This window comes from Orcinus orca, chromosome 21, assembly GCF_937001465.1.
Source record: "Orcinus orca chromosome 21, mOrcOrc1.1, whole genome shotgun sequence".
In the NCBI taxonomy this organism is placed as follows: domain Eukaryota; kingdom Metazoa; phylum Chordata; class Mammalia; order Artiodactyla; family Delphinidae; genus Orcinus; species Orcinus orca.
The window spans coordinates 11732485-11796751 of NC_064579.1; the positions used below are offsets into that span (position 1 = coordinate 11732485).

The 64267-nt window shown below is 42.4% G+C and overlaps 1 protein-coding gene across 1 annotated transcript; it reads left to right on the top strand.

The window, feature by feature from the left end:
* The first annotated feature begins 9355 nt into the window (after positions 1 to 9355).
* GSR (glutathione-disulfide reductase) lies at positions 9356 to 53964 on the top strand. Its single transcript, XM_004277139.3, has 13 exons — positions 9356 to 9733; positions 25231 to 25257; positions 27847 to 27935; positions 29540 to 29609; positions 32285 to 32432; positions 34658 to 34712; positions 39885 to 39984; positions 44266 to 44352; positions 45826 to 45984; positions 47545 to 47656; positions 49340 to 49471; positions 50559 to 50692; positions 53030 to 53964. The coding sequence occupies exons 1-13, from the start codon at positions 9437 to 9439 to the stop codon at positions 53177 to 53179; spliced, it is 1560 nt and encodes a 519-aa protein (XP_004277187.1). The 5' UTR covers positions 9356 to 9436; the 3' UTR covers positions 53180 to 53964.
* Positions 53965 to 64267: the final 10303 nt, after the last annotated feature.

Below are 64267 nucleotides of genomic sequence, written 5' to 3' on the forward strand. Positions count from 1 at the left end.
TAATTTAATGTTAATGTTAGATTGTTCCCAGTTAATTTGTGTAGCCCTAGTTTATTTTCATTTCCACATAATATTCCAGTATAAGAACATGAATATCTATTTTTCTGATGATGGACATTTATTTCCAAGAAAAGAGAAGTGATAAAGACCAAATTTAGGATACTGATTACCTCTTAGGGGAGGAAGAGAGGAAAGAGGATGGGACAGGGATAGATATCTGGAACTATACAGTGTGGTAAGACTTCATCTCTTAAGCTGAAAGGTGTGGATGTTCATTATTCTTTTTTTCCCTTTTTAAAAAATTTAGATATAGTTGATGCACAATATTATATGTTATAGGTATACAACATGGTGATTCACAATTTTTAAAGGTTATACTCCATTTGTAGTTAGTATAAAATTTTGGCTGTATTCCCTGTGTTGTACAATATATCCTTGTAGTTTATTTATTTAATACATAACAGTTTGTACTTCTTAATCCCCCACCCCTATCTTGCCCCTCCCCGCTTCTCTCTCCCCACTGGTAACCACTAATTTGTTCTCTGTATCTGTGAGCCTGTGTCCTTTTTGTTATAGTCACTAGTTTTATTTTTAGATTCCACATATAAGTGATATCATACAGTATTTGTCTTTCTCTATCTGACTTATTTCACTTAGCATAATACCCTTCAAGTTCATCCATGTTGCTGCAAATAGCAGAATTTCATTATTTTTTATGACCGAGTAGTAGTATTACATTGTGTGTGTGTATGTGTGTGTGTGTATATATCTCATCTTCTTTATTATCCATTCATCTGTTGATGGATTCTTAGGTGGTTGCTTCTATATCTTGCCAGTTGTAAATAATGCTGCTATGAACATTGGGGTGCATGTGCATGTATCTTTTTGAATTAGTGTTTTTGGTTTTTTCAGATATATACCCAGGAGTGGAATTGCTGGGTCATATGATAGTTCTGTTTTTAGTTTTTTGAGAAACCTCCATATTTTTTTTCCACAGTGGCTGCACCAATTTTCATTCTCACCAACAATATAAGAGGGTTCCCTTTTCTCCACATCCTTGCCAACATTTGTTATTTGTGGTCTTTTTGATGGTAGCCATTCTGACAGGTGTGAGGTGATATCTCATTGTGGTTTTAATTTGCATTGCTCTGATGATTAAAAGACGTTGAGCATCTTGTCATATGCCTGTTGGACATCTGTGTGTCTTCTTTGGAAAAATGTCTATTCAGGTCTTCTGTCCATTTTTTAATCGATTTTTTTTTTAATGTTGAGTTGTCAGAGTTCTTTGTATATTTTGGATATTAACACCTTATCAGTCATATCATTAGCAAATATCTTCTCCCATTCAGTAGGTTGTCTTTTCATTTTGTCAGTGTTTCCATTGCTGTACAAAATCTTTTAAGTCTAATTGGGTCCCATTTGTTTATTTTTGCTTTTGTTTCCCTTGCTTTAGGAGACAGATCCAAAAAAATATTGTTATAATTTATGTCAAGGCGTGTTCTGCATATGTTTTCTTCTAGAATTTTTATGGTTTCCCATCTGTCAGTTAAGTCTTTAAAACATTTTGAGTTTATTTTTGTATATGGTGTGAGAAAGTAGTCTAGCTTGATTCTTTTGCATGTAGATGTCCAGTTTTCCCTACACCATTTATTAAAGAGGCTGTCTTCTCCCCATTGTGTATTCTTGCCTCCTTTTTTGTAGACTAATTGACTATGTAAGTATGGGTTCATTTTTGGGCTCTCTGTTCTGTTCCATTGATCCATGGGTCTGTTTTTGTGGCAGTACCATACTGTTTTGATAATTGTAGCTTATTAGTATAGTTTGAAACCAAAGAGTGTGATACCTCCCACTTTGTTTTTCTTTCTCAAGATTGGTTTGGCTGTCCGGATCTTTTGTGTTTCCATACAAATTTTAGAATTATGTGTTCTAGTTCTGTTAAAAATGCCATTGGTATTTTGATAGGGACTGCATTGAACTTGTAAATTGCCTTGGCTAGTATGGTCATTTTAACAAGATTAATTCTTCCAATCCATGAGCACAATATATCTTTCATTTGGTCTTCAATTTCTTTCATCAATGTCTTATTGTTTTCCAAAGTACAGGTGTTTTACCTCCTTAGTTAGATTTATTCCTAGGTATTATATTCTTTTTTTTTTTTTTTTTTTTTTTGCGGTATGCGGGCCTCTCACTGCCGTGGCCTCCCCCGCCATGGAGCACAGGCTCTGGACGTGCAGGCCCAGTGGCCATGGCCCACGGGCCCAGCCGCTCCGCAGCACGCGGGATCCTCCCAGACCGGGGCACGAACCCGCGTCCCCCACACCGGCAGGCGGACCCCCAACCATTGCGCCACCAGGGAAGCCCTATATTCTTTTTGTTGCAACTGTAAATGGGGTTGTTTTCTTAATGTCTCCAACAGTTCATTGTTAGTGTATAGAAACACTTTGTATCCTGCAGCTTTACTGAGCTCATTTAATAGTTCTAATAGATTTTAGGTGGCATATTTAGAATTTTCAAAATATATTATCATCTGCAAACAGTGACAGTTTTACTTCTTTCTTTCCAATTTGGATTGCTTTTACTTCTTCTTGTCTGATTTCTAAATTACTGATTCACTTTCCTTACTGGTAATTAGTCTGCTCATATTTTGTAATTCTTACTGATTCAGTTTTGGGAGAGTGCACATTTCTAGGAATCTGTCCATTTCTTCTGGGTTGTCCATTTTATTGGCATATAATAGGTTGTAGTAACCTCTATGATCCTTTGTGTTTCTATGGTGTCAATTGTAACTTCTCCTTTTTCTTTTCTGATTTTATTGATTTGGGCCCTGTCTTCTTATTTTCTTGATGAGTCTGGGTAAAAGTTTATCAATTTTTTTTATCTTTTCAAGAACCAGCTCTTAGTTTCATTGATCTTTTCTAATGTTTTTTAGGTCTCTATTTAATTTATTTCTGCTCTGATCTTTATTATTTCTTTCCTTCTACTAACTTTGGGTTTTGTTTGTTCATATTTTTCTAGTTCCTTTATGTATTGCTATAAAATTCCCTCTTAGAGCTGATTTTGCTGCAGCCCATAGATTTTGGATCATTGTGTTTCTATTTTCACTTGCCTCTAGGTATTTTTTAAATTTCCTCTTTGATTTTTTCAGTGACCCATTGGTTGTTTAGTAGCATATTGTTTATCCTCCATGTATTTGTTCTTTTTTGCATTTTTTTTCTTATAGTTGATTTCTAGTCTTATAGTGTTGTGGTAGGAGAAGATGTTTGATATGATTTCAGTCTTCTTAAATTTATTGAGACTTGTTTAATCTGTTGCTTAAGCCAGTGTTTCCCTGTTGATTTTCTGTCTGGATGATCTGTCCAGATATATCTGATAAGGGGTTAACATCCAAAATATACAAAGAACTCCAACAACTCAACATCAAAAATCAAACAACCTGATTTGAAAATGGGCAGAGGATCTGAATAGACATTCTCCAAAGAAGAGATACAGATGGCCAACAGATACATGAAAAGATGCTCAATATCACTAATCATCAGGGTGATGTAAATCAAAACCACAATGAAATATCACCTCACACCTGTCAGAATGGCTATTATCAAAAAGACAACAAATAACAAGTGTTGGCGAGGATGTGGAGAAAAGGGAACCATTGTGAACTGTTGACAGAAATGTAAAGTGGTGAAGCCACTATGGAAAACAGCGTGGCGTTTTCTCAAAGAATTAAAAATAGGACAACCCGGGCTTCCCTGGTGGTGCAGTGGTTGAGAGTCCGCCTGCTGATGCAGGGGACATGGGTTCGTGCCCTGGTCCAGGAAGATCCCCCATGCCGTGGAGCAGCTGGGCCTGTGAGCCATGGCCGCTGAGCCTGCACGTCCGGAGCCTGTGCTCCACAAGGGGAGAGGCCACAACAGTGAGGCCCGCGTACCGCAAAAAAATAAATAAATAAATAAAATTTAAAAAAAGGACAACCCTATGATCCATCAATTCCACTTCTGCATATTTTTCCAAAGAAAACAAAAACACTAATTTGAAAAGATATATGCACCCCTAAGTTCATTGCAGCCTTATTCACAATAACCAAGATAAGGAAGCAACCTAAGTGCTCATGGACAGATGAATGGATTAAAAATATATATATAATGGAATATTACCCAGCCATAAAAAAGAATGAAATCTTGCCATTTGCAATAACATGGATGGACCTGGAGGGTACTGTGCTATGTGAAATAAGTCAGGCAGAGAAAGACAAATACTGTATGATTTCACTTTTATGTGGAATCTAAAAAACAAAACAAATGAACAAATGAAACAGAAACAGTCATATACATGGAGAAGAAACAGGTGGCTGGCAGAGTGGGAGGGGATGGGGAGACGAGCGAGATAGGTGAGGGAGATTTAGAGGCATAAACTTCCAGTTACAAAATAAATAAGTCGGGGGCTTCCCTGGTGGCGCAGTGGTTGAGAGTCCGCCTGCCGATGCAGGGGACACGGGTTCGTGTCCCGGTCCGGGAAGCTCCCACATGCTGCGGAGCGGCTGGGCCCATGAGCCATGGCCGCTGAGCCTGCGCGTCCGGAGCCTGTGCTCCGCAACGGGAGAGGCCACAACAGTGAGAGGCCCGCATACCGCAAAAAAAAAATAATAAATAAATAAGTCATGGGGATGAAATGTACAGTGTAAAAAAAAAAGTAATTACAGAAATCATAATACATATTTAGATCCAGAATAGGTATATTAGTGTTATTTCTAAAGCTTTTTTAAGATCTCCCCCACCCATATTCTTTGAAAATACATTCGTAAAAAATTAGAGATCAAAAGGGTGAAAGAGCTAATCAGTGCATGTGTGATTTCTCTCTAGACGTGTCTTCTAAGGTAGTAGCCCATTTTCCAACAAAGCAGACTTGCTGTTTCCCTTGGAAAGATTCCTTCCTCTTATTGTAAAATTTGCTTTTTGTTAATCTCACATTCAGTTATAATTATTGTTGTCTGTCTTTTCAGTGTTTATTCGTTGCCTCAATATTAAACAATGAAACTGCAATTTAGTAATCTTTATTTAATTCCTTTTCTCGTATTATATTTATCCTTCTTATAAATGACTGAAATTATTTGCATATATGCGTCATGAGAAATACATTTCATTGAGCAACCTAGATGTGCAAGCTTCTTTATGTATTACTGTTTCCTGTACAGACTTCGCAGATCGGCTGTAAACAATCTATAAAAGTACTTCTATAAAAGTACCATTTCCACCTTCCTTCTAACATAATAGCTCTTGACCTGTAACCTTAAAAGAACAGAGTTGTAATATCAGTGAGTTACTTATGAGACATGAATACATTTCCTATAAATTACACTTTAGGAAAAAATGCAGAGGGAGGGACTTTCCTGGTGGCTCAGTGGCTAAGAATCCGCCTGCCAATGCAGGGGACATGGGTTTGAGTCCTGGTCTGGGAAGATCCCACATGCCATAGAGCAACTAAGCCTGTGCGCCACAACTACTGAGCCTGCGCTCTAGAGCCCGCGAGCCGCAACTACTGAAGCCCGCGTGCCTAGACCCTGTGCTCCGCAACAAGAGAAGCCACCGCAATAAGAAGCCCACGCACCGCAATGAAGAGTAGCCCCCGCTCGCCGCAACTAGAGAAAAGCCGGGGTGCAGTAACAAAGACCCAATACAGCCAAAAAAATTTAAAATAAATAAATGAATAAAATATTAAAGGATCTAGAACAGTGTGTGGCATTTGCATCATGTAAATATTTAAAAAAATGCAGAGGGAGACAGGCTACAATTTTTTTTTTTTTTTTTTGCCGTACGCGGCCTCTCACCGCTGCGGCCTCTCCCGCTGCAGAGCACAGGCTCCGGACGCCCAGGCCCAGCGGCCATGGCCCACGGGCCCAGCCGCTCCACGGCATGTGGGATCCTCCTGGACTGGGGCACGAACCCGTGTCCCCTGCACCGGCAGGCGGACTACCAACCACGGTGCACCAGGGAAGCTCAGAGGCGACAATTTTTTAAATGAAATAAGTGATGTTCAACATTTTCTCCTTCAAAAAATACCATTAAAAAAAAAATCTTGGATCTTGTATTTTCACCATAGGACAATATCTTTGATGGTTTCTTTCCAGTAATGGTTAAGAGAATAGGCTTCAGAGTCAGGCCTCCAGGATTTGAATCCCAGCTCTGCCATTCACCAGCTGTGTAATCTAATACAAGTTATTAAGTCATTTACTCTCTTTGAGCCTTAGTCTATTTACAAAATGAGGGTAATAATAGTATTTATTTCTTGGGTTGAGGAGGGGGTAACAGAAAGCTCTTAGCATCGTGCCTAATAAAGTTCTTAAGGACAGTGCTTGGTTCAATCTATACTAATCGTTGGCTTATTGTTTTGACAAATATTTCAGTGTATTTGTGGAAATCACCTAAATTTGTATAGTGTTCAAAAGAAAAATTTAATGATGGAATTATTAAAATGTGAAATAATCCCTTGGGGCTCTGCTGTCCCTCACAAATCATGCTAGTTTATAATGACGTCATAAGACTGCACACTTGAATGATAACTTAGTCGATTTTCATTCTCAGCATTTAATATCCTGAAACTACCTCTTATTAACTACATTGACTAAATTTTTACTTTAGCTGATATTTCTTTGCTTGAAGAAGAGAAAGTTTAGATACAGTCTGAAGTCTTCAAGTGTTGGGGATATGGCTACCCGTTCCCCTTCCAACCTAAGTCAGAAGTTCAAAGAGGAAAAACATTTACATGAATGTAAAATATTATAGTCCCAAATAATACCTTATGAACCTTTGGTTTCAACATATTGCATGGGATTATGTATTTAATGAAAATGTTGATGAAAAGTTCTTTCCTCTGTTAAAACTAGCAGAGACGTAGACCTCCTTTCATCTTCTTTATGTTTGCTTTATGGCATCATTGTCCTTCCGTATCTCCTGATTCAAGACTTGTCATCTTTGACTCATACCCTGTCAATTTCACTTCCTTATATCTGTCCAATCTGTTTCTTCCTGCCTGTTCTCAATACTGCCACCTATTACCTTTGCCTCCTACACTGCCAGTTTCACCATTTCCAATCCATTTCATCTATTTCCAGGGAAAGACACCCCTGAGAAATCTCCAGAGACTCCTTATTGCCTCTGGAGTAATGTCTAAACACCTTACCCTGGCTACTAGCAAGGCTTTCCAGGACTCCACCCACCTCCCATTATCCCCTTTAAGTTGCCGACAGTTCAGCTGGTCGGCACTGATCCGCTTACTTCCTCCACTGTAAGCTATTCTTGTTTGACAAGCCTGTCTCCTTTTTGTCAGCCTTCCTACTTCGCGCGAAGAAACTGACTCTCAGAGGAATTAAGTGACTATGACGGCACCTGTGGGGGGATGTGAAACCAAGTTTCTCTGACTCAGACTCTTTACTCCTAGATACTTGTGCATATTTCTTAAGAAAAAGGATATTCTCTTATTTAGCCACAGTACAATTCTCAAACTCAGGAAACTTAACATTGATGTAGTATCATTATATGTTATACAGGCCATATTCAAATTTCACCAATCATCCTTTATAGGAAGATTTCCCCATGCAGAATCCCATTCAGGATCAAACCTTGCCTTTCATTCTCATAATTCTTCAATCTTCTTTAACCTGGAATAGTTCCTTAGCCTCGTTTTTTTTTTTAAGTTTTTAAAAATTTATTTATTTATTCTTGGCTGTGTTGGGTCTTCGTTGCTGCGTGCGGGGTTTCTCTAGTTGCCGCGAGCAGGGGCTACTCTTTGTTGTAGTGCGCAGGCTTCTCACTGCGGTGGCTTCTCTTGTTGCGGAGCACTGGCTCTAGGCATGCGGGCTTCAGTAGTTGTGGCTTGCGGGCTCTAGAGCTCAGGCTCAGTAGTTGTGGCACACGGGCTTAGCTGCTCCGCGGCACATGGGATCTTCCTAGGCCAGGGCTCGAACCCGTGTCCCCTGAATTGGCAGGCGGATTCTTAACCACTGCACCACCAGGGAAGTTGAAGCCTTGTTTTGTTTTCAAGGCATTGACAGCTTTTAAGGAGTACAGGCCAGTTATTTGAAAATTTCCCTCAATGTAGCTTTTCCTGAGTGTTACCTCACGAACAGACTCAGGTTATGGATTTTTAGCAGGAATATTACGTAAGTGAAGTTGTATACTTCTTACTGCATCGCAAAACCAGGCACACGATGACAGCTGTCTCATTCCCAGCAATATTCACCTTTGACCACTTGGATAAGGTGGTGTGTGGCCCACCGTAAAGCCACCATTTTCCCCTTTGTGATCAATAAGCAATCTGTGGGGACATAGTCTGACTGTAAACAACCTTTTCCTCATCAAACTTTCACCCAGTGGTTTTAACATTCACTGATGTTTAATGACAGTGATCACTACGATAGTTGTAAAGTGATGATTTTTCTAACTCTTGTTTAGTCTACATTTATTACATGGCAGCCTAGTGGAAGGAGGATCTTTCCCTTTTTTCCCTCTATTACTTTTTAATCAGGAAAACAAAACAAACAAAAAACCTAAAAAAATAACTGGATACCATTCTAACTGGCGTGCGGTTGGTCCCCCTCCCCTTCAGCGAGCTGGGCCTAGCTTCTGAGACCCGGACCTTTACTCCTTTGCCTCCAGTGCTCACAGCCTTGTGGGTGATGGGCGTCAGCCACACAAACTGACTGATTTACTATTTTGTTGTGCAATTGGTTGCTCCAGATATTCTAAAATGACACCCCAGTCTCTACAGCTTGGGAGGAAAATGCTTTTGTGTCTCCACCTCTACGCTATCTTTATGCTTCATCTGTGGAACACAAAAACATTTGTTCCAAAGCCAACCAAATTAAATGTGCTGAAAGCCGGGGTGGGGGGTGTTTAAAATGTAGATTGCTGGGGTCCTGCTCCAGAGGGTCCGATTTAGTAGATCTGGGTTAGGGCCCAGAGATCAGGTGGTCTGCAGATCAAACCTTGAGAAACATCACCCTCAAAATGATGGTGGGCAAGTCTCCCTTCCTGGAGAAGTCGGCGCCACTGGCAACTCCCAAAGGGCGCGCTCAGAAAAGGCTGGGGAAACAAAAGGGGGCGTTCATCCTTCCTCGCCCCATCAGCCTTCAGAAACCTACATTCGGCTGATGCCACTCGGGCGCGGGGACCCAGATGCTGGGGTGAAGACGGAAGCGGAGAGTTCCCAGAAGAGAGACCCTCCCTTGGAGCAGGGCGGGCTGGCTCGCGCACAGCGGGACGGAGTGGGGCGACTCCCCCTGCCTCGGTCCGGCCAAGCCGGGTAGCCCCATCGCCAGCCCCCAACGCCGCCGCGCGCCGGCTGAGTGCTTAGTCACCGTGAGGCTGCGCCGGCCCCCGCGCGCCCTCCTCCTTCCCCGGGCCCGCCCACGGGCCGCAACCCCGCGGCGCGCACTTCCGCGTGCATGGCCCTGCCGGCCCGGACTCTGAGCGCGAGCGAGGGGCTCGGCTGGAGGCAGGCGGCGCGCACCTTCTCCGGCTACGCGCCACCTTGGGCCCGGGCTGCCTGCGCCTTCTCCCGCGCCATGGCGTTTAGGCAGGGGCCGCAGTCTTCGTGCCCGCCGCCCGCCGCAGGCGTCGCGGCCTGCTACGACTACCTGGTGATCGGGGGCGGCTCGGGCGGGTTGGCCAGCGCGCGCCGGGCGGCCGAGCTGGGCGCCCGGGCCGCCGTGGTGGAGAGCCACAAGCTGGGCGGCACTTGCGTGAGTACCCGCTCGCTCCCGGCGCTTCTCTTCATGCCTGGGTTCCTGCAGCGCTGCGTCCCGCCGTCCCGCTTTGTCTCATCCTCTCTCTGCAGGAACAGCCTGTGCCCTTGCCTAGTGCGACCTCCCCCGACCCCCTGAGGATGGGCCCCCAGCCCTGCGCTGTCCGCTTTCCCACGCGGGTCGGAGTTAGGATCCCAGCGGGGTTTGATGAGACAAGTGTAAAGGGGCTTTTCCGCAGACCCCGAAGCTGAGCCTGTGTCTGTTCCAGCGCAGGTATCATAATAACGCTGGCCGGAGCTGGTGAAATCTAACATAACTTTCCTGCATCCTCACTCCTCAAGGTGGAAGGGTTCCATGCTCGATCTCATCACCAGATCCATGAAACATAAAACTGCATCTAGAATAGTTGCAGCTGGTCTGAGTCTCTGTGGGGAGAGGGGAAGGGAGGATGGAGCCCGTGTCACTGAATTAGGATCCCGGTCCTCTCCCTTCAGTTTCAAGGGCAGAATTTACAGCAGCGGTTCTCACTGTTGCCTGCACATTGGAATCACCTGAGGAGCTGAAAAAATTCTGCTGCCTGGGTGCAGCCTCGGCTTTGGGTGATTCTTAATTGCAGCCAAGGTTGAGAATCACCAGCTACAGTTGACATTGATGTAGGATTTATCGTTAAATGACTTTACAGACCTTTTGTTTTGTTTTGGAGGGATTTTAAAACTACCTCCCCCCAAAAGAGGGTTGTAAATCCTGCGATTGAGGAACTATTACTTTAAAAAATAAGTTTAGTTCCCAAGTTATTGGTGTGGGCTCTTCTGTCACAAGACTTGGGCGAGGTACTTGCTGTTAGTATTAAAATGTATCCGAGTGTAACCTGGGCTTGGGCATGGAGTTCTCGAAGTTCCTTTGGAGAGGGATGCTTAAATTACACTACACTGGGAACTCCTTAAGGGCAGAAATGGGTTCATATGTTTGCAAACTCTCATCGCCTTAACAAAGAGCTTGCTCAATAACCGTATGTGAATGAAACTCAAAATTAACAGCTGTGAAAGGGCTGTCTCCAGTGTCCCGTGCTCACTTTTTAAGTTCAAAACGGAAGTGGGAACGAGGAAAGGAAAAATCCCTCTTAATTATCAACTTGCACCTTGACACCTTAGTCTAGACAGACTCTTAGGAGAAGTCTGGCTCTGCAGAAAGCAGATGGAGGGTTGTCACTAAGAGGCCCCCCGGGCAACTGGTGACAACACTTGATAACTACTCATCTTTGTCCCTCTCTACTTTTCTGTTTTCCTCCTTCGCCATGTGTGTCATAATCAGCTTGTGGCAGCCTTCATGGTTGCCTGGTTCCACTGGTATTGATCAAGAAGGGGCTGACCCCATTTTTAGGTTCCTGTTAGAAACGTGAAATGCTTTAAGAGATCAACTACTTCCGAGAGCAAGTAAAGGACAGCTTAGGAGTCAACCATTTACTGCTTCCTTATGGAGTGCCTGGCCTTGCTTATCTCATTATGCTGCAGCAACTTTTATTTTTTAGTAAGCATTGATCTCTTGGGGTAAATCCCCTATTTAATATTTTTATTTCATTCCATTTGGGCTCTTCTCAAACTGCCTTTTGGTTTTGAATTCAAGGAAAGATGTAGTATGTCTTAGAATATCAGAGAAGATAAAACCGACTGATAAGACCTGTTTAGATTTGTCTCCGTATTCTAGTTATCTGGGTTATCCACAGATGCATTAATAAACTTCTTAGTGCAGTGATTTCCAAACAGGTGTTAGGGAAAATCGAGGCGTTCTGAAGCATGTTTCATTTGTTGCTGTCTTCACTTCTCGTAATTTAAGTGCTAAGTATTTGGATTGGGGCTGGTTGAGATAAAAGGTTAGATACCAACATTTGTAAGACAAAGGTCCCTTCCCTCAAGGAATTTGCGATAAGGTGGGGGGAAGCAAAATGTAGACAGTCAACCCCAGAGTGAGGGGGTCTATGTTAATTGCTGTTATGGTAGTTGAGAGAAGAGTGTAATTATCACTTCTGCTTGGGCACATTGGATAGTTTTGGGATGGAGATAGTATCTTTGTGAACTTGAACTGGATGAATATCATTTTTTTGACAGGGTAGGTCAGGGGCAGAGGCACAGAAGCAAGGTATGTTGTGTAATCAAATTTGACTGGAGGGCTTCCCTGGTGGCACAGTGGTTGAGAGTCCGCCTGCCGATGCAGGGGACGTGGGTTCGTGACCCGGTCCGGGAGGATCCCACGTGCCGCGGAGCGGCTGGGCCCGTGAGCCATGGCCGCTGAGCCTGCGCGTCCGGAGCCTGTGCTCAGCAGCGGGAGAGGCCAACAGCGGTGAGAGGCCCGCGTACCGCAAAAAAAAAAAAAAAAAAAAAAAATTGGAGCAGAGGGCGTCTCCTATAAAGCTGATGGTCAGGTGGTAGTAAAAAGGTAGAGTTTCTGGAAGCACAGTGAACTGTGGAAGGGTTCTGAGCAGGAGAGTGACACGATAAAAGTGGCTTTGTACTGGAGATACTATTGAGAAATGTCCCTTGGGACAGTCAGAAGTTTCTTTACGGTTGACTCTCCAACCAGGTTTTTTTTGTTTTCCTAAATGTTAATTAATGCATGTTAATTCTAAAGCTTGGTAAAATTTTTAAGTTGCTGTGGATACAAGTTTTTGTTTTTAGCCTTCCTCCATGAAAACTTAGACTCATGGACTGATGGAGTTGGAAGTGATTTTGGAGATCTACTAATCCAGTCTGACTATAGTTGTTTTTTGTTTGTTTGTTTTTTTAATAGGAAGCACTTACATAAGCTTGCTGACTTAATTTTTTTTAGAGTAATGATCATTAAAAAAATTCTTCTATCACTATCATTTTTATCAAGAACGATTTTTTGATTAAAAGTAGGAAGCTTATAATTTCAAGTAAGGGATAGCCCTTTATTTATTTAACTCTTTTTTTTGTGGGGGGGGCTGCCACGCAGCTTGCAGGATCTTAGTTCCTCCACCAGGATCAAACCCGTGTCCCCTGCAGTGGAAGCAGAGAGTCCTAACCACTGGACTGCCAGGGAAGTCCTGACTGTCCTTTAAATTGAATACTTTTAGCTTTATAAAAATGGAGCACGGGCCCCATTGCTTTCATTTCATTAAGGATCCAACTTACACAAATCCTTATAGGAATTTAGAAGCATTGTTCCAGCCCTGGACCCTCATTTTTACCAAGGAGCAAATTGAATGTCAATTAAAATGTGGTTGAAAACAAACCAAGTGTAGAATAACCTATGGAATTAGCATAGGTTATTAGCTGTGCTAATTAGCAGCCAAACCATGGCTTCTGTGTAATTGTGTGGAGTAATTTATGATTTGATGAACATTTTTAAGCATTCTTCTCAGCTACAGGGGAGGAACCTTCCTACTTCTGCCTCTTAGGAAACAGTCATTATTTACGTTAAAAGCACTTATCTACTAGGTGGGTCTCCACTTCACAGCTCCTGATCTCATAGGTCTGGAGTGAAGCTCCAGCAGGTGTATTTTTAAAGAGCCCCATTCTGATTCTGGTGTACCTGAGCCCAACTCAGCGCTGGGGGTTTCATGGGGAGCAGGACCTGTGTGAAGACTTTAACCCTATGGAAGCATTAGAATGAATCTGGAGAACCCTGCACAGTTGTGGGCATCAGATGGTAATGAGTTTGGGCCTAGAGTCATTCATTTCCTGGTTTCATAATTTCATGCTTCTGGAGTAAGAGCCTTCCATGGGGGTCTGTATGGTGTGACTGTTTGCCTTGATCTCCTGACTCCTCCTCAGTTTTCCTTTTCCGGAATGCTTTTTTTTTTTCTCTTCTGTGATACAATAGAGTAGGCCCCTTCCGAGCAAACGGGTATTTTCAAGATGAGTGACCTGTGTTGGTGTACCTGAGAGTTCACTTTTCTTTGATGGAGTTTATCACTTTAAACTGTTAAGAAACTCAGGTATGAAATGACTTTGCTCTGTATTGTGTTAGGGGAGGAAAAACTTTCTCTCTTCCCATTTATGTTCAGTAGCTAGGGCCTGCAAATTAAACAGAAAATGGACAGATTATGGGAGAAAAGGTTTATTTCATATGCACACATGAGTGTCACAGAAAAGAAGTGGGGAAAAAAAGGAACTCTTAGGCCTGGGAGCTTAATGCCAACTTAACAAAGGGTGACAAATTGTGGAAAAGTGACTAGACAAAGGAAAGGGGGCTTGGGCTTCTAGAGGCAGTAAATTGTGGGAAGGTAAATATATGGGGGGAAACTAATGGAAGATAAGGGTTACTTTAATAAGGTTTTTTTGTGCAGATTCATCTCAGTGCTACCTTTCCATCTCCAGTGATAAGGGTTTTTCTGCTGCTGGTACAGGATAAGGGTGGGAAGCACCTTCATAAAGGGAAATTTAACCTTTGCTTTTAGGTAGAAAGGGGGAGAGCAGAGTTCCTCCTGTGTCTGCTGTTTCTTAATTGTCTTCACCTCAAAATAATTTTTATGTCAAAGGAGCATGTTTTGGGGTGGCATATTCTGATCCTCTCAAGTTCAGAGTGAAATAAGCAATGAGAGCCAGTACTGCTACTAAACTTCTGATGGGTAAACTAGCTCAGAGGCAGGTGTAGCTCTAATAACATTCCACTCTTTTTTTTTTTTTTTTTTTGGCCACATCGCGTGTAGCATGTGGGATCTTAGTTCCCCAACCAGGGATCAAACCTGCGCTCCATGCAGTGGAAGCATGGAGTCTTAACCACTGGACTGCCAGGGAAGTCTCCAACATGATTCCACTCTTTTTTTTTTTTTTTTTTTAATTTTTGGCTGTGTTGGGTCTTCATTGCTGCACGCGGGCTTTCTATGGTTGTGGTGAGCAGGGGCTACTCTTCGTTGCGGTGCGCAGGCTTCTCATTGCAGTGGCCTCTCTTATTGTGGAGCACGGGCTCTAGGCACGCAGGCTTCAGTAGTTGTGGCACGTGGGCTCAGTAGTTGTGGCTCATGGGCTCTAGAGCGCAGGCTCAGTAGTTGTGGCGCACGGGCTTAGTTGCTCCGCGGCATGTGGGATCTTCCCGGACCAGGGCTCGAACCTATGTCCTCTGTCTTAGCAGGCAGATTCGTAACCACTGCGCCACCAGGGAAGGCCCAGATTCCACTCTTAAATTACTCTTTATTTTTCTGGATCAGGCAAAAAATTATAATAGTACTAGGTTAGGCATTAAAAAAGGGAAACTGAAAGAAATCATCTGTTTTTCTAGGATTCAATTAAAAATAATCTTTTAGTGCCTACTGCGATTAAGTAATTTCTCAGAGCAGAAAAATACATGAGTTAATTTTCAAGTTCAGGTTTTGGGAGTCTCCAAAAAGGTAAATATAGGCATAACTCATAGCACTTTGCAGGTTCTGCTTTTTTTTTTTTTTTTTTTTTTTTTTTACAAACTGCAGGTTTGCAGCAACCCTGCGGTGAGCACATCTGTTGGCACCATTTTTCCAACAGTATTTGCTCATTCATGTCTCTTTGTCACATTTTTGTAATTCTCGCAATATTTCAAACTTTTTATTAATTAATTAATTTATTTTGGCTGTGTTGGGTCTTCATTTCTGTGCGAGGGCTTTCTCCAGTTGCGGCAAGCGGGGGCCACTCTTCATCGCGGTGCGCAGGCCTCTCACTATTGCGGCCTCTTGTTGCGGAGCACAGGCTCCAGATGCGCAGGCTCAGTAGTTGTGGCTCACGGGCCCAGTTGCTCCGTGCCATGTGGGATCTTCCCAGACCAGGGCTTGAACCCGTGTCCCCTGCATTGGCAGGCGGAGTCTTAACCGCTGCGCCACCAGGGAAGTCCCTAAACATAACTTTTATATGCACTGGGAAACCAAAAAAATTGTGTGACTTCTACGATATTCACTTTATTTCGGTGGTCTGGAACTGAATCTGCAATATCTCCAAGGTCTGCTGGTATAATGCTTCTCATGATCAAGTGCAAACCAAGAAGAAATGCACAGATGGCCCAAAGCCAAGGTGAATTAGAGCCTTCTGGGAGCTTTGTCTCTGCTATTCAGGGCGGTTCAGTTCTCTGCCCATGTAGATAAGGGAAGAGTCAGGTTGAGGAAAAAGTTCTTTCTGACTTACTATTCCCTTTGCCCCAGGCCTGTAGGAGCATGTGTTCCAGTGTTCTTTCTGACTGTACTGATTCTGTGGTAAAGACTGACCCACTTCTTGTGGTATAGGCGTACAGTTCTTACTAATAAGGACTGATCACCAGACAAAACCTTTTTTTTTTAAGTTGCAGTATAATTGACATATAGCATTGTATTACTTTGAGGTGTACACATAATAATTCGATATTTGTATATATTGGGAAATGATCACCACCTTAAATGTAGTTAACATCTGCCACCATACATAGTTACGAGTTCTTCTTGTGATGAGAACTTTTAAGATCTACCCTCTTAGCAGCTTTTATGGACAGCTACATGTAAAAGAATGAAATTAGAACACTTCCTAACACCATACACAAAAATAAACTCAAAATGGATTAAAGACCTAAATGTAGGACGAGACACTATAAAACTCTTAGGGGAAAACATAGGAAAAACACTCTTTGACATAAACCACAGCAAGATCTTTTTTGACCCACTTCCTAGAGTAACGGAAATAAAAACAAAAATAAACAAATAGTACTTAATTAAACTTAAAAGCTTTTGCACAGCAAAGGAAACCATAAAAAAGACAAAAAGACAACCCTCAAAATGGGAGAAAATATTTGCAAATGAACCAACAGACAAAGGATTAATCTCCAAAATATACAAACAGCTCATCATCAAAAAAATAAACAATCCAATGAAAAAATGGGCAGAAGACCTAAATAGACATTTCACCAAGGAAGACATACAGATGGCCAAGAGGCGCATGAAAAGATGCTCAACATCACTTATTATTAGAGAAATGAAAATCAGAACTACAATGAGATATCACCTCACACTATCAGAATGGATACTATAAAAAAATCTAGAAACAATAAATGTTAGAAACGGTGTGGTGAAAAGGGAACCTTCCTGCACTATTGGTGGGAATGTAAATTGATACAGCCACTATGGAAATCACGGAGGTTCCTTAAAAAACTGAAAATAGAACTACCATACGACCCAACAATCCCACTACTGGGCGTATACCCTGAGAAAACCATAATTCAAACAGAGTCATGTACCACAATGTTCATTGCAGCACTATTTACAGTAGCCAGGACATGGAACCAACCTAAATGTCCATCCACAGATGAATGGATAAAGCAGATGTGGTACATATATATAATGGAATACTACTCAGCTGTAAAAAGAAATGAAATTGAGTTATTTGTAGTGAGGTGGATGGACCTAGAGTCTCTCATACAGAGTGAAGTAAGTCAGAAAGAGAAAAACAAATACCGTATGCTGACACATATATATGGAATCTAAAAAAAAAAAAACTGGTACTGATGAGACTCGTTGCAGAGCAGGAATAAAGATGTAGACATAGAGAATGGACTTGAGGACACGAGGTGGGGGGGGAAGCTGGGACCAACTGAGAGTAGCATCGACATGTATACACTACCGAATGTAAAATAGTTGGATAGTGGGAAGCAGCAGCATAGCACAGGGAGATCGGCTCGGTGCTTTGTGATGACCTAGAGGGGTGGGTAAGGGAGGGTGGGAGGGAGGGTTAAGAGGGAGGGGATATGGGGACATATGTGCATATGGCTGATTCACTTTGGTGTGCAACAGAAACTAATGCAGTATTGTGAAGCAATTATACTCCAATAAAGATCTATTAAAAAAAATAGTGACAAGCCGTGTAAACTGCAAAGTATAGATATAATGATTTTCTTTTGTTAAGTGAACATTTTTGCTTGCACATAAAGTATTTTTATGAATGTGAATCTTTATTATTGAAATTTAGTGTCTTATTTTTTCATTTTTAAATTTTTATATCATTAAAAAAAATTACTTTCCATTTACAGTTATTACAAAATATTGGCTCTATTCCCCATGTTGTACAATACATCCTTGAGCCTATCTTACACCCAATAGTTTGTACCTCCCACTTCCCTCCCCCTATGTTCCCCCTCTCTCCCTCCCCACTGGTAACTACTAGTTTGTTCTCTATACCTATGAGTCTGCTTCTTTTTTGTTGTATTCATTAGTTTGTTGTAATTCTTAGATTCCACATAGAAGTGATGTCATTCAATAAAAAATACATCTATGGAATACAGTGTTATTAACAATAGTCACCATGCTGTACGTTACATCCCCGTGACTTGTTTTTTGTTTTTTTGGGCGGTACGCGGGCCTCTCACTGTTGTGGCCTCTCCCTTTGCGGAGCACAGGCTCCGGACACGCAGGCTCAGCGGCCATGGCTCACGGGACCAGCCGCTCCGCGGCATGTGGGATCTTCCCGGACCGGGGCACAAACCCACGTCCCCTGCATCGGCAGGCAGACTCTCAACCACTGCGCCACCAGGGAAGCCCAAGTTGTTTGTTTTATAACTGGAAGTTTGTACCTAGCAAAAGCCTTCTTGATCATTAATGTCACAGTGAGCTGTGCTGTACACACCAGTTGGAGAGGCCAGCAGGAGGAGCGGGGGCTTTGGAAGAGGCCTGAGAAACAGGCCCCTTGGTGGGTTGTTTGTATTCATCTAGGCCGAAAACAACTACTCAGCGACATGTAAATCAGAAACTAACTTGGAGGTGATAGCGTGTACTTTGATATTATAGTGTCTGTATCCCCAGTAGGCTGAACATGCTTTTCTTCTTTTTTTTTTTTAATGGTAAGAATACTTAACTGGAAATCTACCCTGTTAACAAATTTTGAAGCATACAGTACAGTATCGTTGACTGTAGGTACAACGTTGTACAGCAGATCTCTAGAACTTACTCATCCTGCTTACCTGAGATTTGGGGCCCATTGATTAGTACATCCCCATTGCCCTCTCCTACTCCCTACCCGCCCAGTCCCTGGCAACCACTGTTCCGCTGTTTGATCCTATGAATTTGGCTATCTTAGATGCCTCATAGAAGTGGAATCACGTGATATCTGTTTCTGTGACTGGCTTATTTCACTTATATTAGTATGCTGTTCCAAGTTTGAACATGCGTTTTTATTTTATTTTTTTATTTTTTTAATGTTTTTTCACAGTATAATGGTTTTATTCATAAAGTTCAACATAGTATTTTAAGGCAACGTCGTTTGGTGTTAAAACATCCTTTCTTATATGAAATGAGCATGATAGTAAAGAGTTGTATGATTTAAAGTAGGTATTAGCAAGTAAAAAGTTGATGGCCTGTGTCAGTCTGGTGATATTTTGTTCATAACTCGAAAAGTCTGAACAAAGATGAGCAGACAAGAGTGGATGTCTTTTATGGGTTTGACCTGGAAGGAAAACGGTGCTGGGGAACTGAGATTATCATTATTGTAATGATTGTTGTGATTTTCATTCCTTTTGTTCCTCATAAACAAGGAGCAGCGTTAAGTAAGGACTGTTTTCAGAAATGTTTGGGGATTACAGAACCAAGTTCACCTGAATGTGCTAAACCACATATACTTCATGTACCACAGCAGCTTCAAAAATGTTTTTCATTTTCTTCTCAGTAATACTGGCTCATTGTAAAAAGTTAACATAGAAGTGAAAGCCCCTTCTATTTGAACGTGAATTTTTAAATGGACATTTACTAAAAGGAGATCTCAGTTTAAGGAACCCTGCCATTAGTTCCTTCTGTATTGACAAGGATCCCTCAAAACCAGAAAAGAATTCTAATTTGTTTCCTGGGTTGAGAGTTTCATAAAATGCGGCACGCCTGTGTTCATAAATGCCAAAGAAAGGAGTGATCAGAAAGGGTAGGGTTAGTTCAAGCAGGCAAGTCCTATTATTGAAATTTGTCTTTTGATTTACCTTATTTTTTTTTGAATTTTATTTTATTTTTTTATACAGCAGGTTCGTATTAGTTACCCATTTTATACATATGAGTGTATATATGTGATTTACCTTACTGATTGTTTAATCTTTTGCATCAGTCTTAGTAATACTGCTTTGCCGTCTGCCTCAGAACCCACTAAATCTGCAGGGCCAGAAAAAGAAAGACTTCCTCTTGATCCCTCAGAGTTCCTGTTTCTTTGCGAAAGGTACCTTGAACAAGTAGCAGCAGAGAATTTTTCTGGTAGAGTGGAATTAAAGGAATTTTACGGCAATTCTAATGACCTTCCGCATTTGTAAGTGGATTTCAAACAGTCATAATTAGTAACCATTTATTCACTGGGTGTTACAACATGAGATATTAAATAGGATATGGGATCCCAGATCCTTTTTCTTTTGAAGGGGGAAGCAAGAGATTTGGGGCCAGATATCACTCAGTGGGTGTCAGGTGGTAGAGAAAACTGACACTCCAGAGCTGTGTCAGAACTGACACTCTTGTAGCTGTGTCTGGGTCTCCCCGGATGCCCCAGAGTAAGAGTTCATTGAAGTTTGATCCCTGGGACTGGAGATTTCACATTCATCTAAAGTTCTGCTGAAATAAGAATTGAACCAAAATAATTTTAGTTCTAACATTTGAATACCTCTCGTATCAGTTCATTTTCTTACTTTAGATTCTGCCTTACACAGAATACTTTCTCCTTTCTTTCTCCCTTTCTTTCTCCCTTCCTTCCTTTCTTTCTCTTTCTTTCTCTCTCTTTCTTTCTCTCCCTCCCTCTCCCTCCCTCTCTCTCCCTCCCTTCCTCTCTCTCTCTCCCCTTCCTTCCTTGCTCCCTCCCTCTTTCTTTCTCTCTTTTTCAAGGTAGATGCCTTACTGGGCTAACCTTTATCTGAAATTTGAAGGTAAAGACATGGATGTTGAATGTTTAATATGTGCCAGAGTGTGATACTGGATTTATAACAAGAAATATGTATTTGGTCTTTGTACCCATTTCTAGCACAGAGTTCCTGGAACCCTTGGAATTTACTACATGCTGAGGGGTAAGGGTGTCTGGATATTGAACCACACCTGAGTTTGTGTTAATGAGGTGTCTTCTGGAAAGAACATCAAATGGGGGCTGGTTGGTAGGGGAGCCAGCCGTGTGATAGAGGGTTGGAACGTCAGCCTTAACCCCCTGCCCTTGGCAAGGCGAGGACAGGGTCTGGAGGTTGACCATCACCAGTGGCCAATGATTTAGTCAGCCGTGCCTATGTAACGAAGCCTTCATAGAAAACCGAAAGGACAGAGTTCACAGAGCTTCTGGGTTGGTGAGCACATGGGGTTTTGGGAGGGTGGCGTGTATGCCCAGAGAGGACATGGAAGCTCCACACCCTTCCCAGGTACCTTGCCCTGTACATCTCTTCCATTAGGCTGTTCCTGAGTTACATTATAACTTTTTATAATAAACTGGTAATCTAGTAAGTAAAATGTTTCATCACATGTTTCTCTGAGTTCTGTGAGCCACTCGAGCACATTAATCAAACCCAAGAAAGGGGAAGGGGTCTTTGGAACCTTGGGTCTATAGCCGGTCGCTCAGAAGCACAGCTGACAACCTGGACTTGTGGTTGGTGACTGAAGTAGGGGCGGGGGGGGATAGGACAGTCTTGTAGGACTGAGCCCTTCACCTTTGGGATCTAATGCCGTCTCCAGGTAGATAGTGTCAGAATTGAGTTAATTGCTTGATTGTGTGGAGAAATAAAACACACATCAGAGTTAGCGTCAGAATTGTGAAAGGACGTGGGCAAGTGGTGTCCAGACAGCATCTTGCTTGATAACTGTTGGTGTAAAGCTGATAAAAACAGGGGTCTTTATCTGTTCTGGTCAGCAATACTGAGCCCCTAGAACAGTGTCTTGCACAATCTGAAAGAATGTGTTGATGAACCTGTTTTGCTTAGTGAATGATGACTGGTCATCTTCTAAGTGCTCTTTCCTCATATCAGTCCTGAACTAGATAGGAACCATTAGGCAACTCTGTGATGGGGAACAGAAAGGGGGAAACCAGAGGAAGGAAGCTTCCTATTACTTAAGCACAGGTGACATTCTTGACAGGTGAGGTTGTAAATTAACCAGTGACATGGGCAGTGTGCGGTTTTTACTTATCTGGGCAGAATTGAAGGTAAGCGCACCAGCCCTAGGGAAGTGGAGAACCTCTGAATTTTGCCACAGGTATCATCAGACTCCTCATATGTTCTGTCCCTGTTTGGAGAGGCCCCCGTCCTCACTGTGAGCCGGTGCTGGCAGGCCCACGGAACGGAAGGATTCTGAGCACTAGATTGGAAGAGGGAGTTCTCAGAGACGGACCATCAGTTTGCAGAGGGAGGCAGAGCTGCAGGAATCTCTCTGGCACTGGGTTGTCTCTGTTCCTGTGGCTTATTGTTGGTGAGTGCCCACCTAGAGAATGCGGGCTCTGCAGGGGGATTTGCCAGGTGGAAAGCGTGGTATGCTGCAGGTCTTAGCTGTGTGCACTCCTGGGAGGTCAGAGCCCTGACAGCCCGTGACCCTAGTGCCCCATTCTGGAAGGCACGCTTTCTTTGCCATCTGTTGATCTGTTTCTGAAAGGGAGCCGGCCACCGGGGAATTTATCTCCTCTGTTTGCCATACGGCTCTTGTACCCATGGGGAGCTGGCAGACTGCAGGAATAATTCAGAGGAGTCAATGGCATCATCACACCTATCATGAATTAGAAAAGAGGTGCTTTACATACGTTATCTCTGATCTTCACAAAATCTCTGGAATGTAAGTATTATCATTCCTATTCTATGGAATGGGAAACTGAGCTCAGAGGGGTTTAGCAAGCTACCCACCAACTTCCAGGAAGTGGAGGATTCAAACTCTTGTCTGTCTGACTCCACGCCCGAGCTCTCTTTCTGACAACCTAAAGCAACCTCAGCTGGAGAGCGAGACGGAGGCTTGAACAGGACTGCACACAGCTCTCCACCCCGGCTTCCCCAGCTTTGTAGGTAACCAGTTGTTCTTTTCTTCCCTTCCAAGTCAAAGAGCCATCTGATAATCAGTTGTGTTGCACTGAAGTGTTCGAGGTTTCTGAAACCGTCGGAAACCCTGGAGGCCTATCACTAGGAGCTGCCAAAATAGGAGGAGTGCTTCAAGGTCAAGGGCTTCCATTCAGCCATAGCCCCCGGACCCAAAGTGTGCGTGCTGGAATACAGATTCTCCAGCCCCTGAAGCTCACAATTTTCTACCACCTTCTTCCTCTGATTTCTGGCCGAAGACTTGGAAATTTTAGGGAATGTAGCTGATTCTGCTGCTGTCTCTTGAGCCAGCATCTTGGATAGGCTGAGCACCTCTCCCAGGTCAGGACCGTGGGCTCCATGAGAGCAGGGACCATATCCACTGAGTGCTCTGCTTTGCATAATGCCTGGCAGCAGTGAGTGAGCACTTCATCAGTACTTCTGAATGAATGAATGGTCGCAAGTTAAAAAGTTCAGAAACTTCTAAAAAATTAACGTTAGTCATACACTTGGCACCAGACCTGTGTTCTTTGGACACCAAGAGAGCCCGCCTCTTTCCTTATGGTCATGATCAGCAGAGCTTACAGGCACCTGACATAAGTTATGTCTAGAAGGCATTTGTTTCCATATAAAAGAAAAATAATTGTATTATAAAAAATATTGAAAATAAACAACAGAGATCAAAGAATCACCCATCTAAATTCCACTACCCAGATAAAATCATTTTGGTTTATTTCTTGGTCTAAATGAATTATACAGTAATGAATGACATTATAAAAAGTATTTAGAGTGAAATATGAAATTTTTCTCCCTCCCCAGAGATGACTGCTGTTAAGAACATGGAATATTTGCTCAAACTGTTTAAATGTATGTGTACATTTGCAATTATATACAATGCAGATTGGAACATGCAGAACAAATTGTTCTGCAGCTTTCTTTTTGTCACCTAATATCCTAAGAACACCTTCTGTAACAGTAAATAGAAATCTACTGTGTCCTTTTAAACGGCTGCAGAGTATTCCATAGGCTCAGTGTACAATAATTTCCTTGTAATAATGCTTCCGTACTGTTGGGTAGTTAACTTGTGTCCAGTTATTCACTGTGACAGCACTACAGGGAACGTCCTTATACGTGTATCTTTGGATGCTTGAACATAACATGTGACTCTTTCTGTGTAATAAATTCCTAAATTTAGAATTGCTAAGTTCTAATGGTATGTGCCAAATGGTATGTGCAGTTTTAATCAGTCTTACTCTTTAAAAAATATTTTTTAATTGTATAAGTTTGACATGTAACATTGTGTAAGTTTAAGGCGTACAGTGTGTTACTCTGATTCATTTATAGGTTGTAATATGATCGCCCATGTAGTGATATTTATCATATTACATAATTATAGTACAATGTCATTGTCTAAATTCTAATTAGTGTTACTCTTAACCACAATTTTTTTCCAGGTTATTTTAGGATGTGATCAAAAGGAAAAAACAGATGTAAACAAAAATGTGTGTATAAACATATACATCACAGTTTACAAGGACTGTTGCAAGGAATTTGTTTCTAGTCTAAGGGGTATGAATAGTTACTTTCTTAAACAACTGTCTAATTTTTACGTGAAATCTTACAACTATTTGTGTTTTCCTTTGTGTGTAGGCTGCCAGAAGGCTGAGTCAAGTTTGTGTCTATCTCTAACAAGTATATAAGCAGGGAGATAGATCAATAGCTAGCTGGCTAGATAATAGCATGGATGAACTTGACTGCTTGATTCATCAGTTGTCCTTTGATCTTGAAAAATAATGTAGTTTTCCACTAGAGATTTTCTCAAAGGGGACATTCTGGGTGTTTTACCCAGCATAGGCCATGGTAAGTTTCCCAGAAATCCTTTAGGACAGTTGCTCAAATGGTTCAGTTGCCTTTATTCAGCTGGTGGGTCCTCTCACCTCTGTGCTGCTGTTTCTCTCTGCTTTGTTCCTTTGAACCTGTGCAAGCTCAGGTTTTGGTCACCTCCTGACCTATTACCATCCCTGCAGAGCATCCCCCTTCCCCGGAAATGGAATTGTCCTCCCTCCCTCCCTCCCTTCTTCCCTTTCCCTCCTCTCCCCTCCCCCTCCTCCTCGTCTCTTCTCAACTGCTTTTTTTTTTGCGGTACGCGGGCCTCTCACCGTTGTGGCCTCTCCCGTTGCGGAGCACAGGCTCCGGACGCGCAGGCTCAGCGGCCACGGCTCACGGGCCCAGCCGCTCCGCGGCATGTGGGATCCTCCGGGACCGGGGCACGAACCCGTGTCCCCTGCATCGGCAGGCGGACTCTCAACCACTACGCCACCAGGGAAGCCCTCAACTGCTTTTCTTGAGAAAATACTCATAAGTAAAATTCTCTGCCTCCTCATACAAGGAAAGTGATGTTCCTATGTTTTCCAACTCTAATAGCAAAAAGGAAGCAGCTGTAGAGTGTGACTTAGAACTCAAGGAAGTCTCCTGGGTTGATGCTTGGGATTCATCTCCTGCATGTTTGTTTGATGGTTTGAGTTTAATAATCTTAAAATATGTGCTTTTTATTTTTTTTCTAGGTGAATGTTGGATGTGTACCCAAAAAGGTAGAACTTTTACTTCTCCTTCCTTCCACACTCCTTTGACATATTTGGTAAATCATGATCAGAGTAAGGATGTTTTCAAATGTGCCAGTTAAAATTCTTGCTGCAAAAAATAACTGAGAAAGCTACTAAAAGGGCTTAAACAATAGGATAGTTTTTTTTTTTAATTTACCTAATTAATTAATTTATTTATTTGGCTGCATTGGGTCTTCGTTTCTGTGTGAGAGCTTTCTCTAGTTGCTGCAAGCGGGGGCCACTCTTCATCGCGGTGCGCGGGCCTCTCACTATCGCGGCCTCTCTTGTTGCGGAGCACAGGCTCCAGATGCGCAGTCTCAGTAGTTGTGGCTCACGGGCCCAGTTGCTCTGCGGCATGTGGGATCTTCCCAGACCAGGGCTCGAACCTGTGTCCCCTGCGTTGGCAGTCAGATTCCCAACCACTGCGCCACCAGGGAAGCTCAATAGGATAGTTTTTATTTGTATTTTTAAATATCATTTATTAAGAAGCCTGGAGGAAGAAATAAAGAGGCCAGGAGATAGGCAGCTTCTGAGATTGGCTTAGCACTTAAGGATATCTGAAAGAACCCTGGCTTCTCTCCATCTTTCCGCTCTGGTATCCTAGGTGTATGGTCAGTGGTAACCCCTGCCCCCTCATGGCTACAGGATGGCTCATGGAGCTCCAGGCAGGATGTCCTCGCCCAGCACTGCCCCTGAAGATTGCTTTAGATTCTCCTGGCCAGGATGAGCTACCCCTGCAGGGGAGAATGGGCAAGTGAGTGGCATTTTCAGCCAGGAAGAAAGGAGGGAGGGGCTGCTGGAGAGATAACCACAGAAATACTAGCTCCTGGATACTAATTGCATCATACATACAAAGGAAATTCATCCTGGCCATGAACCTTGTGGTTAAGTTCCCATAGTGACAAAGTCCCTGTGGGAACACAGAGGGGAGATAACCAGGAATGGAACACAGTGTCTGGTCTCAAGCTTCTGATGGTCTAGAAGGAACAAAGACCAACAAAATGTTTATAGTCATGGTGTAAAAGAAAAGCACTGTCCATCTGCAGGGGATAACTTTTTCTCAATAGAAGATCCAGCCAGGAAATTAAAAAGTTTATACCCCACTGTAAGCCCAAGTGCTGATATGACCAAGACCAAGTAGATGATGGTGGCAGATGGATGGATGTCCCTCCTACATGTGGCTCTGGTTAACTACATGGAACCTGGGTGACTTTGCACGGAGTGAGGTGTTTGCCTCAAGCCATCTGGTCTTTCACCTGCTCCAGGGCATCTCTGAATCAGTTTTTCCCAGGGAGACAAGAACAGTTTTTCTCCTGGAAAGATGTGTCAAGATTGTCATGGGTTTTTTGTTTTATTTTGATGTTAGTAGTTTTTGTTTTTAAACAGAAATCTATTTCCCTATAAATTATCCAATTTTAAATCATATAGCATGTGACGTTGGGTATCTCCTGGCCACTCTAAAATTGAATTTCTCAAGTTGCTTGAATGATGTTTCTGAGGACAGTATTTGGATACCATTGTGGTAAGCAGTTGATAGAATTGCACCTCAGTTAAAAGAATCCAGCACAGTCATCAATTTATTCTTCTTTAGGCATAAAGGGAGGAGGGTACAAAGAAGGAATCAAAGGCTTGTCAAAAGTCGTGGGACTTCCCTGGTGGCGCAGTGGTTAAGAATCCACCTGCCAATGCAGGGGACACGGGTTCGAGCCCCGGTCCGGGAAGATCCCACATGCCACAGAGCAACTAAGCCCGTGTGTTACAACTACTGAGCCTGCGCTCTAGAGCCCCCAAGCCACAGCTACTGAGCCCGTGTGCCATGACTACTGAAGCCCGCACGCCTAGAGCCTGTGCTCCTCAACAAGAGAAGCCACCGCAGTGAGAAGCCTGCGCACAGCAACGAAGACCCAAGACAGCCAAACATAAATAAATAAATAAATAAATAAAAGTCATGTCTCTGGCGTGTCTGACAAAGAAGATGGTAGTTCGTCATCTAGAGTTCTGGATGCCGATTTCAATTCAGTTCTCGTGATGATCAGTTGGTTTACAGTTTATAGGCTACATCCCACAGGAGACGCAGCTAACCTTTGAGTTCCACATGTCTGATTACATATATCCTTACAGGGACACGTTTGTAGTTAATAGGAATCCATTTTCTTAAAGTTTCCAGTGCTCAATTTTATCTAATAGTTTCCTTCTAAATCTTAAAGTTAACAGATGCAATTCCATTTCTTAAATTGAGCACAGAAGGCAAGGCTTAAAGAAATTTGAAACTTAAAATGAATGTAAGCAGTAGTAAATTTGAATGGAAGAACTGTGAGACATATAATATTCTGCTTTTACAGAGTATATAAACTGTGGAATTCAACAATAGAATTAATTTCCCCCAACATTTCAGAAGTCTCGCTATGAAATCTATCTGGTCATATTTCTGAAGTTTCTCTTTTAAAATGTTTAGTTTTGTTTGTAAGTTAAAGGTCAGTATCTTTATCTACTATTATATATTACCTTTCTGTAGAAAAAAATTTCTCTTTTTTCTCTGGACTCATGCACTACTGTCTTGGGTACCTTTTTTTATAGGTAATGTGGAACACAGCTGTCCACTCTGAATTCATGCATGACCACGTTGATTATGGCTTTCAAAGCTGTGAGGGTAAATTCAGCTGGCGGTAAGTGTAAACGCTGAGAGGGCTCTGTTTACAAACGTACATTTTTTCTTTCATAGTGAAGTAAGCCATACATTTTTTGAGGGTGTATTATTGTGGCAAAGTGTATATAACATAAACTTTTGGAGGTAAAGGATATGTTTTTGGCATTGATTGCAGTGATGACTTACTTGTGCATATACTTATCTCTAAACTCATCAAGTTGATACATTAAATATGTACAGCTTTTTGTATGTCAGTCATACATCAATAAAGTGGTTTTAAAATACACAACACAACGTGAAAGGTTCATTTTAGCCCTTTTAAAGTTGTCAATTCAGTGGCATTAGGTATATTCATAGTGTCGTGCAACCATCACCAACATCCATTTCCAGATTTCCACCATCCCAAACAGAACAGTGTACTGTTCTGTTAACAGTGTACTGTTAACAGTGTACTGTTCTGTTAACAGTGTACTGTTCTGTTAACAGTGTACCTGTTAAACAGTCTTCCCTTGCTCCAAACCGCTGGTATCTCTATGCTGTTTTCTGTCTATGAATGTGACTATTCTAGGTACCTTATACAACATCTGTCCTTTTATGCCTGGCGTATTTCACTTAGCGTAGCACTTTTAGAATTCGTCCATGCTGTGGTATGTGTCAGAATTTCATTGCTTTTTAAGGCTGAATGCTGTTCCCTAATATTTATATACCACACTTTGTTTCTTTATTCATCCTTCAATGGACTCCTGGGTTTTTTCCATCTCTCGTCTATTGTGAATAATGATGCTATGAATATTGGTCTACAAGTCCCTGTTTTCAGTTGTTTTGGGACCGTCCCTAGAAGTGGAATTGCTGGGTCATATGGCAATTAATATTTAACTATTTTTGAAGTTTTATACCTTTTATTTATTTTTTTTTATTGAGGTATAGTTGATATACAATATTATGTAAGTTTCAGATGTCCAACATAGTGATTCACACCTTTTAAAGGTTTTACTCCATTTAGAGTTATTATAAAACATTGGCTATATTTCCTGTGCTGTCCAATATATTTTTGTAGCTTATTTATTTTATATGTAATCGTTTGTACCTCTTAATCCCCCGTGTTTAACTTCTAAAGGAACTACCATAAACTTTTTTTTTTTTTGGCCACGCCTTGCGGCATGCAGAATCTTCGTTCCTAACCAGGGATCGAACCTGAGCCCCCTGCAGTGGAAGCATGGAGTCCTAACCACTGGACCACCAGGGGATTCCCTGCCATGAACTTTTCTAGCCATAAATTTTTTTTTTTAATTTTAGCATATTCATTCATTTATTGAGCAAATAATGAGTGGCCACCATATACTAGGCACTGTGCCAAAGCAGCTCTCCTTGCCTTCTTTGCAGAAAGAAATTTACGAACCTTGCATGCCAAGTGAACATTCTCCATAGAGTAGAATAAGGGTTCTGCACATACGGAACGCAGACGGACACAGGGGAAGGTGTGCCTGTCTTTAGAGACACTCACTCCCAGGGCTCTTATGGACAGTCTGATTCTCTGCTCCGGCGTGTTCAGGGTCAGAGGCCCTAGTTACGACTGAAAGAGGAGAGTCCAGATCCTCAGTCCTGACTCCGGTTTCATTGCAGGGTTATAAAGGAAAAGCGGGATGCCTACGTGAGCCGCCTAAACACCATCTATCAGAATAATCTAATCAAGGTGAGCATGCCAGGTTTTGAACTTTGAGAAGAAGCTGTTCTCTGCCGGAGAACCAAATCTGACCAGACATAGCCTTTACATTTATCTCTTGTTTCTTTTCTTTCTTTTGTGATTACTGGTTTTGATATTGACCTGTAAGAATGTAAGTCGGACTTGGTGGGCCAGTCTCATTTCTATTTCTACGGAAAGTGGGATGTATGTGCCTAAGTCGGCGAATCAGGTCTCACCTGATGCCTGCCTGCACCTGTCTGACCCTCCACTTAGTTCCAGAAACCAAGCACATAAGAGCCTGATTATGTAACAATGTGCCAGTTTATGGGTTAAAATCAGGACCGTTATCTGGCTGGAAACCTGCCATAGTTCGTCTGCTGAGAACACCCTCATCCTTGGTGGCTAAATCTACTCAGGACACCATGTTATGGTTCAGAAGGACGTTTTTGTGAATGAAGTCCAATCAGGAAAATTGGGCAAAGGTGTGTTTGCCTTCAGCAAATGTATGTTGTCCTTTGCTCTGCTGAGGCTTTTCCCACCCTCATGCTTTGATGTCATTCCTCTTCCACTGGACTGTACTGAAGCACCATCCAACTCTCCTGTTTCTTTTTTATTTATTTATTTTTAATTTATTAATTTATTTTTGGCTTCGCCGTGCGGCTTGTGGGATCTTAGTTCCCCAACCAGGGATTGAACCCACACCCTTGGCAGTGAAAGTGCGGAGTCCTAACCACTGGACCTCCAGGGAAGTCCCAACTCTCCCTTTTCTTGACAGTGTGACTCCCAGCACCCTTAATTGGTCTCTGTGGTCTCACTCTGCAATTTCTAAGACATCAACGTAGCTTAGGTTATACTAGATCAGTATATTTGGGATGGTATTTGGGCCACTGTAATCTCATTAGCACGTGTTTATAAACCCCTTTTTAGGGTGAGTTACTTGTACAGATGGCTAACCTCATAATTTTTATATTAATTCTTATCATTCATTGGGTTTATTTTTTTGGAGGGTGATATTTTCTGACCTTAACCCCCAAATTCAAGGGGAAAGTATTTGGTCTTCAGACCCCTGTGCACTGAGTTCAAGAGATTTTAAGGTGGCTAGACATGAAAATGAGATGCCATTTGCTATACTACAACACCCAAATAAAAAAAAAATTTTTTTTAATGGAGCTAGCTTAAAATACTTTTGCAAAAGAGATAGGAAAATTACTCAGGAAATAGCATTTTTTAATACTCAAAAATCTTGGTGTGTAGCAGAATTTACCATGACCTTATGGAAAAGGAATCACAGGCAATCCAGAAATTCGGAATAGGAAACTTTCTGTGACATATCCTAGGAAACGAAAATAAAAATTTCATCAGTTTCTTCCCCAAGCGATTACCCATATTATTGCCACTCGACTCAGTCTCCTTTTTGTCTAGCACCCGGTAGGAAATCATTACCTCGTGAAGGAAAGTTTTTCAGGAGTCTCGTGGCTTTTGGCATCAATCTTGATTCACCTTGATTAAGCAGGGCACCTGCAGAACAGGCCTGGAGGGCTGATTAGAAAGGAGGAAATAGCTCAATTCAGAACCAGGTATGTTCCAAAATGTTGCAACGCTCCATTCTGTGATCGTGCTTACAGGATCCCATTATCCTTGTGAGTTGCCCACATTTCTTGCCAGTATGTGTATCCTGGCAGGCAGAAGCTTGCTGGCAGTCCAAACTCAGGCCCAGGCACAGCGGCTGCCAGGAAGAGCAAATGAAGTCTGAGTTCTCAACACCTCTAGTGTAGAGCTTCACGGTCATGGAATTTTTGGTATTCTTCCCCCCTTCGTTTGAGAAAACAGAAACATTGCTTTTCCCTCCCTTGGCCAGAGTATTTCCCTTTGGCCTCAGCTCCCTGCACCTTTATCCTTTTGTTTTCTCAGCCTTCTTTCTTTCCTCCAGACACATCATTCTTCAGTGTGTTTTCATTGTAAGTGAGAAAGGCTTTCTCCTTCAACTCTTGGAGACAAAGATGTAATCTTCTTCCTTGTGGGAATGACTTGCATATATTTTTTTTAGTCTCTGGGTTTTGGCCCAAGATAGTCCCTTTGTTTTTTCTTACTGCATACTTCTAGCATCAAATGGCAACCCCCAACCTAAGTATCAATTAACAGTCAGAAGTTCTGCAGAAACTCGAACGTTGGAGAGTTGTCTTAGCATCAGCAAACCATAAATCACAATCCTCAGTAGAGAATGGAAAGATGTAAGTAGTTGCAGCAAGTTTTGTTTTGGTTTTTGGTTTTTTTGTTTGTTTTTTGGGCATTTTTTGACCGTACCACACGGTTTGCAGGATCTTAGTTCCCCGACCAGTCCTAACCACTGGACAGGGAATTCCCTTTTTTATTTTTTAATCTTTTTCTTCTTCTTTTTTTTTATTTTATCAAAGTATAATTGAATTACAATGTTGCGTTAGTTTCTGCTGTTCAGCAAAGTGACTCAGTTATACATATATATTTTTTTCATGTCCTTTTCCATTGTGTTTTGTCATAGGATATTGAATATAGTTCCCTGTGCTATACAGTAGGACCTTGTTGTTTATCCATCCTATATATAATAGTTTGCATCTGCTAATCCCAAACTCCCAGTACTTCCCTTCCCCACCCCTTTGTTTTTTAATCTTAAGGACAGGCTAATGTGACCATGCTTCCTTCTCCAGTCCCACATAGAAATCATCCGCGGCCATGCAGTATTCACGGGTGATGCCCAGCCCACAGTGGAGGTCAACGGGGAAAAGTACACCGCCCCTCACATCCTGATTGCCACAGGTGGCGTGCCCATGCTTCCTCAGGAGAGCCAGATCCCTGGTGAGTCTTCCAAAGGCGTATGCTTGTTAACAATAGTCAGAAAGAATTTACCGTTGTTTTCCACCTTACAAGTCATGCCAGGGGATCTGCCCTGTACCAGTTCTTTGTCTTGGACACATGAGAGAAGGTCTCTGCAGAACCTAAATGTAATTGGCCTAAGTGGTACCTAGTGACGGGGCAAAGGAAGATATTTCATCCAGCTCCAGGCTCAGACATACTACAGTAACACAGGGGGAAGAATCAGCAAAAGCCCCATCCTTCCCTTCTCGGCACAGCAGAGATTGTTTTCAGCCTCAGTTTGTCATGAGATATCTACTGTTTTCTTAAGAGAGAGAAATCTTGTAGAGATTTCTTCAGCTAATTAAGAGTGTCCTTAATGTCTGAGTGTCCTTCCAGAGATCCTAGTGCATCTGTACAGTCTCCCTGTCTTTTTAAAAAGACATAAACTGGGGCTTCCCTGGTGGTGCAGTGGTTGAGGGTCCGCCTGCCGATGCAGGGGACACGGGTTCGTGCCCCGGTCCGGGAAGATCCCACATACCGCGAGGCGGCTGGGCCCGTGAGCCATGGCCGCTGAGCCTGTGCGTCCGGAGCCTGTGCTCCGCAACGGGAGAGGCCACAGCAGTGAGAGGCCCGCGTACCAAAAAAAAAAAAAAAGATATACATTTATTAATTTTAAACATGTAATGAAAAACAAATGCAAAGAAATAAAATAAAAGGTAAGTGTTCCAAGGTGATTGCCAGACAGTGAGGGTCGGGGTCCTCAGAGGTGGGATGGATTACTATGAGCTGTCATGGACCAAAAAGACTTCCTGGGAAAAGGGCTTACAAATTGAGCACCATGTGCCGAAGAAGAGAAAGACCAGAAGAACCAGTGGGTAATAAATAGGTCTTTAAAGGACATTCAGTCAATTAAACCAGTTTTTCTGGCAGTGAAATCTGGAAGCAAGTACATTGAACTGAAACTGGAAGAAGGTTGGGGCCAAATTGTGGACGTTTATGAAGTCAAATTAAGGAATCTCTGTCATTCACGAAAACCAGTTATTAATAGCCTATAAATGGGATAGTGACGAGACCTAAGTGATAATTATAGAAAACTAATCTGATAGTGATCTACAGAGGCAGAAGGCCAGTTAGCAAGTTGTTGCAATAGAATGTACAGGAGGTGGTAATAGGTTCTGAACTACAGGGTTAGCGTCTGAAATGTGGTGGAAATACTCAGTTCAGCTCTGCAGACAGTTACTAAGCCACTGCTATGTGCCAGGCGCTAGGAGGAGAGGACAGACATAAGAGACACAGAAGGATGAATCGGCTAGTATATTTCATTGACTCCAAGACACATTTAGAAAAAAATACTCAACACCTCTGAAATCAGGATGGGTCCTTAATCATTGTGCATTGAATTTGGCGAAATGCGGTATTTTAAATAACCGATGAGATGGCCGTTGTTGAGAGAAGGAATTACGGATTGATAACTCAAGACTTTGGATTACTGATGGAAGGTAGTCTTTTCAGCTGAAGTGGTAAACAAGAGAGGGATATGGCTTGGGAAATAAAGTTAAGATTCTATGTTGAAAATACTGAGTTCGAAACAAAGCTAAATGGTATAGAAAGACAGTTAGAAATATGGAAGGAACTAGAACCTGGGGAGAAGATCAAAACTGGAACTACACATTTGGAAGTCTCCCACAATGAAGGGAGAGTTGGTTAAAACCTTTGAAGGAAAAAAGCAGAGAGAAGAGAACCAAGGCTGAGCCCATTTGGGGGCGGGAGAAGGAAGCAGAACCAGCAAGGAGTCTATTCATGAGAGCTGAGGAGATGGGTTTTTTTTTTAATTAATTAATTAATTAATTTGGCTGCCATTGGGTCTTAGTTGAGGCATGTGGGATCTTAGTTCTGCGACCAGGGATCGAACCCGAGTCCCCTGCATTGGAAGGCGGATTATTAACCACTGGACCACCAGGGAAGTCCCAAGCTGAGGAGATCTTAATTCCTCAAAGAAATTTGATAGTTACTTAGTCATCAGTACTCTTATTTCTACAGAGGAAATAAAAATGTTGACTCAGGGAAGATTTGATTGGCAGCTTCCCAAGTGGAGACTTTAACAGAACTTGTCGAAACAGAGAGTGTGATGGCTGAGGAAGTGTTTGGTTCGTACATAAAATGTTGTGATTATTTTACAAGAGAAAACTCCATCTGTGTGACCTATATTGCATTTTCCTACATAGGTGCCAGCCTAGGAATAACCAGTGACGGGTTTTTTCAGCTGGAAGAGTTGCCTAGGTAAGCTGCTTTTCTTCCTGACCTCCGTGTTCATTCTCCCTCAGTTTCTCCCAACACTTCTCCCTCCTCTTCCCAACTATTAAATGTAGGAAATTCCAGAATTCTGTTCTACCTCTTCTCTTTTTATGACCTTGGGTGTCTCATCCATGAGTAGCCCGCAATAAATGACTCAAGTCTTTCATGCTTTTGGTCAGAGGCCATTGTAAAATTTTTAGGACCAGAATCAAATGCAGGGTGGTTTTGAGAATAAACACTGAAGCCCTAAAACTGTTTTCTTTCTTCAACTTGATAGAGCATCAGTTGATAATATGTCTAAAGTGATTCTGGTCTTCAAAGCAGCTGGTACAGAGGCATCTGGATAAATGAAGGCTCTGTCAGTCTCACAAAAATAGGTTTTCTGAAATTGGCCTTTATACATGTTTGTCCTAATAACCTTACTAGACTTCTGTCATGGATTTAGATAACACAGAGAGAAAAAACATAATGAGGAGGATTGTTTCTCTAATTTGAAGAAGCTGCCAATTGCAGGCTTCCTTGATTAGAGGGGTCCTCCCTTCACTCATGATAAGTGATAGGGCACCTGGGAACTGGAGGAGGGACCCTGTTAGCCCAGGGTCTGGCCTTTATTTCCTTCTGAGTAGCACTCACCCTGGAGTCGTCATTGCTCAACTCTGCTGCTCTCTCGGCAGGTGCTGCCAGTGCAGTGGGAAGTCTTAATCCCGCGCTTTTCCATCAAGGCCTTTCTGGAGGGTGACTAATAATCCCTGCTTGTTCCTTTACCTTAATTCACCTGGAACCACAGGTGGTTCATCAGGGACAAGAGGGCATCTTGGCAATTCCATAGCTGCTGTGAAAACGTCCTGTTACGACATTCAGACCAGGTCATCTTCTGACTTTGAGAAAAGCAAACAGGCATTTTAGATTTGCTGTCTGTGGGACAGGGCCGTGTGTTAGAGAGCAGCCTTTCTTTCCTCATGATCTGTTTGGTTTTAGGTGTGAAGGATATGAGACATGTGAGAATATATGCAGAAATGTGGTCATGACTCATCGTGTTTAAATGGTAACAATTCAGTCTGGACTCAAAGAAGCTTCATTCTAGATATCTGTCCATTACCTATTTTTAAACCATTTATTAAACTTGTGCTGGTAGCACTACAAGTTGAAGAAAGGAATGTATGTGTGTTATAAACAGGACTCTGGGAACATAGGAAAATGAATTAACAATTGGTATATGATTTTTGTCTTCTTTTTTTAAGACTCCTTTATCATTGTTATGTTGGTAAGTAAGTAAATAATCAAAGAAGGAACAAATTTATAGGTGAGGTAACATGTGCTCTGGGCTGTATGATCCAGCTTTTACCCTCATTGGGCTTATGGTTGAGGGGAGGCTGGAGCGTGGAGTCTGTGGAACATTGTGGGACAAGAGGTTCTGACGGCCACAATGAGGGAAAGAGAAGTGCTCTGGGGACTCAGCAGAATATAAGATTGTTTCTAGGTGGTGGAGGGCTCCCAGGTGTGGCTGCCAAAGTGTCTATGTCCTCAGGGTGAGCCACGGCCTCCCCCCTCCTCTCCTGGAGACTCTCCAAGACCAACAGGCATTGAGGGCACGAAGGAGATTGTGCTTGGTTCACAGTTTTTACCTAACTTACTGAGTTTTTCATGTACTGAAGACTGGTGTTTTAAATCAAGACTCCAGGGGCTTCCCTGGGGGCGCAGTGGTTACGAATCCGCCTGCCAATGCAGGGGACACGGGTTGGAGCCCTGGTCCGGGAAGATCCCCCATGCTGCGGAGCAACTAAGCCCGTGCACCACAACTACTGAGCCTGCGCTCTAGAGCCCGTGAGCCACAACTACTGAAGCCCATGCGCCTAGAGCCTGTGCTCCGCAACAAGAGAAGCCACCGTAATGAGAAGACCGTGTACTGCAACAAAGAGTAGCCCCCACTCACCACAACTAAAGAAAGCCTGTGCGCAGCAACAAAGACTCAACACAGCCAAAAATAAATTAATTAATTAATTAAAAAAAAAAATCAAGACTCCAAAAGGCTGGATGTCAGCTCCCCAGCCTGAGCTTCAGCTTGTTAAGACCATGCCACTGTCTCCTCATTCCTCTGGCAGTCTCTGTATCACAATGCAGAGCTTGGGAATGAAGCCAACATGAAGTGCAAAGCTGAGCATCTTTAAGGGACCAGGTCCTGACACATCATTGGAACACTTAGATGCAGCCATACCTGAAGTCAGGACTTCTCGGTTACATGAATCAATAAATTCCTTTTTCTTTTTAAACCAAAAAGAAAAAAAAGATTGTTTCCAGTGGTTACTTTAGTGGTACGAGGTGGACTAGAGGGGACTGTGGAAGCTGAGGGGGAAACACTGAGCTCCTTGCAGATTTTTGTCTCCTCTCTGAAGAAGCCAAGACGTTTCACACGTGTTTCTCGTATATCCATTCTGCTGGGAATACTTCTCCCAACCCTTGCCAGAGCTATTCATCTTTCAGGAATCTGGAGTGTTTCTGAGCCCTCTCCCCTGCAGGAACTAAGTGTTGCCCTCTGAGCTTTAACAGACCCCTGGGCATGTTTCCCCTCAGGAATTCCTCAAGGACAGGGATCGCTACCCATTGTGTCCAGTGCAATGCTTAACAGAAGTAGGACTTACATAAGAAATGTTTGGGGAAGAGAGAGAAGATGGAGAGAGGAAAGAAGAAAGTAAGGAGTGAAGACCCAAAGAAAGGAAAAGTGGTCAACATATAATAGGAGAGAGGATGGTAGAGATGGAAGAAGAGCTACTTCCTAGTTTCCAAACTAGACATTTCTCTTTTTATACACTGGGCTGTAGGATAAGAGCATCCTTACCTCTAATACATAGCCATTCAGGTTCATACCTCATCCTCCATCCAGACCATAGCCCTCTGAAGGCAGGGAGTCACAACATAGGTACCTTACTTGTAGAAGGTACTAAAGAAAGATTTCCTTTCTTCTTCCCTGATTGCTTTCTTCTTACCCAAGCATTGGACCAGTGGTAGAACCATGCTTTTGAGAACTCTAGCCCCGAAAGGGTTAGCTCCAGCTGAAGGGCACTTATTCTGTATGCTGCAGTGATTACTCTAGGGCTGGGCTTCGCTTCTCCACCGTGGACTCAGACCTTCACCCAAACATGTATCTAGTGTTTAAGATGCTTTTTTAGACCAGAATTTATTCAGGGCATCTAGTTTCATTGCAGATCTATGCTACAAGTTAAAATGGCTTGCTTAAATTGGCCTTTCATCATATTGCAAAGATTGATAGAATTTAGCAATGATCAAGGGAAAATACTGAGCCAGAGGAGAATAACGGTGGTGAGGATTATGATGCCAAAGAAAGGAACAGAAGAGATATTTGAAGCAATAATGACTGTCACTTTCCCCAAAATTAATGTCAGACACCAAACCACAGATCCAGGAAGGTCAGAGAACACTAAGTAGGATAAATGTCAAAAAACTATACCTAGGCATATAATTTTCAAACCGTAGAAAATCAAAGAAAAAATTCTGGAAGAAGCCAGAAGGATGAAACACAGCTGACCTATAAGGGGAGCAAAGATAAGAATTACAACAATTCTTCAGAAACTATGCAAACAAGAAAGTGGAACATTTAAAGTGTTGAGAGGAAAAAAACCCACCAACATAGAACTCTTTACTCTGCAAAATTATCGATCAAAATTGGCGGACAGGGCTTCCCTGGTGGTGCAGTGGTTGAGAGTCCGCCTGCCAATGCAGGGGACACGGGTTCTTGCCCTGGTCCGGGAACATCCCACATGCCACGGAGCAGCTGGGCCCGTGAGCCATGGCCGCTGAGCCTGTGCATCCGGAGCCTGTGCTCCGCAACGGGAGAGGCCACAACAGTGAGAGGCCCGCGTACCACAAAAAAAAAAAAAAAAAAAAAAAAAGGTGGAGAAATAAAGACTTTCTCGGACAAGCAAAAAACAAAAATTGTGGTGCCAATTTTAGTTTTAGGTGTGAAGATCTCTGCATAAGGAATCGTCTCTAGCTTCAAAGGGTTTTTATTTCCTCTCTGAGGAAATGAAGCTAAGTAATTTTTAAAACACCTAAAAACACCTTCTACAGAAGGATATTTTCTACTTAAAATTACTGTATTATCCTGGATTGGATCTTGGGACAGAAGAAGGAAATGAATGGAAAGACAGGTGAAACCTGAATAAAGTCTGAAGTTTAGTCAACAGTAATGTACCAGTGTCAGTTTTCTTTTTTTTTTAGTTTTTTTTTTAGCGGTACTTGGGCCTCTCACTGTTGTGGCCTCTCCCGTTGTGGAGCACAGGCTCCGGACGCGCAGGCTCAGCGGCCATGGCTCACGGGCCCAGCCGCTGCGCGGCATGTGGGATCTTCCCGGACCGGGGCATGAACCTGTGTCCCCTGCATCGGCAGGCGGACTCTCAACCACTGCGCCACCAGGGAAGCCCGCCAGTTTCAGTTTTGACAACTGTACCATGGTTTATAAGATGTTAACTTTATGTTTTTTTAATTGAAGTGTCGTTGATTTACAATGTTGTGTTAATTTCTGCTGTACAGCAAAGTGACTCAGTTATACATATATACACATTATTTTTTGTATCTTTTCTATTATGGTTTATCTCAGGACATTGAATATAGTTCCCTGTGCTATACAGTAGGACCTTGTCCATCCATTCTACATCTACTAACCCCAAACTCCCAGTCTCTCCCTTCCCAAACCCCTCCGCCTTGGCAACCACAAGTCTGTTCTCTATGTGAGTCTGTTTCTGCTTCATAGATAAGTTCATTTGTGTCGTATTTTAGATTCCACATGTAAGTGATACCATATGTTGTCTTTCTCTTTCTGACTTACTTCACTTAGTATAATCTCTAGTTGCATCCGTGTTGCTACAAATGGTGTTATTTCATTCTTTTTTATGGCTGAGTAGTATTCCATTGTATATATGTACCATGTCTTCTTTATCCATTCGTCTGTTGATGGACATTTAGGTTGTTTTTATGTCTTTGGTTATTGCAAATAGTGCTGCTATGAATGTAAGATGTTAACTTTAGGAAAAACTGGGCAGGGGGTATACTATCTGTACTCTCTTTTAAACTTTTCTGTAAATCTAAAATTATTCTAAAATAGGTTTATTTAACGATCTTAACCCTCTACTCTCATGGTAGCCGCAGTGTCATCGTTGGTGCTGGTTACATTGCTGTGGAAATAGCTGGGATCCTTTCCGCCCTGGGTTCTAAGACATCACTAATCATACGGCATGATAAGGTAAATTCTATCCTTTTCCTTGACGTTAATCTTTTAAAAAATCTACAGGGAGAATTTTCTCTTATGTTGTCATTAAATACTAGGGTGCAAACATGTGGAGCTGGTTGGTCTGTTCCACAGGGAGCTGCTTTGAAGGCATCTGAATAAGGGCTTACATCCTTCCCAGCCACCAACTGCTAGTTGATGATACTGATTTAGATTTGATCAGACTGGCTGGTGTTTCCATCATGAAGTGGTAGATAGCATGCCTTAATACAACATACATCCTTAAATATAAATATTAGTTAAATTGAGCAAACTCTCAGGTTAATTTCTTATTCTGAAAATCAATTTAATATGATCAGATAGTGTTGGATTATTAACACTCAGTCAAAAAATTTACTAAATTCTTTGCATTAAAAGGAAACGTATCAAAGATATTTGCACACCTATGTTCATCGCAGCATTATTCACAATAGGCAGGAGGCGGAAACAACCTGTGTCCACTGATGAACGGATAAACAGAATGAGGAATATCCATCCCATGGGATGTTATTCAGCTCTAAAAAGGAGGGACATTGTGACACATGCTGCAACAGGGATGAACCTTGGGGATATTATGCTAAATGAAATAAGCTAATTACAAAAAGACAAACACTGTATGATTCCACATCTATGAGGTACCTAGAGTAGTCACACTCATAGAAACAAAAAGTAGAAATGGGGTTGCCAGGGATGGGGGGGAAAGGGAATGGGGAGTTATCGTTTAATGGATACAGAATCTCAGGTTTTTTCGTTTTTTTACTGAAATATAGTTGATTTACAATACTGTGTTAGTTTCAGGTGGACAGCATACTTATTCAGTTATATATGTATATATTATTCTTCAGATTCTTTTCCTTTATAGGTTATCACAAAATATTGAGTGTAGTTCCCCGTGCTGTACAGTAGGTCCTTGTTGGTTATCTGTTTTATGTATAGTGGTATGTGTCTGTTAATCCCAAACTCCTAATTTATCCCTCCCCACCACCCCCAGAGTCTCAGTTTTGAAAGAGGGAAAAGTTCTGGTTGCACAACAATGTAAATACACTTAACACCATGGAACTTCGTACTTAGAAATGGTTAAGTTGGTACATTATTTTTAAATTAATTAATTTTATTTTTGGCTGCGTTGGGTCTTCATTGCTACGTGCGGGCTTTCTGTAGTTGCAGCGAGCAGGGGCTACTCTTTGTTGTGGTGCGCAGGCTTCTCATTATGGTGGCTTCTCTTGTTGCAGAGCACAGGCTCTAGGCACGTGGGCTTCAGTAGCTGTGGCACACGGGCTCAGTTGCTCCGCGGCATGTGTGATCTTCCTGGACCAGGGCTCGAACCCCTGTCCCTTGTACTGGCAGGCGGATTCTTAACCACTGCACCACCAGGGAAGTCCTAAGTGGGTAAATTTAATGGTATGTGTTTTCCACCACAATAAAAGATAATCATAATAAAAGAAGCTTATAGATCATCTCATCGACTGGAACCTCATTTTGTAGATGAAGAAACTAAGGCCAAGTGAGGTTTCATGACTGCTAATTAATATCAAAACTGAGAGTCAACAAAATTCTGAGAAAGTTCAGGCCCATATTCTTTCTGCTAAAATTCAGCCTCCATGTTTCTCAGTACTTGATTAAGTGTTGCTTTATGTGTTTTGTTGATTAATCGTGACTGAGCACCACTAGGTTGTGGCACAGTATTGGAGCTTTGAGAGACACCGTGTGGGGCAATAACAAGAGTGTTGGCCTAAGAATCTGGTCCCTAAGAATCTGGCCTTCCCCAACAAGTGTGTGACTTGGGCAAGTCATTTAATGCCTTTGGAACATTTATCAGATCCCTGACAAATGCAATGACTCAAATTCCTGAGTATTTGAGCAAATAGGGGGGCAGATGAGGGAAACTGATAATACTGGTCAGTGTGGACTCCAGAGGACTTTCTCTTTGGCTTTTAGACTTGTCCTAAAATTAACCCCCAGGAGATTTTTGTCCTGAAGAATGTTTTTCATAGGTCAGTATTATTTTGCATTGCTGGAATATGTCCAGCAAATTAGATGGCAGGAGAAAGGCAGAGGTATAGGTAGCCTGAATCTAATATATAAATAATAAATAAATCACATCAGTTTATCAGTAGAGTGGATAATTCCTGCATTTGGAAAATTGGCTTGTGGCAGAGAGCCACATATATCTGGGCTTCCTGCCCTCCCCCACCCCCAGTGCATTCTCCATCTTCTCCCCTTCCTGGTATAACTCCATTCTAGAGCTACTCTATGAATAAATCACGACCTCCCACCTTTACCCCACCTGTGTGTTATCCCGAAGAAATCTCTAGAGAAAGAAGGAGGAAGTCTAAGTAAAGAAAAGTTGCTAGGGACTTCCCTGGTGGCACAGTGGTTAAGAATCCGCCTGCCAATGCAGGGGACAGAGGTTTGAGCCCTGGTCCAGGAAGATCCCACATGCCGTGGAGCAACTAAGCCCATGTGCCGCAACTACTGAGCCTGCGCTCTAGAGCCCGCGAACCACAACTACTGAGCCTGCGTGCCACAACTACTGAAGCCCGTGCGCCTGGAGCCTGTGCTCCGCAACAAAGAGAAGCCACCGCAATGAGAAGCCCGTGCACCGCAACAAAGAGTAGACTCCGCTCGCCGCAACTAGAGAAAGCCCACGCGCAGCAACGAAGACCCAACGCAGCCAAAGACAAATAAATAAATTTATTAAAATAAAAGAAAAAAGTTGCTAGACAGTAACAACTATTATTATTTTTTTTGTTGTTGCGGTACACGGGCCTCTCACTGTTGTGGCCTCTCCCGTTGTGTAGCACAGGCTCCGGACGCGCAGGCTCAGCGGCCATGGCTCATATAGAACAACATCTAGCATTCCAGAAGAAAAACCAGTGTTTTCAACTTTATTGGGAACGCTAATTGGAATGGATCCTATTTTTACCAAATTTAGAACCATAAAATACATAGTTTGAAACCTTAAACAAATACTGACTAGTATTAAAAAAAAAATCTCTAAGGCCATGTAGTTGACTTTTCTGCCTAGAATGGGAGATTTAGTTCAAGAATCTTCCCTTAAATTGTATCAGCAGGAAAGCTGGCCCTTGAATACTGAAAGGGGAAAGAGAATTTCTGGTCCCTATTCTTATGGAAAAGAGAAGAGCTTGGGAGGAGAGGAACATGGCAAAGACAGTAGAGGCGTGAAGGTTGCCTATGGATTTAACTCTAGAACAGGAGTGGGTGAAGTCAGGTGTAACGCAGACGTTGGTGGTGATGTCGGAAAACAGACTTATTAAAACTCCACTCACCAGAGAAAGACAAATATTATATGATATAACTTATATGTGGAATCTAAAAAAATGATACAAATGAACTTAGTTATAAATCAGAAATAGACCCACAGACATAGAAAACAAACTTCTGGTTACCAAAGGGGATAGCAGGGTCGGGGGGTATAAATGAGGAGTTTGGGATTAACATATACACACTACTATATATAAAATACATAAATAAGAAGGACCTACTGTATAGCAAAGGGAACTATATTCAATATCTTATAATAATCTATAATGGAAAAAAATCTGACGCAGAGAGTGTGTGTGTGTGTGTGTGTGTGTGTGTGTGTGTGTGTGTGTGTGTATAACTGAATCACTTTGCTGTATACCCGAAACTAACACAACATTGTAAATTAACTATAATTTTTTTTATAGCAGCTTATTTAATTTATTTATTTTGGTTAAATCTTTTTATTTTTAACATCTCTATTGGAGTATAATTGCTTTACAATGGTGTGTTAGTTTCTGCTTTATAACAAAGTGAATCAGCTATATGTATACATATATCCCCATACCCCCTCCCTCTCGCATCTCCCTCCCACCCTCCCTATCCCACCCTTCTAGGTGGTCACAAAGCACCGAGCTGATCTCCCTGTGCTACGCAGCTGCTTCCCACTAGCTAGCTATTTTACATTTGGTAGTGTATATATGTCCATGCCAATCTCTCACTTCGTCCCAGCTTACCCTTCCCTCTCCCCGTATCCTCAAGTCCATTCTCTACGTCTGCGTCTTTATTCCTGTCCTGCCCCTGGGTTCTTCAGAACCATAATTTTTTAAAGATGACTAAAAAGAAAAAAAACTCCACTCATAGTGCAGCCGTGAATGAAGAAGGACATAAGAGGGGGGTTGATACTGAAATTTCCCTCCCAGGTTTGTAGCATATCTTTAATGAAGTTTTATTCTTTCCCACCACCCATTCCTCTGCTGCCTGTGTATACAGGTGCTCAGAAGTTTTGATTCAATAATCAGTTCCAACTGCACTGAGGAGCTGGAGAACGCTGGCATAGAGGTGCTGAAGTACTCGCAGGTATGACCGAGCCCAGGGCGAGCTTACGGCCCTTGGTCGTCTATCTGTTGTGAACCCCACCAGCTTTATAAACACAAACTACCCCTACCCCAGTCAGTTTATTCTTTTCTAGAGTATTACCAAGTCTTTTCTTTATCCTCAGAAGCTGCATTTCACATTAATGTTTTAATGAAATCCAAGGTATAAAAGATTAGAAATCTGGAAGTTGAATTTAGTTTAGTTAGAACTAAAACTACAATTTTTGTGCTCAAAGGCCTCATTGAACATCCTTATTTTTCAGGTTTATACTTATTTATATTTATTTCAGGAAATATTATTATGGAATCTGTTTTTTTAAAACTCTTTATTGAATTTGTTACAATATCGCTTCTGTTTTATGTTTTGGCTTTTTGGCTGTGAGGTATGTGGGATCTTAGTTTCCCGACCAGGGATCAAACCCACACTCCCTGCACTGGAAGGTGAAGTCTTAACCACTGGACTGCCAGGGAAGTCCCATGGAATCTATTTTTGAAAGAACACCTTTGGGTTTTGTAGATGGAAACAATGACAAAGTTACTTTGTATTTTTTTTATTCTCAGGGAATCACCTACATGTCAGATTTTTCCTGGAGCATTAGCCTTGCAAAAATGACTTTCTTCCCCAAAGCTTTGCCCTTTCAGCATAGGCCATATCATAAGTAAAACAATAAATGTGAAGTTGCTTTGTAAATGCCGAAGTACTGGACTGGTGGTTAAGGTCCACATCAGAATCCCCTTGGGACTTTCACTAAACTATGTATGCCCTTCACTCTCCGGATCTGATCTTATCCTCCTCTCCCAAGTCCTGATTAAGAATGTCCAGGGAGGAGCAAGGATGGTGCAATTTTTAAAACTCTCTTAATGATGCTTCTGCAGCCGTTTCCTCCCCCGATTCCAGCTGCAAATCACTGTGCTTAGATTTGTGGTTTAAAATTTTATCACAGTTTTGAAGAAGTACGCTTTAAAATACTTTTTTTCTTTCTTTTTTTTTTTTTCGGTACGTGGGCCTCTCACTGTTGCGGCCTCTCCCGTTGCGGAGCACAGGCTCCGGATGCGCAGGCTCTGCGACCATGGCTCACGGGCCCAGCCGCTCCGTGGCATGTGGGATCTTCCCAGACCGGGGCACGAACCCGTGTCCCCTGCATCGGCAGGCGGACTCTCAACCACTGTGCCACCAGGGAAGCCCAAGTACTTTGTTTTTAAGCTGAAGCATTAGGGTCTTGATATGAGTTGACATTTCCGGCTGCTGGCTGATTTGGGGCCACCTAGGATATCATCTTGGTTCCAGAGAGTTCCAGTGTTGGTGGCTTTTGGGCAAAACTAAATGTGTCAGCGTGTAAGACTCATATGTAGGATTCAGTGGAGAGTTGTTAAATGTTAAGAATTCTAGCTTCCTCTTTATTTGCTTTCCTTCCCATCCCCACACCCCCAGTTAACAAACTGTATCTCCCAATAGGTCAAGGAAGTTAAAAAAACGTCTTCAGGCCTGGAACTCTGCATGGTCACTTCAGTTCCTGGTAGGAAACCCACCTTGACCACCATTCCAGATGTTGACTGTCTACTCTGGGCCATTGGACGGGACCCAAACTCCAGGGGCCTGAATTTAAACAAACTGGTAAGCTGACCTAGTCTGCCTACGATGTTCTATTTTTTTTCCCCCAGTTTTATTGAGAAATAACTGACATACATCACTGCATAAGTTTAGGACATACAGCACCATGGTTTGATTTACATACATTGTGAAATGATCACCACAAGAGGATCAGCTAACATCCATCTTCTCATGTGGATACAATAAAAGTAGAAAAGAAAAAAGGAAAAAATTTTCTCTGTGTGTTGAGAACTCAGGGTTTACTCTCCTAACAGCAGTGTTATCTGTAGTCACTGTGTTGGACGTTATATCCCTGGTATTGTATTTATTTATATTGTAACTGGAAGTTTGTACCTTTTGACCACTTTCCTTGCCTAAAACCTTCTTGAATCGGTCAATAGTCCTGTGATTTCCCCTGATCCAACCCCAGACCCCCCAAAACTTGAGTGGGTTCTGTTGGATTCTTTTCTGTTTATTCCACGTGTCCAGTTTGTCATTAAATCCCATTGCTTCTGCCTTTGGAATGGAAATAAAGGTTTTTTTTCCCCTTTCTGGTGTCATCACCCTAGATCAGGTCATCGTCTCGCCATTTCCTGACTAGCCTTCTCCCTACAAATTTCTTTTTTACTATGATACCTGTCTCTTTAAAGCCCTATAATTATTTCTTCTTGTCTGCAGCTCTAATCCTAATGGATGGCTGTGTGACTCGTCATGGACATTGTGGCACTCGGGGATGGGTACAGATGTGAAGCTCATCTACCAGTGCTATAGTTAGCATTCTTATTTGTTCTTTTAAATTTTGAAGGACAGCCAAGTATAGTAGCCTGGGGTGTGGGTCAAGTATTTGTTGATAGATGGGTGGTCTCATAACTAGTAAGTGGCCGAGCTGGGACTTGAACCCAGATCTCCCAGCTCCAAAGGTTTTACTCTTAACCACTACACTACCTACTCCCTATGCCTGCTGGCCTTCTACTTCTCACGTGGGAGTATATACACCGGGGATCTGCAAAGCCACAAGATAAGCATGACACATATTCTTGGGGCAAAAATTTGACTCAATGTATAGGGAGAAATTTTGGTTAAAGGAAACATTGATATCTTTTAGAGTAGAATACAAATTTTGCTTGGATTTTTAAAGATAAAACTGTAAACTTCAAAGAAGTCTGCTTTTGATGACCGCTTCAGGCTGTGCCTGTCTAAAGTATGAGTTAGCATACTTCAGGAGGAGCACTTCCAAGGAATTGAAAATCACTGTCTTAGGTGGACTCCACGGGGATGCCAAGTACCATGTCTGATAGTTGAGTGATTCATTTTCAGGCTTGCCTGGCCAGCTGAATCGTACAATGCAAAGACAAATCCTGTTAAAACTCCTCAAAACTGAGTTAAATATTTACCTTTTAAAGTAAGCAAAAGATATGAAACCTGCCAGCTTGCTAAGAGGTTTTTCATCTTGTGGTTGAGTCTTGTGGTTTCTTGGAGATTCAGGCTGAAGAGGTGCCTGAAGTGAGGTGGATCCAGAGATGTGAGCTGCTGTTTTTCTGTAGATGGGCCAAATACTTACATGTTGTCCCTTTACAATTTTAGGGGATTCAAACTGATGACAAAGGTCATATCCTAGTAGACGAATTCCAGAATACGAATGTAAAAGGTGTCTATGCAGTTGGGGATGTGTGTGGAAAAGCTCTTCTTACTCCAGGTAATGTTTCTTCTTTTGGGGGCTAAGGGAGGCTCTGTGTGTTATATAAAACTGTTCAGGGCTTCACTGGTGGCGCAGTGGTTGAGAGTCCACCTGCCGATGCAGGGGACACGGGTTCGTGCCCCGGTCCGGGAAGACCCCACATGCCGCGGGGCGGCTGGGCCCGTGAGCCATGGCCGCTGAGTCTGCGCGTCCGGAGCCTGTGCTCCGCAGTGGGAGAGGCCAATGTACCGCAAAAAACCCAAAAAACTGTTCAGCTCTTCATAGTCAAATCAGCTCAAGCAGAGTTAAAAGGCTGAGTGTCTTCATGTCATCAAAATGGTAAAATGTGTTGAGATAGATGTTGGTTGGGAACCTGACATGTTATGAGTAATATTCATTTTTTCCTTTAAAAATGCTTTGAATAGTATTTATTTTTCTTTAAAAGATTTTAAAAATGCTTGGTGAAGACTGAAATTTTTATACAGATGATACAGTCATCTTCTGAAGAATGCTGTAAATTAGAATCCGAGTTGTGTTGGTGACAGTGGAAGGAAGTGGCTTTTTTTTTTTTTTTTTTTTTTTTTTTTTGCGGTCCGCGGGCCTCTCATTGCTGTGGCCTCTCCCGTTGCGGAGCACAGGCTCCGGACACGCACGCTCAGCGGCCATGGCTCACGGGCCCAGCCGCTTTGCGGTACGTGGGATCTTCCCGGACCGGGGCATGAACCCATGTCCTCTGCATCGGCAGGCAGACTCTCAACCACTGTGCCACTAGGGAAGCCCGGAAGTGGTATTCTTGTATGACTGTTTAGTCTTGATACAACCTGATCCCCATCCTCAGAATCCCATACTTCAGCCTACTTCATGAGTTAACTGGCGTCATTTCAAGCTCTTTGTCCTGCTTCTGCTGGTGGTATCCATCCATCTGCTTTCACCTGTACCCCTCCGGGCCCTCACCATCCTTTCCAAAATGGCCCGGGTCTTACTCAGAATGGAAACACACACCCAAAACTTTTTAGCTCTTTTAGGAAGCTCTCTCCACAAAAGCAAACTAACAAGCAAAGTTTCAGAACCTTTATAACATAATCTAACAGCTGAAAATTTTGTCGAGGTGAAAAAACTTTCTTGTGTATCCTACTGATACCTTATTTTGGAAAAAAAATTATCAATTTGAAGTTAAAATTAATAACTGATGCTTTTACTGAACTCAGGTGGTTTTTTTTTTTGACTGTTAGAAATAAAAACAGGCAAAGGAGGATAAACTTTAAAAAAAAATCAATATGAAATAAAAATAATTTTAAAAAGAAACAAAATATTCCTGTGAAATGACTGTGGTTATAAAGTAGAATTGAGGATGCTCGAAACTAATGTAGTTTGCTCCATAAATATATCAAAAAGCTAATGTCTGCATTAAGAGGTGACTTGCCAGATGGTTGGGAACTTGTAAATGTGTCTTTTGTTTTTGTTTTTTTTTTTTTGGTCATAATAGAGTGTACAGAATTCACATAAGCCAATAGTTTTGAATTGTTAACTAAGGTATTCATAGGTCTTTTATTATATTGAACTAGATATTGTAATGAACATTGACAGAAGACTTTGTCAGAACTTTGTATGTTAAGCCAGATGGATAAACGGTTAGTAGAATAATCCTGCTATGTTAAGATGAACAATAAGCTAAACACTGATTTAAAAATATCTTTGTAGTTGCGATTGCTGCTGGCCGAAAACTTGCCCATAGACTTTTTGAATGCAAAGAAGATTCCAAGTTAGACTATGACAACATCCCTACGGTGGTCTTCAGCCACCCCCCTATTGGGACAGTGGGACTCACAGAAGGTAGGTGTTTAAAAATAAAGGTCATTTATGGTTTCTTCTCTTCCTCTGCTAATGTTAAACTAGGTGTGTGTCAGCTGACTAAATCTATCTTAGCCCCCGAGTTATATTTCTTTTTAGCTACTAACTTCTCATCACAGGTCCAGTTTCCTCCCCATCTACTAGTACTTTGAGAGTATAATTCCTTTCCCCACTCCACCCTATCTGTTTGATTTTTTAAGCTTTTTTACTTGAACTAATTTCAAATTTAAAGAAGAGTTGCAAAAATACTACAGAAGACTCCTGTCTACTGGTAACACTTTTGCTGTATCATTTTCTCTCTATACACATGCACACACACTTCAGTATCTGTTTCCTAAGAACAAGGCCGTTCCCTTACAGAAGCATAGCTTCAAATGAGAATATTTAAGTGGATACAATATTATCTAAACTTTAGACCTTATTCAAAGTTTGCCTGTTATCTCAAATAATTTCATTTTTAACATTTTTCCCTTCAGGTCCAGGGTTCATTCCAGGATAATGTAGTATATTTAGTTTTGATACCTCTTTGGTCTCCTTTAGTCAAGAGAAAGAATTCCTCAGCCTGTCTTTTGTCTTTCATGACATTGACATTTATATTGTAGATTGTCCCTCATTGTGGGTTTTTTTTTTTAATATATTTTATGAATTCATTTTTGGCTGCTCTGGGTCTTTGTTGCTGCGCACAGGCTTTCTCTAGTTGCGGCGAGCGGGGGCTGCTCTTCGTTGCGGTGCACAGGCTTCTCATTACAGAGCATGGTCTCTAAGTGCACAGGCTCAGTAGTTGTGGCTCGTGGGCTCTAGAGCGCAGGCTCAGTAGTTGTGGTGCATGGGCTTAGTTGCTCTGCGGCATGTGGGATCTTTCTGGACCAGGGCTCGAACCCGTGTCCCCTGCATTGGCAGGCGGATTATTAACCAGTGCGCCACCAGGGAAGCCCCAGCTCATTGTGGTTTTGTTTGATATTTCCTTGTACTTTGATTCAGGTTATGTATTTCTGGCCATCTCTCTGATAGCTCAGTGGAATTGTTTAAGTTTCTGATAGATGCTTTTTTCCCCCCCTGTGCATTATAGATGAGGCCATTTATAAATATGGAAAAGAAAACGTGAAGATTTATTCCACCACCTTTACCCCAATGTATCATGCAGTTACCAAAAGGAAAACAAAATGTGTGATGAAAATGGTTTGTGCCAACAAAGAGGAAAAGGTATGGGAAAAATCCAGTAAGCTCAAGACTGTCTTCAAGGTTGGCAGGGATGGGGTATTTTGGTGAGGTGGTAAGGAAAGACCAGGTAAAGCTTTCTCTGATTCAACTGGCACAGTCCCACCTTTATCTGTCTCTCTCTCTCTATTGCGGTTCTTCATAATATTTCACATAGAAAGAAGGTTCCACTACTTTAAAAACATAAGTGGAGGGCGGGAAATTCCCTGACAGTCCGATGGTTAGGACTTCGCACTTTCACTGCTGTGGCTCAGGTTCAATCCCTGGTCAAGGAACTAAGATCCCGCAAGCCACACGGTGTGGAAAAAAAAGCATGTAAAATATAAAAGGGAGAGGTCGGGATTGTCATTGACCAGTAGGCCAGCATAGATAGGCAACTCAGAAATATTGGTAAGTGTAAGAACTTAATGTAAAAAATTTAGACTTAACATATTAACATAACCAATCAGTGAGGAAGAAGTTTATTTAGTAAAATGTTCTGAGATAATCAGTTATCTATTTTTGCTTTAACTTTTTGAGGAACTGCCAAAGTGTTTTCCAAAGTGGCTGTGTCATTTTATGTTCCCTTCAGTGACATGCGAGGGTTCCAGTTCTTCCTCACCTTCGTCAACACTTGTTACTGTCTTTTTTTATTGTAGCCATCCTACCGGGTGCAAAGTGGTATCTCATTGTGATTTGAGTTTGAATTTGAACAGGTTTTTTTTTTTTTTTTTTTTAATAATTTTTGAAATAGGTGTTGTTTTGATATGAGGTCAGCCTCTTGGGCTTTTCTATAAATTGAATTAAATATTAAAGTGGAACTTAGCAATATGCCTTGGGAACATGGCTTTGTGAGGAACAGTAATTTAACTGAAGATTCAGGTATGGTTTCCAACTTTTCTTATTAAAAAAGAACATAGTCTGTATCTAAATCAGTGGCCCTTACACCGAAAGCCACAAGATGGTCCCTGGCTTCTGGCTTATAAAAATCAACATCACTGACAGTTGACAGAAGCAGAGAATCAGTGCAAAGAGAAGAAAGTAAGTGGTTTGGCAGGAAGATAAAGGTTGCTGTTTCTTGCCCTGAATGTTCCTCAGTAGCCTGAGATTTCCAGTTGTTGAATCAGCAAGGCCCTTACTTATTTCTTCATATCAGTTATTTCTTTATGCCATTTATCATTCATTCATTTGGTAAACATCACCTGACAATCAACTGAAGAGTAAGAACTGGGATACCGTATGGAGAGAAATAACATAAGGCTCCTGCTATCACCAGAAGCTCTTTGTAAATTCAATTTAGATCACACTATCTAAAAATTTGGCTGACTGTATATACAGTACATGATTTGGGATTTCTTTGTCTTATTTTGAGATACACTTTTTTTTTAATTGTAAAGAAACGTATAACATTAAGTTTGCATCAATCATTTTTACGTGTAGTGTTCATTAATATTAAGGATATCCTTGATTTGTTTTTAAGCAACGTATTTTTGTGGCTAAGTTTTATATTCTCTAACTTTGCTTTTCAGTAGTCTACTGACCCTAAAAGTATTTGCTGGAGGTGAATATTAACTAGTCATTTTAAAATATATTTAGAAACCTGACTGAAAAATGTGATTTGAAACAAATGCCTCTTGTTGGTCATTTGTCCAGGCAGCCAGCACGTATGGGCTGAGTGCCTCTAAGGGCTGTTTTTGTGCTCGGCCAGGAGGGTAGAGTGAGGAGCAGAAGTGCGCAGGGTCCCCTCCATCTAGAGATTAACATCTCCTGGGAAAGATGGACTGTAATTGTCCAGTCCCCAGATGAATACAACTTTGCAGTTGTGATAGAACCATGATGGAGAAATATTGGGACTGAGAGCTCACATGATGGACAATTTAACTTGGTCAGGAAGGCAGGTGTAGCTATCTGAAGAATGAATGGGCTTTAACACTTAAAAGAGGGGAGGAAAGAGTGTCCAGACAGAGGGAACAGCCTGTGCAAAGGGGAGAGCATGGCGAATACTCAGGACAGGAGGAAAGCTGGTGAGCCCAGAGTGGGGAGAGCTGAGTGAGGTAGGCAGGGGAGGGACGTCAGGGCTGCGCGGGCCATGTAGGCTGTGTTATGCTGTATTGGGATTAGAGATGTAAGTTTTTTTAGAGGTTTTTAAATATCAGGTATCTCTCATGACTAATAAAAAGTTTATTAGTGTACCTGATAAAAAAAATTGTGTGTGAGTGTGTGTGTGTGTGTGTGTGTGTGTGTGTGTGTGTACCTAGAAGGAGATTTATTACAAGGAGCTGGCTCATACAATTATGGAGATAAAAATTTTTACTTGAAGGATTTTTGTCTTTTCTGTCGCAGGTGGTTGGGATCCACATGCAGGGAATTGGATGTGATGAAATGCTGCAGGGTTTTGCGGTCGCAGTAAAAATGGGAGCAACAAAATCCGACTTCGATAACACTGTTGCCATTCATCCTACCTCTTCAGAAGAACTGGTCACCCTTCGTTGAGAACCCAGAGACTCGTATGGCCAGCAGCTGGACCACTAGACCTTCAGAAAGGAGCCAAATCATCACGTTTACTTACCATTCCCATTGTATGTATTTCTTTATTGTAATCAGGATCTTCCAGTAGTGGAAATTTTCAGTAAACTTATTTATGTAATTAGAAATCTGTTTTGTTATCCAGGATTGATTTTCATTTGATTACATCTCTCAATAATTACTATTTGTTTTATTAATAGCTCTGTGCTAGCTGTTTTTTGTTTTGTTTTTGCCTCATCCTAAGTATAAAACCATATGAAGTACAGTGAAATTAATGCACTTGAATGAATATCACTTGCTAATTTTTATAGAGGAAGCTGACAGCTGCTCTTCACATTTAAATAATGCAAGTACAGAGTCATTTTTTTTTTTTTGAAGCCAGTACTGCGCTCTGCATATTACAAAGCTGCTGCAAGGATGTGAGTTTTCTCTAAAAGCATGTAACTTGAGAGGCCTGCCTCCTGTATTTTATTCTTTCTTTTGTTCTAAATGATTAAAAATGGTTTGTGTTACTTTTATGAGATGAAGTTCATCAAATTTGGGAAAGATTTGAGGAGGCTGGTTGCACAAGTGAGAGGGACATTTTAGAAGTGATCCGTGTTTTCAGATGTACTTCAAAAGTCCTTTCCTCTGCTAAGAATTCATAGTTCGGTGAATGATTTCAGTTTTTGTATGTATTCTTGTCATTTTATTTTTTGAAAACTATTTCCAAAAATCTGAAAATAAAATTACAGTCTTTTCTTCTTATAAAATTTGTTATGAGTTTATGGGTAACAGTTCATTTTCTAAGAATATTTCACATTGAAGGGTCACATGCCAGTAGTGAGCTACCCTAAGTCGGCTTAAGACCTTATGGGGGAGAAAAGAGATTTCACTTTTATAAATAAAGACCAGAGGTATAAAAGAAACATTTAGCAAATTTAATGGTTGAGTTGGAAGCACAGTCTAGAAATCATATAGGTTTTCATTTTAATTTTTATTTATTTATTTATTTTTTTGCAGTACACGGGCCTCTCACTGCTGTGGCCTCTCCTGTTGCGGAGCACAGGCTCCGGATGCGCAGGCTCAGTGGCCATGGCTCACGGGCCCAGCTGCTCCACGGTATGTGGGATCTTCCCGGACCAGGGCATGAACCCGTGTCCCCTGCATGGGCAGGTGGACTCTCAACCACTGCGCCACCAGGGAAGCCCAAGTTTTTAGCATTTTATTTCCATTAGCCTTTACCAGCTACATAAGCTGGTTAAATTTTTCCATGGCTTTCAGCAGTGACTTAATGCTACTGACCTCTGTCATTAAGCTTTTACTGAATGTCTTTCTGGTTAGCCATGGCTAGGCTGCTGCACTGACAAATTAAGTAAGTCCACTTTCAAAGAAAGAAAAATACCACTGGTAACCAGGTAATGTAAATGTTGCAGCAAGCAAACAGGGTCTAAAAACCCGGACGTAGACTGACATGACACTGCCCCCTCTCCTCCACCAGCCTAAAAGGTAATGGACCATGGTCCTGAGCTCCACTGACCTGGTGGGTTTCTCACTCTGCACAGGGCCCAAGCTTTGGGTGCGATTCCAGAAGGAAAAAGGAGAGGCCCCAGCGGTCATGTGTACTCTCACACCATGTGTTTTTTTTCTTTTTTTTTTTAAGTTATTTTATTTTATTTTATTTATTTACTTATTTTTGGCTGCATTGGGTCTTCGTTGCAGCGCACGGGCTGTCTCTAGTTGCGGTGAGAGGGGGCTGCTCTTCGTTGTGGTGCACGGGCTTCTCACTGTGGTGGCTTCTCTTGTTGTGGAGCACAGGCTCCAGGCACGTGGGCTTCAGTAGTTGTGGCACGCGGGCTCAGTAGTTGTGGCTCACGGGCTCTAGAGTGCAGGCTCAGTAGTTGTGGCGCACGGGCTTAGTTGCTCCATGGCATGTGGGATCTTCCCGGACCAGGGCTCGAACCTGTGTCCCCTGCATTAGCAGGCAGACTCTTAACCACTGCACCACCAGGGAAGTCCACACCATGTGTTTTTTATCTCAGGAACCCTCTGCACTGCTTTTTTTCTGGTTCTGGAGTAAACCAACCTGGAAGTAACCTTTTCCAAGGGTGGGTCTTCGTTCTCATCAGTTCTCGGCTCAGTCCAGCCCGCGAGCTGATCTGACCCTTTGCCGCCTCCGTTCCACAAGGCACTGGGGAAGGTACAGGTACACAAGGCAGCACATTGTAGGTGCTCAGTAGATGTTTATCGGAGGAAAGGCATGGTACTTGCTTTCTTTGAATAACCATACAATCTAGAATAGGAGAAAAACTTCTACACAACTAACTGCAGTTCAAAGCAGTGCATTAAGCACGGGGTGACCTTATGGTTTATTGACTAGGATGGGACACTTTGGGGAGTGAGGGGGCCACCGTTAATTAATTGGGACAGTAGACACAGATTTGTACTGTTGGAGGAAAATGGGACAGTGCCACCCTAGGGAGGCATTGGAGAGGTGGAAGTATACAAGTTCAGAGAAGGCAGAAAGTACCATTTTGCTGGGAGAACTGAAGAAGGCTATGAGAAGGAAAGAGGTCAGGTAAGATCTGGAATTTGGGGGTTGTGCAGGAGGTCAGAGCGTGGGGCAGGCACAGTGGGGCAGACGTGGGCCACGTATCCGTGGGGAATGATAGAGCTCAACTTGGTTGGAGCGCAAGAGTATGTGATAGCCTTGTATGGAGCGTTCTTCCCCACTTGTGAGCCTCATGATCTGGTTATATATTGCCACATAACAAACTACCTGGAAACTTAGTGGCTTAAAATAGCAATCATCATATCTCATGATTTTGTGGGTCAGAAATTGGAGCAGGACTGAGCTTGCAAGGATGATTCTTCTGTTGATGTTGATAAAAATCACTTGGTGGTAGTCAACTGGAGGATGGGCTGGTCTAGAGAGTCTAAAACTGTCACCCACGTGTCAGGCACTTGGGCAAGGATGACTGACTGGAAGGCTGGCCTCAGCTGGGAGAGTTGCCCACGTGTGGCCTCTCCAGCATGGTCAACCAGAGTTGCCCACGTGTGGCCTCTCCAGCATGGTCGTCTCCGAGTTAATGGACTTACATGGAAGCTCAGGGCTCCCAGAGATTGTTCCGTGCTTCCTAGGCAGCCGCTGCAAGCTTTATGACCTAACCTTGGAAGTTCTAGAATGTCACTAATGCTAAGTGTTATCAATTAAGCAAGTCACAAAGGATTTAAGAGGGAGTGAATTGGACTTCAGCTCTCAGTGGGAAGAGGGGTCAATTTGTGGTCACCTTTAATCACACACACTAACAGCAATCTACTCATTTTACAGGGCTTGAGTAAAACCACCTTTGCGAAGACTTTTCTTTTGTGGTCTTATGCATGTATTATGTGTTCCCATAACACCTTGTCACATATGAGGTGTACACTCTGTTCATCTTGTGTATGTTACTTTCTACTTAGTGTCAATCATTTCTATATTCTCTATTTCAGTTTCATAATATTTCTGGTATATCATACAGTAACTTTGGCTGCAAGAGGACAAAGGTTTGTTATTGTGTGATTTTTGACACTAGGATCTATAGTATAAAAAAGAGCCAACATTTTAATCTTTAACCTTTTTGAAAAATGGGTAGGCAGGATTTTCAGGTCTTCAACAAACTCTGCATGAATCTTTCCGTGAATCTGACCTCCTGGATATAAATGCAGAGCTGTAAGAGGTGGATATAGAAGATTTCCATTGTGCCCTACTCTAAGAAATACTATTTTATTGCCATTACCATTGATACAATAATTTAGCATGTTGATTCATCAATCAAGACCACAGTCAACATTTTAAAGGTAAGAATAATTGTATACAGTCATTTCTGGGTTTTATATAGTATATTTTAAGTGCTATTTAATGTGTTAGGAGCAGTTTCAAAAAATAAAAACTGGTGGATGGTAGAGCTGGGGTTAAATCTAGATTTTACATAAAATTTTTATGCAGAGAATTCCCCTTTAAAGTTCTTTCTCTGTAAGTTGTGTAAGTAGACATTTGTCCTTTTTGCCTGTTCAACCTCAAGACTCCATAAGTTTGGGGAATGCCAACCTGTGAGCCTTGGAGACAAAGCCCAACTCCCCACATAGAACCCCAAAATGCTAGGTGCGTGACTTCTCAGGCTCCCTTGCAGCTAGGGAGGAGGCATATGACATAGGCTTGGCCAATCAGATGCACCCATTCCTGACTGTTCAGAAACCAGTGATGCAAAGAAACAGGTATAGGAGAATCCATTCTAGTGGCAAGTGATGGCAGTTGTGGCAATAATATCAAGGGGCAGCCTGGCGGCAGTCCCAGTGCCTGCCATGTTGGTTTCTAGCTACAGTGATTACAACACCATGACAGCAATGCTGACCTCACTGGCCCATTTCAGAGTCATGGTTTTGGCCACTGTGTCTCTGGCTGCCTAACTTCTGAACCTGGGTCACCAGCCCTTCCAAAATTCTGTGAGGTAACGTACATAGTATACCATTCCTTTGACTTAAATTAGCCCATGTCAATTTTCAGTGGTTCTCTAAGAACTGTGACTGATACAGTTTTATTTTCTTAAATTACAAGAAAGCTTATCCACCTATTACAGCGCTTGTGCATTGCCATTAAGTATGTGTCCATGTACCTGTCCTTTGCTCCTTTCAAAGCCAGGGAGCACGCCCTACACATCTTTGTACTGTGTGTTCCTCCTGTTTACTGCAGTGCCCAGTACTGTTGAATTGAATGACTGGGAGTAGTGGAAGATGACACTAGGAAATTAGGTTGTGATGTTTGGAGAGGACCTTATCAAGGTCCATTTATCAAATGGATGAAAAGATTAGCAATAAGGAATCATTGAAGACTGTGAAAGGAGGAAATGCCATCAAAGTGGGATTGGAAGTTGAAGGTGGAAATAGCAAAAAAGTGGAGACTTGGGTGGGGATGAGCAGTGAGGCTGTGACTGTCTTTGTGTGAGTTCATAAAGGGCCTGGACTAGGGTGGTGGTAGTGGGAATGGAAAGGAACACGTGCAAGAAAATTTGCAATAGAAGAATCTGCAGAATTTGTGAACTGATTTGAGTCTGGGGCTTGAGGGAAAGGGAAGAGTCAAAACTAGCCCTGACCTTTCCAGCATGAGAGCTGGGAGAAGGATGATACCATTAATAGAAAGACCATTAATAAAATACCAAGACAGACAGAAACTGGTTGAAAGGGAGCGGGTGCTAAGTTTTAGACATGTTGAGTTTGTGGTCTCAGTAGGGATCTGGAAATAAAAAAGCTGGAATTTGGGAGAAAAGTCAGGACTAGGGAGACAGATTTGTGAATTACACGCCTGGAGGTCATAGTTAAAGCCACAAGTATATCCATGACCCTTAAGACAAGGAGTGTGAAGAGAGAGAAGAGGCCAGAGCATCAATAATGCCCACATTTAAGGGATGGATAAAGGGCGAAGGCCTCGGAGGAAAGGGACAGAATAGAAGTAAAGTCGTGGGGAAGGAGCTCCAGGAAGAGAGAGAAAAGGGTCTTAGGCCACTGAGCCTCAAGGCAGAAGAAAGTTCACAGCAGTGTCAGTGTTCTTCAGCCAAGGGCCACAGGAATCTCTGTCTTTGAACAAGGTGGGTTTTTACTTGGTGGTGGTGAGGAGTGACATAGAGGGTTATGGGGCGTGTTAGTAAGAGTTCTTTCTGACAGAACCTATTATAGGATATGGGCTTTCACTGGGTATCTTTGGGGAGGGTCTCAGGAAGCAGAGATTGGCTGTAGACTGATAGCAGAAAGCGGGGGGCAATTCTATGACTGGGTATTGCAGTGGGGCGGCAGCTCCCCTAACCCCCATTACTAATAATTGGTAAAGAAGCAGCATTAACTCATTCAGTAAGAGAGGGGATGTTCGGTATTTTGTGCTGCACAGCGACCTTGTCTAAATCTATGAGATTTTTGTCCAACAGGAGAACGATATGGTTCAGCTGTGAGCCTCAGATCCATTCTCAGACATCAGGGCTGTTCTTTTCTTTCCCAGGAGGTTATTGGGGACTTTTGAGATTCCAATTTTAGTAGATTTGTAGGGAGAAAGAGCAAAACAAAAGTGGCTAAAAGGAGATTCCATGGTTGAGAAAGCAGCAACTTCAAACTACTCACTCATTCAGAAGAATTCATTTTCTGCCTATTAAGGCCCATCTCTGAAGATAAGAAGATTGCTAGGGAGGGCTGGGTGAAACTATTTGAAGATGAAAAAAAAAATCTGCGTATTTTTCCTGAGGGGATGGAGCCAGTAACCAAGGAGGGAGGGGAATTGATGCTGACACAAGAGGTGATAATGGAAGGAATAGACTCTTTCACAACAAACCACAACAAACACTGAACATTTTTTAATGCCTCTTTTATTTTTTGGCCACACCATGCCGGCTTGTGGGATCCTCATTCCCTGATCAGGGATCAAGCCTGGGCCCTCGGCACAGTGGAAGCACGGAGTCCCAACACCTGGACCGCCAGGAAATCCTCTTTTAATGCTTTTTAAGATGTCTTTTTTTTTTTTTTCATTTTGTGTGGGCAAAAAGATCTGTTTGCTTCAAGATTAGGGATAGTGATGTGTTTATCCTTATTAATGCCATGCCAACCTCCGAGATAGATCCATGGTTCCTCAGATAGACAACCCCAAACTTGAACACTGGCCCCAATCTACCTTTCCAGCCTTATGTCCCATCTCAGACTCCACATTCCAGCCAGACTGGCAGGACAACTCTTCCATCCTAGCCAACACCTTCTGTCTGGTAAAGATAATGTATTCGCCAGTTCCAGCACCATCTCCTCTCATGGCCTCTTCTGGGTCTCTGCCTGTGCTATCCTGCACTTCCTTTCCATAGCGCTGACTCCTGTCTCCCGGCCAAAGCACATTCTCTGACGTCTTTCCAAAGCACATTCTCTGACCTCTTTCCAAAGCACTTTTCTTTTTTTCTTTTGGCCTGGGCTCGGCTTGTGGGATCTTAGTTCCCCGACCAGGAATTGAACCTGGGCCCCAGTAGTGAAAGCACTGGTCCTAACCACTGGACCACCAGGGAATTCCACGAAGCATTTTGATTATACCTTCTAGAGGACTTTTCACAGCCTGACTTGCACTCAAGATCTTTGTTAAACTCTTCGAAGACAGAAAGCATGTTTTTTTTCACTCTAGTATTTGTTTATTCCTCCTCACACTCAAACATCACAGATGATAAACGTTTATTTGTGGGATCAAAGTACACCGGAGACAAGTGAATCAAATTATCCCAAAACATTAAACTTCTCCCTGTTGATAAAGTTAACACTTTTTGACAGGTCTATCTATCATCTATCTATCTAGAGATTTCTCCAGTATACTGGTATCCAGTATATAGTATATACTATACATAGAAATAGAGATGTATCTATATAGAGCTCTCTCTCTTTCTGTATATATATCCTATAAATTAATGAGAAGCTGTTCATTTAAAGTAGGCAAAAGAAATGATCAGACCATTCACATAAATGAAAACTGAATGGCTGGTATACGAGAAAACGTTCAACTTCTCTAGCAATCAGGCAAATAAAAATGGGTATAGATGCCCATTAGGTTTAAAAAATATATGTCTGATGATATATTCTTCTACATACATGGGTGCAGACCGTGGTGATTATCTGCTCAGTAATTACTCCCCTTCTTAGTTCTGTTGGCAAAACCTCAATTTTGTTCTAAATTTCACTTTGCTTATTCATGCACTCAAAAAAGGCTACTCCCTTCCCACCCACAGAAAAATGAATCATGTTTGCCTGAGGTTGTCAGTGGTTTCTTTCCCTTTAATAGTGATTGGTTTAGGCAAAGGCATGAATCAATAACTTCATCCCGGCCAAGAGCTACCCAGGAGGAAGTCTGTTTGTGTGTCAAGGTAGGGGATCAGAGCTCTGGTAGAGGTTTTCTTTATCCATTAAAAGTGATACAGGGGGGCTTCCCTGGTGGCGCAGTGGTTGAGAGTCCGCCTGCCGATGCAGGGGACGTGGGTTCGTGCCCTGGTTCAGGAAGATCCCACATGCCGTGGAGTGGCTGGGCCCGTGAGCCATGGCCGCTGAGCCTGCGCATCCGGAGCCTGTGCTCCGCAACTGGAGAGGCCACAACAGTAAGAGGCCCGCGTACCGCAAAAAAAAAAAAAAAAAAGTTGTCTAGGCATTCTGTCAGTTCTCAGGCATTCATCCCCACCACATTACGGAAACTGCCCTTGTGAAGGTCACCAATGACTATATGGTACGAAACCTAATGGTTAATTCTCAAGTCTCATCTAGCACGTCCTCCCACCAGTATTTGACATTTGGTCAACATTTCCTTCTTGAAATATTTCTTCACTTGTCTTCTGGGACACCCACTCTTTCTTGGTTCTCTTTCTCTTCACTGCCCCCTTCTCAGCATCCTTGGTGGTCTTCCTTCGTGGTTCCTAGCGCTCAATCCTTGGCCTTCTTTTCTTCTCTATCTTCATTCACTCCCTAGATGAGCTGATCCAGTTCCATGGCTTTAAGTACCGTCTCTAAACTAACTCCGATAGCCAACTGCCTACCCAACAGCTCCATCTAGGTAGCTAATAGGCATTGTCAACTTAATGTGGTCAAATGAACTCACTTCCTCCTCCAAACCTGCTTCTTTCCCGGTGCTTGCCATCTCAGTACATGGATCACCGCTCACTCAGTTACTCAAAATAAAGATTTGTAGTCATCCTGGACTTCATTCTTTAAGTGAAAGTTTTTCTGATGGCTTATAATGAAGGCGCTGCCAGGCAAGGGGTTATTGGGACAACTCACTTTCATACTATGGACCCTAATTGAGAAAAGGATGGTGTTAAAGTAGAGAGAGACTAACTATAGATGTTGTGTGGGGAGATCAGTTGACTACTTAGGAAGAGTTTTGATGAAGTCAGTAGGGCATAGGTTGGTATTTAGCTTTATGGGAGCAAAAGCTAAAAAGTTTCAGTGCATTCACACTCTGTCAGGCTAGGGATGAACTCAGTGGCTTTCAGCCATGAAGTTTATTTCTCATACATGCTACATGTCTATTGTGGATGGGCCATAGCTCTGCTCCATGTCATCTTCACTCCAGGATTGGGTTGACAAAGTGCCCCAATCTGGAATATGGCAGGGGAAAAGCAAGACGGTGAATCACAAGCTAGCTCTTAAATTAAAGCTTCTCCTTAGATGTTACACATGTCCATTAGCCAAAGCAAGTCACATGCCACGCCTGTGTTTAGCAGGGCGGACAGTATAATCTTCCTTCAGGAAGAAGAGGTGAATCATTATGAACAATTATACAACCTACCACAGAGGCCATTGGATTTGGCAATTGGGAAATCATCAGTGACCTTTGAATTTAACTGGAGACTTGGGTTCTAATAATAAGAATAACTATAATTTAGTGATTACCTGCTATAGTCCACATACTGTGGTGAGTTCTTTACATTTATTATCTCATGTAATCTTTGTTACGGGCTGCATGTTGGTGTCCCCCTCAAATTCATACATTGAAACGTAACCCCCAGTGGGATGGTATCGGGGGTAGGGTCTTTGGGAGGTAATTAGGTGGGTGGAAGCTTCATGGTCGGGTTAGTGCTTATTAGAAGAGACAGGACAGGGACTTCCCTGGCAGTCCAGTGGTTAAGACTCCGTGCCTCCACTGCAGGGGGCATGGGTTCGATCCCTGGTCAGGGAACTAAGATCCCACATGCCACATGGCATGGCCAAAAAATGAAAAAAAAAAAAAAGGGACAGGAGAGAGCTCGTTTCCCACCAGACACTGGTTCTTTTGCCACCTTGATCTTGGATTTTCCGGCCTCCAGAACTGTGAGAAAGAAATGTTTTTTGTTTAAGCCACCCAGTCTGTGGTAATTTGTTATAGCAGCCCAATCTGAGATAATCCTTTCCATTACAGGTGAGGAAATGCAGGTTTACAGAGATTAAATATTGGTTTAAGGTCATATGACTACTGGTAAGTGGTGGAGCAGAGATTCAGGCCAGTTCTGGCTCCAAGGCCAGTATTTTAACCCTTGCAGATTGAAACTTATCAAGCAGAGGCAATAGCAATTTTTTTTTTGAGAAAGCTTGTGAGAGAGAAGATTGTAGTGTCGCAGAATGTGCCAGCACAAAATATGCCACCTGGGCTTAAGGATTGTTTTGAGCTGAAGACAACTGAGGAGAAGCAGATATAAGAAAAGCTCTCTGTCCTCCCCCTGTTTGCCTAAAAGTAGGACATAAATTTGTGAAGGTGTGCCCCCTCCTCTCTCTACCAGGAAGGACAAAAGTTAATCAATGGAGACAACCTTAGACCCTTCTCACCCCAGAGATGGCACCAGAGGAAGCTATATAACAAACTTTACTAACTAGCCCTTATCTTCCATTAGTTTCCCCAAATGTTTGCCTTTACACAGCTTACCACCCTAGAAACTCAACGTCATTTTTGCTCAAAATCTCGTCACTTCTCTAAAAAAGTATTGTTCTTTTGTTAAGATGCTAAGTAAGAGAATTCCTTAGCAGTCCAGTGGTTAGGACTTTGCACTTTTACTGCTGAGGTGCGGGTTCAATCCCTGAATCCCTGGTCGGGGATGTAGAATCCCTCAACCGTGGAGTGGGGCCAAAAAAAAAAAAAAGATGCTAAGTAAGCTCTAGTTCTAACCACCCCTTCTTTGCGTTACTCATCTCTTGGTACGTGTGTGTGTGTGTGTGTGTGTGTGTGTTGCACATGCTAATAAACTTCTGTTTGCTTTTCTCTTGTTAGTCTGCCTTTTGTTAGTCTAATTAGAGGGCCCCAGCCTTAGAATTTAAGATGGATTGAGAGGAAAAAGACTGTTTTCTTCCCTCACGGGATGAATACTTGAGACAGAAGCGGAGTCCTCGAAAGATATTTTCAGGATTGGGCAGCCTGCATCAGAAAGCCGGGCAAAGGGGCTTCCCTGGTGGCGCAGTGGTTGAGAGTCCGCCTGCCGATGCAGGGGACACGGGTTCGTGCCCCGGTACGGGAAGATCCCACGTGCCGCGGAGCTGCTGGGCCCGTGAGCCATGGCTGCTGAGCCTGCGCGT

Bases quoted from the DNA above. Each gene is read 5' to 3' on its own strand.
- GSR (XM_004277139.3), top strand. From the start codon at position 9,437: ATGGCCCTGCCGGCCCGGACTCTGAGCGCGAGCGAGGGGCTCGGCTGG. The intron at 34,713-39,884 runs GTAAGCTGCTTT...CTCTCATGGTAG, and splicing joins CAGCTGGAAGAGTTGCCTAG to CCGCAGTGTCATCGTTGGTG. The intron at 49,472-50,558 runs GTAGGTGTTTAA...TGTGCATTATAG, and splicing joins GACAGTGGGACTCACAGAAG to ATGAGGCCATTTATAAATAT.